The sequence below is a fragment of the Prionailurus bengalensis genome, chromosome C1 (assembly GCF_016509475.1).
Source record: "Prionailurus bengalensis isolate Pbe53 chromosome C1, Fcat_Pben_1.1_paternal_pri, whole genome shotgun sequence".
NCBI classification, from domain to species: Eukaryota; Metazoa; Chordata; class Mammalia; order Carnivora; family Felidae; genus Prionailurus; species Prionailurus bengalensis.
Window position 1 is genome coordinate 171423182 of NC_057345.1, and position 72089 is coordinate 171495270.

Sequence of the window (72089 nt, forward strand, 5' to 3'; positions counted from 1 at the left end):
TTTGCTTTTAATTCCCTTGCCTTTGGGGATGTGTCAAGTAAGAAATTACTGTGGCTGCGGTAAAAGAGACTGTTGTCTGCTTTCTCCTCTAGGGTTTTAATGGTTTCCTATCTTACATTTAGGTCTTTTATCCATTTTGAGTTTATTTTTGTGTAGGGTATAAGAAGGTGGTCTAATTTCATCTTTCTGCATGTTGCTGTCCAGTTCTCCCAGCACCATTTGTTAAAGAGACTTTTTTCCATTGGATGCTCTTTCTTACCTTGTCAAAGGTTAGTTGGCCATACATATGTGGGTCCAATTCTGGATTCTCTATTCTATTCCATTGGTCTTTGTGTCTGTTTTTGTGCCAATACCATACTGTCGTGATAATTACAACTTTGTAGAAATCCTCAGGAATTTTTAAGACCACAACCTAATTTCCAGAGACAAAAAAAAAAAGGCAGTTTTCCAAGAGGGTTGGTTACCTGGGTCAAAATCACCATCCTCTGTGTTTTGGAGGAAGATCTCTCCTTCAACATGGCTTCTGACTATTTGACACTAAACAGGGGCCAGGGTATTAGCATTCTCCATGGAGCTCTGGACTTTTTCTAGGCTCAAGCCTATCTTTGCATACAGTTGCATGCCATTGTCTCATTTATTCATGAGGTTTTTTTAGTCAGCCTGGCCTCATCACACAAGACATTTTCCCACTGTCCAGGCTGTGGCTCTGAGAAAAGGATCAAGTCAAGGGCCTGTGGTTTGTCTCCAAGGAGGGCTAACACCTGAACCCAGGCATATTGGAAGCTATCACATTCCTTCCTGAGTGGAAAGGAGAAGAGTAGGACTTCTAAAGATACCAAGACTTATTAAGATAATATCCAATCTAAGTCTAAAATACTTCTAGATCTGCCTATTTAAGTGTGAGGTGTTGAACAAGTACTTTTAAAAAAGTATAACCTTTATAATTGTAGCTAAATATTTCATGTAATTTGACATTTTATTGTGCTAAAACCTGCAGTGGAAATTGCCAATAGCAGAAATTATTATTAAATTTTAGAATTATCTTACAAAGAGATGATTTAATGTCTTCCAGAATACTCTTTTTTAATGGGATAGATAGATGATAGATAAACCACTATCTTACATAGATTATATTAGGTTTTACCTGGACAAGATAAGAATTAGTGAGGTTGAGGGGGCGCCTGGGTGGCTCAGTCAGTTAAGCGGCCGACTTGGGCTCAGGTCATGATCTCGTGGTCCATGAGTTCGAGCCCCACGTCGGGCTCTGTGCTGACAGCTCAGAGCCTGGAGCCTGTTTCAGATTCTGTGTCTCCCTCTCTCTGACCCTCCCCTGTCCATGCTCTGTCTCTCCCTGTCTCAAAAATAAATGTTAAAAAAAAAAATTAAAAAAAAAAAAGAATTAGTGAGGTTGCTCTTAGGTCTAGAATGCCTGAAAATCTTGTCTGCCTTCCACTGAAAATCCCTAAAAGTCCTCAAAAAAGAATAAACTGCACAAACCCAGAAATGAACTCAAGGTTCTTTTATATTTATATGATACATTCCATTTGTTGAATGGCTCAGGATCTATGCCATTTATTTATGACAGGTTCAGCAGTCAGCTGGCTATTTCATGGTTAAATTAACCTGAACTAGGTTAATTATGCTGGCAATTGAACCTCATTCCTATGCCTTGCAGATTGAACCTAGTATAACTATATTCGCCTCTAAGCTACAGTATTTCAAACACAAACTTCTGGCTGGGAGCAGTTTCAGAATCAATTTACATTCAAATAAAAAGGGACTCCAGTGAGAGGCACATTAAGATGTTTAAGTTATGGGGCATGTGGGATTCATCAGGCAGGGAACGCAGTTGTAAATCAAGCTTCTGGTGAATGGGTTAAGCACACAAGAGGGTTTTAGTACATGCGCAACTCTTCCTAGTATCCTTTTTTTTTAAATAATATTTTTAAAATAGCAACTGCCAACCATATTTATAGTTTTTCATTATTACAAGCATGCCAGCTTTAAAAATAGTGGCTAATTAGCAGTAGGAACACATTTCAATACACTAAACTAGAATGAATGGGAGGGGAGGTAAGAGAGGAATGAGACCAGCAGTTTGAGGGACTTTTAAAAGAATTACTCTTTGTTCTTATTTCTTTTGTAGATTCTACCATCTTGTATTATACATGGATTTTCCCTGCTGGGTCATCCTAAAGAATGTGCCTTTGCAGGCAAACAACAACAACGAAATATTACTGGGTGGTCAAATGGGCCCTATGAATAACTTCTTAAATGGGGCAACTAATGTCTCCCTTTTCTGGCTTCCTTCAATCCCCTATTCTCTAGGTAACTTCTAGGGCCTCTTTCAGTTCTAGATTGATACTAGGAAATGGTAATTTGATATCTTTCCCAAGGCCTTGCATTTTATTCCTGAAGAGAACAATATTCTACCCAATAGATTACTCTCTAATGGTAAAATTTTAAGGCAAAGTCCTATTTAAGCACAAGCCTAAACTCAGTAGTTAAGTCTCTTTGCCACCAAAATTACCTATTTCCATAAGTCCAAAAAACTATAAGATAATTGAAACTAGTTAGTGAGAATTTGATTAGACCCACAAAGGTAGGCAAACTACAGCCCAAAGGCTAAATCTAGCCTACCTCCTGTTTTTTGCAAATAAAGTTTTATTGGAACACCACCATGCTCGCTCATATATGTATTATCGGTGCCTGCTTTTAAGCCTCAAGGGCAGAGCTTGCAACAGAGGCTGTATGGCCCACAAAGCCTTAAATATTTACTATGCAACCCTTTTCAGAAAGGTGTGCCAACTCCTGGATTAGGTTGTTCCCTTTTGCGGCTAGCTCACAGGTTATCTTCTATTTTTCCAGTATGTGCTAGTCCAAGCCTTTATGAGTTATCCTTATTTCCCAAGTTTCAGTAAAAGCTGCCTCTGTTTAGAGAGCCCTCAGTGTGCAGCCTGGAATGCAGAGCCTGCACTTTTCAAATATAAACACTTTGTCTCGATATAATTTTAGTACTTCTGGAACTCCCTAGGAAATGAAAAACACCAAGAAGCTCCTCTGACAAAATTCTGCTCATATTGAGAACACATATCTTTGCAAGAGGTCCCTTCTTGCTCACCTAAACAATGAACAATAACCTTTCTGGGGGACCAGAATTTTACCAATACCATTAAGAAAACTGTTGGCTTACTTGTTTTGCTCCTTTACGTGAAATTACCTCTTAGTTACCATGAATAACAGTAAAGTATAAAAACCCAGTTCCAAAGTTGGAAGAATAAGTGAATCAATTTGGAAGTTGACATCTACATAGAAATAACCAGCGTAAAGATGTTATGCTTTTTATAAGTTTACCATCCTTTATATTAAAAAGTGGTTGGAGAAGCACTTGGGTTTTTTCATTTCCAAAACAAATCATATTTGGAAGAAAACAAATTTTTAAAAATTTTTTTCTAATGTTTATTTATTTTTGAGAGAGAGAGAGAGAGATCGCATGAGTGTGGGAGAGGCAGAGAGAAAGGAAGACAGAATCTGAAGCAGGCCCCGCGTTCTGAGCTGTCAGCACAGAGCCCGACTCGGGGCTCAAACCCACAAACAGCAAGATCATGACCTGAGCCAAAGTCATACGCTTAACTGAGACACCCAGGCACCCAAGAAAAAAACAAAATTTTACCAAAATAATAGTATTTACCAAATAGTACTATTTACCAATACTATTTACCAATAGTATTTACCAAAATAATAGTATTTGTAGAATTATTATGTAGTTTTTTCAGAATCTTATTTTTTTTTTTATGGAATGAGTATTCATCTGGTCTCCTGACCATGCTACTGTCTAAGCACATTTGCTAAGAAAGAGGAAGAAAAGAAAAAAGATTTCAGTCTTCAACCTGAGAATGCAGGAAGGAGATTTTTGTTGGGTTTGTCATCTTAAAGATGACAGAGGGAGAACAGAGCAGGATGTAGGATCTCTTGGAAGCAGCCTTTTCTTCTTTTGACTGGGTAAGCACTCACTAGAGCCCTATTTGAGAACTGTGCACCTTACAGAGAAAATTCCAAAGTAAAAGGTCAAATAATTCTGATATTTATTAAGCCCCTACCATGCTCCAGGCAGTGCTCAACAGGCTCTGCCCAGCTCAACTCACCTGATCTTAAAACGTGGAGAGCAGGCTAAACAGTCAGAAAGTTTCAAAGAAAGAATCTGAACCCAGGTGCCCTAACCCCAAAGATCCTTTCAAGGTGTGATAAGGGGACCATTTTGATTGAATGTTTCTAAGGAGGGAGTGTGGAAGCTGTGGTTTCGGGCAGTTGGTATTGGGTACACAGGAGAAGCTAAAGACAAGACTGCCTGAACTAGTGATTTGAAAGAAATTCAGATGAGCTTCATGGATATTGACCAGAGGCTTTAAAGAATGTCACTCTCTTCCATTTGCTCCATGCTTGATTTTCTAGCAATTCTGAATACTTCCTACAGGACTGTATTTGATTTAATGAGCAGAACGATATGAAAAGAAGCAGAATAGGTGAGAAGGAACAAGAGGCAAAGAGATAAATGTGCACAGACAGGACAAACAGCCTTTGTGGGTATATTTCTGAGCTTCGTGGTTCTTTTTAAAGCTTTGATACCTCACTTGGAGTTATAAGTCCCAGGGAAAGAGTTTTTCAGTAGGCATTTTGTTTATATTCATCTATTCTTTTATCCAGTTAAGTCATAACTATTTACCTCAAATTCTGTTCTTAATACTAGTGCAGGGATCCTATCTCTGAGAAGCCCTGATTCCCCCAGAGTCACCAAAATAATGTAGAGATAAAATTAGAGGGAACGAGATCAACTTGATTAGCGTTATTTGCCATCCAGTATAGACAAGAAATACTTGGTTCTCTGTTTCACAGACTGTTTACCATCCCAAGCTATCCTAAGCTTTAAGTATCACCTTGACCTACCCTTGCTTTTGCCTCAAGTTTTCCTAAGACCCAACCCTGCAATCCCACTCAATCCCATTTCATGATGTTAAGTGTGTGTGGAGGGAGTGCTGGCTGTTTGGAAGGGCAGCCCCAGCACTACCATGCTACTAAGACATGCTGTTCCCCTTCACAGCCTGGAGATTAGTGGGCAGTTCTGTTCTGCATTTCCTTTCACTTCTGATTTAGCCTCCTCAGCCCACACATCCTTCCCTTTCTGGACGGGCACACTTCCTTGAGCATGCCCTTCCCTTCTTCGTAGTTCCTTGACTTCTCAACACCCGCCATTCAAAGTAGAAACAACAAATAATGGTTACACTTTACCCAAAGAAACCCCAGCTTTAGGTGTCTTTCAACGTGTTGAATCCCCGTCATAATAAAAATATTTAATGAAAGAAAAGCAAGAGGAATTAAGTCATGTAGAATCATTTTCTTTCTCAGCTGTGGAGGATGCTGGTGGCAGGAGGGATTAAGGGAAGATATAAGAATGAGAAAAGAGAGTTCTCAGTGGAAAGCAGCCAACCTGGTTTTATTTGTAGTAACCATCAACCTTCAATTTCAACTTTCTTCCTGACCTTGTTAAGTACTTTCAACGCCATACTTCTCTCCAAATTCAAGGGAAAACGGACACTTAGAGAGAAAATACCTTTTTTCCCCTCCTGAGAATCATGTAACTTTAGTAATGCCAAAACAAAAGAAACTATTAATGCCAAAAGAATCACTTTATTCACTTACCTGCTCATCCTCTACAAGAATCATTCCATGAAATTTTAATTTTATAGGCAAGGAAAACTGAAGAGCAAAAATGACAGTACTTGGGATCAGGTTGGAACTATATTACATATGCTTTCTGGCATTCAGTCGGTAGACCTCAGTTTAAGAAAAAATTTTAGTAGTCCACTCCGTGCCTGACACTATGCTTTTTCATAATGTCAGGATGCGTTGATCTTTCTCAGTATTTGCAATGGTTGAAAACATATAACTTAGGAAATAAAGAGAGTCTGAGGCCCAGCTCCGCTCCTTCCATAACTTGATTTTTTCATCCATAATATAGAAATACCTACTTCACAGACTTCCAAGGGTTATATGAGGTTATACACATGCACGTATTTTGTATAGAGCTCTAGCCACTGTTAGATATTATTACCCAGAGAGATAACTATCAAAAGGTACAACTATACCATTTTTTTATTAATACAGCTGGGAACCATATTCAAAAATTCTATCAGATTTCACTAACAGTATTAGAAATCTCTGCTTTATCTCATTTTTACCATCTTCTTGAATGCTCATACTAAGTAATAAAATTCACAGGCTAAATAAATACCAATCTTGAAATACTTGTCATTTTACTTGCTGAAAAAATAATAGCAAGTAATTTCTTGCAGAAGGCAATAAGTAGTGCTATTTACTCACAGTGATTGTAATTTTTGTATTTGCCTTCTTAATACATAACAGATGTGGAGACCCATGGATCTGTCCCACCCCACCCCCAATGCTCAGTGCAACATATGGCACCGAGTCAGATTACACTCTGTATGTGACACAGTAAAATACTCACATATCTGCAAAGAGACTCCAAGTTTGCTGTTATTTTAATTTTTGCTATTCAGCACGCACCTAACATTTTGTTCCTGATACTTGGCTGGGGAAATTAAAATCCTGAAGGTGAACAAAAGTTTTCAAAGAAATTTTAAGTGAATTTTATAGATCTCAAGGTCACTGACAAGGATGCATATAGATTAAAATTTTAGTGGCTTTCAAAGTGAGTACCTGTCAGAAAAGCCTGTAGAGAGGCACTAATAAGATGCATTTGTATTATGGCAATTGCAGAGTAGAAATGATTTTGCAGTCTGATTAGAAACATGACCACCATAAAAATCATGTTATCTCCCAAAAGAGGCTTGCACCTAATTAATGAAGACATTGCAACTATCAAACTGAATGCCAAAAGTACTTTATTCATGGACCTCATACCATTAGAAACTTTACCTGACAGAGCCTCACACAGATAAACAAAATCAACCATTGCCAGTGCAGATCACTAAAGGGAAGGTGGTAAAGAACACAGCTGAATCCCAAAATCTAGTCCTCTAGACTAGAGGCCCCCCGCCCCGAAAAAAATACTTCAGGGGCTTGGATACATCTGTGGCTTCGGTTGTACATCAAAATATTTCGTCACTTAAAATTCCTCTTACTGTGCTTTGGAATAAGCGATGACATTGTGTGGATTTGAGAAATCAATTCTTTTAAATCTCCCGCAGTCCATTCTTGCCCTTCTTCCCACAGTGAACATGAAAGATGCCTGAGAAACACGGGACGAGGCAGAATTCTACTTTCCACTCTTCAATCCTTGAAGCTCAGTTGGGGCATCAACATCAGGACGAGAGAGCCCAAGGTGTAGTTCTTCCCTTGCGGCACTTCACTCCTGCCCTGTGACACCCAAACTTACCTCTTTAAGGCTGTAACAGTAGCATCTAGAACGATATGCACCTGCCCCAGCCATCTGAAAATAAAGCGGGTGGCCAAATTATCGATAGCAACCATACAGCAGCTCAAAAGAGCATGCGGTCTTCATGGAGGCAAGGTTGGAACTCTTTCTTGTGGGATTCCAGAAACTGTAGGGGCTTGGACATCAGCCAGAAGGTTGAGATGGTCACTTACTTTCAAAAGAGAGAATTTAGAGGAATTATTATTTACCATTTGTGGAAATGTTTGTTCTAGACTGAATTTCATTCCCACACGATTGTCCGTGTAGAAGGAAGCACAGCACCATTTTGCTTCATAAATGTTTTATTTTCAGTGTACCATATCTTGGAAATCTGTTCTACTAATATCGAACACATAAATTGAAGGAAATGAGACATCCAAGTGATTGGCACAAGCTATGAAGAACTTGCTAGAGAAAGGAAGGAAAAGCATCAGTTATTCCCCAAGGTCCCTGGGGACACTGCAGCTTGGGTAGCAAGATTGTGCATTTGGTTCAAAAGTCAGCATAACCTCTCTCCTGAGGCGCCTGGGTGGCTCAGTCAATTAAGCAAAGCATTGGACTTCAGCTCAGGTCGTGACCTCACGGTTCATGAGTTTGAGCCCTGTGTTGGGCTCTCTGCTGTCAGGACAGAGCCTGCTTTGGATGCTCTGCCTTCCTCTCTGTCCCTCCCTTGCCTGCGTGCTCTTTCAAAAATAAATAAAAATATTAAAAGAAAAAAGAATAATCTCTCTCCTGACAACCGTAATTCCTTTTATTAGGCATATTTTACTGAGCATTAAACAGCACAAATCCAAATAATCAAGTACAGGCCTGTAATTCAGTCCAGCTTGGGTGTGAGTGCACAAACACATACACACGGTCACGCATACACACACAGGCACACCCTTGCACATTTTACCATGCTGCAAACTACAGCATTTTATAGAGCTATGTATCTTTCAAAAATAATACCCTGGTGCACATGCATACATACTTTCTTTTCCTGGTCAACACATCAAGTCAAGATTTTAAAAGATGCAAAAAAAAAAAAAAAAAAAAACCTTACACCAATGGGTTTATTTAAAGGGAAGCAAACTTAACAGAGGTACGCTGATAACAGCAGACGTCTAGTTACAATTCACTTCCCTAATGCTGATTAATATATTCACAAACAAACCAAATGTATTGTCAAAAGAAAAATGCTACTGTTAACACCCCAACAGCTACTGGTTTCAGTTGTGCTTCTCAATCAGGCAAAATGTTCCTTCCCCAGCTCCTAGCACTATTTATTTTGCTTCCTGCCAATCTTGCAAATAATTTATCTTGTGTGTCGTTTCCTCATAAATGGTTCCTGGTGCTTGATTGCTTTGCCTGTGTGGCATTTGATTTCAAACTGCCATTTTACCTTTATAAACATTCAGAACTTTTAAGCGTGAGGAGAATGCCCAAAAGGCATGTGAAAATGAGGCTGTAATTAGATGAGCAGACTAGGTTTCACAGCATATCTAGCTCTCTGTGTATACCAGAAATCTCTCTTTGCATCCAATATTGCATTCCCAATCTGGGTGCAGAACAGCATATTAACATTTACTCCAGCAAAAAGGCCCTGGTATCAACATGTTTAATTTATTATTATTGCAGAGAATAGTTTTCCCAGGATTAGTGAAACAGAATACATATATTTAAGGAGCTGCACTCAGAACACAATAAAGAAAAAAGAAAGAGGGAAGAGAAAAACAGAAAATGAAAGAGAAAATAGAAGTAATATCAGTTACCACATTTTTGTGGTAAAAAATAGAATATGACGTGCAATAGTGCAATTTTCCTTTGCTAGTCCAGCAATGCAAGTCTTAATAGGAAGTCCACTGGTGTTCTTTCTGCATTTCAAGATTTAGTTGCGTGCTTGCCGAGGGTTGGAGCTCTTGCCAGACTTCTGACTCTGAGTGGAATCACTATGGCTTGAATCGCTTTTATTGAGTCCAAGATGGCGGAGCTTCATATCCCAGCGCTGTGAAATTCAAAACAGAAAATGCTCACGTGCATGTATCACCTGGGTCATCATTTCTATTATTCTAACAACTAAGTAAGACCTCAAAGTCAGAACTCAAAATCCTTTTCCAAAAGTATAAAATTCATATCCCAGGATAACAAAATTGATGCTACGTGAACATAATTCTCTGATCATAAAAAGCACCAAATTGGCCACCTATAATATATCAGTTATGTTTTCATATCAGACCTTAAACTTAAAATTTCCACATCAAATGGCGACAAAAATATCTATCAAAATCTGCAGGTATTTCCAGAACTAACATACACAAGTCTGGCACTACACAGGGGATCACCAATGGAAGATTTACACAGAGAATTTGAAGGGCTATTCTTCATCTTCTTCTTCTACAATACATCAGAACATAGCCTTTTAAAACATATGTGACTTAAGCAGTGAAAAAAATAGAAATTTGGGGGGCAAATAAGATCTCTTAAAAACATATTTCCAAGTAATATCTACCAAGTGCGACCATCACAACAGATAAGGTCCTGCACTCATTCTGTTTTACAAAGCCGACATTACCAATATTTCTAATGACCACAGTCAAGTTCACTAATATTTCATAGTAACACTACCAATAGTATTTACATGTAATATAATAAAAGGAAGTTATATTATTGGTGTTAAACATAGTGAATAAGGACCACAGCACTACTTCTCAAATTTCAATGAATACAGAAATCACCTGGAGATATTAATATTGCAGATTCTCATTCAATAGGTCTAGGCTGGGGCCCACGATCTTCATATGTAGCAAGCTCCCAGGTGATGCCAATGTTGCTGGCCCCAAGACCACACTTTGAGCAGCAAGGAGCTAATGTCAGATGGCCCAAGCCCAAATTCTAACTCTATCAGTTACCGTGCAAAGTTTCTTGAACTTATTAAACCTCATTTTAATCATTAGCACATTGGAATTAATAATAGAATATACTTATAAGCTGTTCTGAAGATTAACAAATGAAAAATATCTGAAGGGCTTAGCATAGAATTATCATTTTTCAATTACTGAAAGTAATTCTTCATTTTAGCATACTTTACAATCTTACTGTTTTTCATATTAAAAAACAGTCTGATTCTCAGCTGCCCAAGGCAGACCAAATATTTTGATTTGAACAACCTGCTCTAACAGAGACTTAGGTAGACAACCATCTGTATGGCAAAACCAAAAGAAGGTCTTTATCTCATTCTTATTCTATTCACTGAGCAAAAAGAAGAAAAAAAATCAGCTGAAAAGGGAAAATCCATAAAAATCTTTTTTACATCCTCAAATTGACAGGAAAACTAAACTACGGATCTCAATAATTCTAGCCAAAAGAGATTTTCCTACCCAAGATATTTAGTCATGAGTATCTGCAATATCAATTAAAAATTGTTGGGATGCCTGGGTGGGTCAGTCAGTTAAATGTCTGACTTCAGCTCAGGTCATGATCTCACGGTTCATGAGTTTGAGCCCCACATCAGGCCCACTGCTGTCTGCACAGAGCCTGCTCCAGAGCTTCTCTCCCAGACTCCCCCTGCTTGCGCTCGCTCTCTCAAAATAAATAAATTAATTAAAAAAAAATGTTCACATTATTGATTTAATTCTTCCCTTTAGCATGTTTACATCCAGACTGAGATATAAAGAATTTCACAACAATTCTATGAGTCCCCTGTAGAAAGCAATGGAAAATGTTTGCCTAAGAAATAGGATAAACAAGCCATGTGTCCTGGGTCTTTACATGATGGTAATTGTTTTGGTACCAAAAGAGAAGCAGCAAGCAAGCCTCGTTACATGCTTTGCAGCAGGGATGTTGAAAGCTCTTCCAACTGGTACAGGAATTTAGGACAAATTCCTGTTCTGCATTAGCAAGCAGAAAACCAAATTAAAAGAACAGTAAGAGATTCCAACTTACTGAAGAAGAGCCACTTTTTAATAAACACCAAAGTAACTGAAAATAGATACAAATGGAGAATTCCCACAAGTCTGAACTTGAAATACATCTCACTTTTGACAAATATACCAGGGGAAAAAAGAACTTACTGAAGGGTAGTTTCTCCCTGCAAAATAATGCCCTTTACATTTTTGTAGGTCACTTCAACTCAAATGTGTCTGCTGTGTCAAGTGCCAGATGTATAAGATAAACTGCTCAGGGGTGTTTAACTTACCCTGTAAATGTTTCCCAAGCCTTCAAACTCACAGAAGTTAGAGGATGTATTATGTTTGGTACAATTCCCACTCTTTCTTTTCCCTCCCTGCCCACAACACACACACACACACACACACACACCCTTTTCAATTCTTTGCCAATCTGCGCATACATTCCTTTCTTTGGAACAGATTAGCTTAGTATATAGTAAGAAGAAAAGAAATGAAACCTTCTAACCTTCTATAATAAGGTTATATACCGTGATTTTTAAAATTTTTTTCAAGTTGGGGCACCTGGGTGGCGCAGTGGGTTAAGCATCCGACTTCAGCCAGGTCACGATCTCGCGGTCCGTGAGTTCGAGCCCCGCGCCGGGCTCTGGGCTGATGGCTCAGAGCCTGGAGCCTGTTTCTGATTCTGTGTCTCCCTCTCTCTCTGCCCCTCCCCCGTTCATGCTCTGTCTCTCTCTGTCCCAAAAATAAAAATAAACGTTGAAAAAAAATTAATTTTTAATAAAAATTAAAAATTTTTTTTCAAGTTTATTTATTTATTTGGAGAGAGACAGCATGAGCTGGGGATGGGCACAGAGAGAAAGAATCCCAAGCAGGCTCTGTGCTGTAAGCACAAAGCCCAATGTGGGGCTTAACCTCATGAACCATGAGATCATGACCTGAGCCGAAATCCAGAGTCAGACACTCAACTGACTGAGCCACCCAGGTGCCCCTATTGTGATTTTTTAAATGTATCACTTACAGAATCTAAGAATCAGTGGTTTAAAAACAAAGCTACATTACTGCTCTAAGGACCTAATTTGGTCAGATGTCTTATACACAGATGAACATGGCTGCATTTTGTACAGAAGAACTGGTGTCTACGAATTGGGACAACATTGGTAGTTTCCTACCCATCCTTTGTTCTCCCCTCTTGACTCCCAGAACTGCAATTTATGCCCAGCTAAAAAACTGCATTTGCCATCCTCTCTTGCAGCTAGAGATGGATATGAGACTAAGACCTAAGTAAAAATTGCTAGATGGGGCACTTGGAAACTTCTTTTTACCTCTTTTTTTTTTCTCCCTGAAATGTAGGTGTGATACTGGAGGTGGGAAGCCATCTTGAGACCTCCTGGTGAACATGAGCATGGAAGCAATGCCCTTAAAAATGGCAGAACATGGGGCGCCTGGGTGGCGCAGTCGGTTAAGCGTCCGACTTCAGCCAGGTCACGATCTCGCGGTCCGGGAGTTCGAGCCCCGTGTCGGGCTCTGGACTGATGGCTCAGAGCCTGGAGCCTGTTTCAGATTCTGTGTCTCCCTCTCTCTCTGCCCCTCCCCCGTTCATGCTCTGACTCTCTCTGTCCCAAAAATAAACGTTGAAAAAAAAAAATTAAAAAAAAAATGGCAGAACAGCAAGCTAGAAGGAGCTGGAGCCCTAATGATAATGTGGAGCTACCCAACCAGGACTGGACTGACTATAGCCAGACTTCTCATTGTGAGAAGTTAGGCAACTGTAGTTAAATCTCTGATACACTTATAGAGAATTCACTCCTTAAATGAAATTGACATTAAAACAAACTCAGTCGTTAGAATTTGATACACACACACACACACACACACACACACAGCTCAGGTTTTAATATTTCTCATGCTGTTAAGGGCAACTATTTTGTTTAAATGACAAATGTCTGGTTTTCTACTTTATGTATCACTTTGAACATAAAATATAGGCTTACCTTAACTTTTTTACCAAGTCGATCCTTCCATTTCTCAGCAATAGAACCTTCCACCAACAGTAATCTGTATTTTTTAAAGAAGCAACCATTTTTGAAAAATTAAAAGATATTACTGAAAAATACAAGGAATCGTTGCCAAGAAAGATTTACTGTTTATTCTACAATAGGACAGCCAGATTTAGAATAGAAATTCTTAATAATTTGTGAGTCAGACTCCTTTAAGAAGAAATGATGTTATGATCCTTCTCCCCAGAAAAATGCACACACACAAATTGCACACATATACTTTTCTATCCAGTAAATGATATTGAGGGACCCAAATACAACCTATCTGTAATCCCCTAGGAGTTAGATCCCCAGGTAAGAACTCCAGAGTAAGACGTCTAGAGAAATGAAATAAAGAGATGATAGGCATAGCAATTATTCTGAACCTTTAGGGAATGAATTACCTGGAGCGTTCCTCATCTTCATAGCCCATGATGATATACTCCTCATTAACATTAAGTGGAGGACACAGGCAGCCAGAGCTGGTGTAAAGGTTAACGTTTTCCCTTGGAATGTTTACCAGAGAAGCTTTTAGAATCTCCTTCACCTCAACTACTACAGTCACATCATGGCACTTGGTCTTTACTTCTTTAACTTTAGCCCGAATGACTGGATAAAAGAAAGTAAAGTCAATATGGTAATATGATACATGATAGATGCCCCATTCAAGAAAGACAGGTAGACTTCTTTCTAGTCAACTCATATCCACTTCCTGCTCAACGAATGGAGAAGTCAATCAGATGTTTGCCTTAGACATTAGTGAATGACACACTTCACAACACACCTGCCCCCTTTAATGTTCAGCCCTGATCCCCTTCCAATTTGTATGTACATGTATATTTGTGTATACATATATACACATGTATATGTGTGTGTACCTGTGTGCATGTACTTCATAGTGAAAAATCCATTTAGATAATCAAAGGTTGAGTGAATCTGATGTGATTTTCCTCCAAAATTTTATTTGGAATGTGTGCATGCATGTAGTTTCAATTGCTACCAACAGAAGTTTATATTAATTTCACTATATGTAAAGACCTAGTACTTGAATATGCTTTCTTTACTTGTCAGTATTCTATCAGATTCATAGATTTTCTAAAGAGTTGGGGTCTTCAGTGCTTTCAAGTCCTGTTCTACAGTGTCCCCCAACTGTTTCCACCATCTTTCCACCTCCTTACCTTAGTGACTCTTTAGACATCAGCTCCTTTCTTCATTTCAGAGCAGATTATCTTTTACATTTTCCTGTGAGTATACTACACTTTGTTTTTGAATAAAAACTGCTACCACTTGACTTTGTTTCCTCCATCTGCTTTGAAGTCAGACACTCCAACATTTCTTCCTCTTATGTGGTACGGACAATGGTCTAATGTGTCAATTGCATTAATCTACCTCTCTCAGTGGAAATGCTGACACCCAATTTATCTCACAAGAGCCAGCTTCACTCCTCAACATAAAGATGAACTGCCTTAAAAATAACCAATTTTGCTGCAAAGTCAAAGTATTTGTCTCAGAATCTAGAAAGCACAGTTCTGTGTCTAGTCTGGGTATTCTGTCCTTTGGAAGAGCCAAATTTTTTAGATTCCTCCTTCTGATAAATGAGTTATCCTTTTTTTTTTTTTTGAAAGAGGAGTTTGAAAAGCCTACAAAGAAGTAAAAACATCAATTAGTAAGAAGCCAATGGCTTTTGACCAGGCTCCCCGGCTGCTCTAGTTTAATATCTAGGGATGTTATATGGAAGAAGACACAATATATCCAAATTAATCCACTTTTTGAAAGCCTCTTAGGAACAGATCTGCAAAACACTTTCATCTGAGTTCCTTCCCATGTATTTTAGGGTCTTTTGGACTACACAGGAATGGAAAAAAGTAATCCATGAAAACATAAAGCTAGCTAATAAACCATTCCCCTCATCAATGCCCCAAGTCTATATGGAAACATTCAATAACATTCCACCAGTACAATATATGTATGATAGAAATTAAATTGCAAATTCTAAAAACTTCAGGACAAAATCTCATTTTTGCTTCTCAGGTATTTCAGTTTCTGGAGAAAAGTATGAGAACTTACAGCAAACAAACATAACTACCCAGCTGTCCCTGCTTGGTGAAACTTGTGAGTTAAGAAATCCCTTATTAGTGTTCTCTCTAGTCTGTATTTTAACAAAAAGTAAGATTGCCCTTTTTTGAAATGTCATTTGGGGGAATCAGATGATAAATTGACAAGCCCAGCTAGCAGGCATTTTTTTGTGTCCTGGTTTATGTAAATGTGCTTCATAGCATCCATCAACTCTTAGAGATTAGCAAACTGTGCAAATGTTCTCAAACTAATGATTTATTTACTCAGTGTGTCTACTATTTTCATTAGAAATTTTTAGCACATGTACCCACTCCAAAAAAAATATCTCTCTACAAGACTTACTTTATTATTCAAGTAATTTTGTTAAAGCTCAAGAGCTTTTACTGAATTAATCTGAATGAAGCACAGGTCATCTGAATTATCATTTACTCCCGCCCCAACTTTGTTTTCTCATTAGACACAGGCAGATACTTATGACAAAAATCAACAGACTTTAGAAATTAAATTGCATTTTCTTTTCAGCATTCTTCCTTCTATTTAATCATTTGAGTGCCTGACTTCCCCCAAAGATGTTCCACATTAAGCTGCAGACACATGAAATCCTTCAACTTTGGGCAACCTGGTTATTGTTTGGCCATGAAAAAGAAATGATCTCTCTCCCATTAAATGTGATCTGTATTCCATTTTACGTTATACTATTCCCTCAGCTACTGTGTCAAAAATCTTCTCTTTCCATGACTTGTAAGCACTAGTTTTTTAACTTTTAATCAAAACAGCAACATCAACCATTGAAGCACTAAGAAAGTAAGATAAAGTAAAAATAAGAAAAGTAAAATAAATACCAAGTAAACAAAATTCCCTTGAAATAACATTTTTATTATGATTTTTTTTACTATAACTATACTTAAAAGTCCATAAAACATTTTCAATCTTGAAAACCTAATCTCCTAAAAATCAAGACCTCCATTTCCCTGTGATTTTTCACATTGGGTTTTAGAAGAATGGATCCTCCAATTAGCAGCCAGGCATTTGACTTCTCAGAAAAACAACCTTTCAACCTTGCAAGCCACCGTTGGCTAAGAGAAATTAGATTCCTCTTAAGATGAGCAGTAAGCAAAAAATAAAAATTTATTCCATTGAAGAAAAACTTGTAAAATTAGTACATTTATTTCAAAGAGATTTACCTGAGAATTTTCTATTTTATACTTTCTAATACATGATATTTTCATAGATATCAAAGATTACTCTTACAGAGTCTTACCAATTTCTCTCCTTCCTACTCCCAACAGTACAGAAATAAATTTGCTATATATGTTCTATGTCCTCTAACGTAAGGCCTGTAAATTTGATAATAAAATTCTCATTTTAATAAAGTTTCCTTTAAAAATGTATTTAAAAAACATTTTAATGTTTATTTTTGAGAGAGACAGAGACAGAATGTGAGTGGGTTAGGGGCAGAGAGAGAGGGAGACACAGAATCCAAAGCAGGCTCCAGGCTCCAAGCTGTCGGCACAGAGCCCAACGCGGGGCTCGAACCCATGAGCTGTGAGACCATGATCTGAGCCAAAGTCGATGCTCAACCAACTGAGCCACCCAGGTGCCCCTAAAAATGTATTTAATTGTCATGTTTATTCATTGACTCCACATCAACAATCATCTTCAGAGATATAGTCACATGACCTTTATTAATCTTATAGATGCCCAGGAAAAAAATCACAATAAAATGCCTATGGATTACAGCAAATGTTTTTTGTCCCTTGTTGTATCAACTGGAAAATTCTGAGTTGTCTAAATATAAGAGTAATTGATATTTGTGACTCTGAAGCATGCCAGTACCCAAAAGTACATTCTAAATAATTTAAGAAAGGACAACTTACATTCAATAATCACTGATAAAATTAGGATAATAATACATCTCATGGGGCAGTTGAGGAAACTATAAAAGATAGTGTATAGAAGTCACTTTGCACAGTACCTGGTACAAAGACAGGAGGCTTTTTCCTCCATTTAAGTCTGTTGGCTACATTTAGATGGGTGGCTCTTAGATTAATATTTTATCAAAATGTCACATTTCTAGGTCAAGCTAGACAACAAAACATTTCCTTAATTGAATACTAACAACTTCTGTGTTACTTTCCAGCTCTGTCAGTGTGTTCCATGAGACAGACTGATTGGAGAAACCAAGTTGTCCTCTGTTAACCATCCATCCCTTATGCATCAAAGTCCTCCTCTGTTCACCCCAGTGAAGCTGACTTGGAAGCAAAACTGAAAACCCATGCAGCCCCAAACATTCAAGCTCAAATCCTCCTCAGCCTCTCAGAGGGCAATCTAGTTTGAAATGCAGCTCTGTGTACTTACTTAATTACATGGTTCTAGATGCCAGCAATGCTGCCCAATATGATTCAAAATCAAGCATTGGTTAAGAATTTTGCCCATCAGACATTTCAATTATTTGGGACAGGGGACTATGTGCTTAAAAGTTGTCTGTCTTTGGTTTTAAGCCTTATTCTTAAACTGCTCTAATTCTCTCTTTCTCTCTCTCTCTCTCTCTCTCTCTCTCTCCCTCTCTGTCACACACACACACACACACACACACACACACACACACACACACACTACTTTCTTAGCACAGCAGTTATCCTTACCATAGTTGTAATTGTTTCGGAAATAGGTCTTCTGTGTAGCTCTAATAGGCTTACACTTGCAGCGTTCTGAAAAATACAACATTTTAGCTGTCAGCAAAAATTCAACATGAGCTTTCTTTTGTTCATTCACATTTTTGGTAAGGCAGATCCAAATTTGGTGGCGAAGAGGCTCTTAGTAATTCTATGTGTTTGATCTCTTTCTCCTGGAACTACATTCATGTTTATTCCGTTTACCTAGCCTCTTATTTAATGTGAGTATGCTCATAAGCTCCTACTCTTCAACAAACCACCCGAATCCTAAGGAAACCCTGTTCACTACCATGCAAGAAGAGATCATGACCCCTGAATCCCCCAAAAAAGGCATTTAATGCCTATGGAAGCAGAACCAATGCCTACTGAAAGGCAATTTCCTGCTTATGCTCAGGCAACTGGTTTACCCCTGTGGGGTACCACCTGCATTCATATATGCTTTACACATTACATAGCACTTTTCCAAATACTATTTCCTGCATCTAAAAGCAATTCAAGGGGCGCCTGGGTGGCTCAGTCGGTTAAGCGTCTGACTTTGGCTCAGGTCACGATCTCGCGGTCCGTGAGTTCGAGCCCCCCATCGGGCTCTGTGCTGACTGCTCAGAGCCTGGAGCCTGTTTCAGATTCTGTGTCTCCCTCTCTCTCTGACCCTCCCTCGTTCATGCTCTGTCCCTCTCTGTCTCAAAAATAAATAAATGTTAAAAAAAAAATAAAAGCAACTCAATGAGATAAGCATGTATTATTACAACCCAGCGAAGTTAGTGAAGTTCTTAAGAGAGGCCATGAGCCCCATGTATAGGCAGAATAACTGCTATTTAACTCAATGATATTTTTATACTTACTGGAAGAAATTTACTAAGTACATAATTTGAAATGAGAAGTTCCATACTTTACAAATCTGCAATAAACAAAGGGGTGTATATATCTATAAAAATTAGTGTATTTGTTTTCTTTGGGTAAATACCCAGTAATGGAAATGTTGGGTCATCTGATGTTTCTATTTTTAACTTTTTTCAAGTAAGTGCTACATCCAGTGTGAGGCTCGAACTCACATTGAGATCTCACTCCTGAGATCAGGAGTTGCATGCTATCCTGACTGAGCCAGACAGGCACCCTTTTATTTTTAATTTTTTGAGAAGCCCCCATACTATTTTTCACAGTGGCTGTACCAATTTACATTCCTATGAAGAGTTCATGAGGGAGAGATTCTTAAGATGAGACTATTTCTGAAGAAGTAACTGATATAGTCTTTGATTTACAAACTATCCTCACCCATATACAGAAAGGGATTTGTACTTTTTCTATCATTTAAAAATAGGTATTTTTCAAATGTAATGCATGTAGATAAATTATCTACATATTTGGAATTCTTTAGAAATTTGCTCATACTCTAATAAAAATTCTTGGCAAAACTATACCAAATATCACTGCATTGAATCTAATATGATTCAATGATGTTGTTACCATATAATTTTGCTTGAAGCATAGACCAATGGGTTCCATAACATTCCCAGAGATTTTTTAAAAATTTTATTATAAAGTGATTTAGGAAGATTTCAAGTAGGTATTTACATAACTATATATACACAACTACATGCACATAGGTAGACCATTTCCTAATAGCTAATAGCGAAGCAGTTACATTCTTGGTGGGACTATATTTGATTCATCTACAGTGCACTTATATCTGCTAGCCTCAGAGGTGGCAATACCATACCATATATGTGACCCTTGCCATGCTTCCAATCCCTTTCGCTATAAACAATTATCTGCCTAGTTGAAGTAACTAGTAGCTCAATAAAATAATAAAGAGACATGGAAATTTATATCTACAAGGCTCAAATATGGAAGAACTTCCTTTCACCTATTTATGCTAGCTCAAACCAAACGTATTCATACCTAAGTGTATTCATGAAAAATATATCTTAGATCAAAAAATTTGGAGAATTATTCTTCTTCTCAAGTTCAGTTACTCACATCTACATATATATCCCCCAAAGCCCCAAGAACTGGGAAATTACAAAGAAACCATAGAGGGATATACTGCTTGCATTATTAATTATGTTTTTTGCACCTGCCACCCTAAGTAAGATAGCAACAGCTTTTTTTTTTTTTTTAAACTATCAACAGTTGATTTCCCAGACTTTTACAGAGGCAGTAATACCATTATCATTTCTTTAATTTGCTAATAATTTTGCTAGGAGTCTTCCTCTCTCAGCTTCCAATTGCATAAGGTTTTTAAATTTTGGTTTCTACAGTGGTAAAATAAAATCTATTATTTACTGAGCTTTGCACAAAAACCGTTAGATATTGATTAACTTACATTCCACCACTGAGAAGAAAAGGTTGTAAAGGAACTGCCTTCGTGTTTTTATCCGGGGGAAAAAAATATATGAACAAGTTAAAGGAGCTGGCTGCAACAAAGTAAGTGACAAAGAATTCTTCAAATGTGAGTAAGTTTTTATATTAACAATTCACTTGCCTCAATGTCTAGAACTGAATGTAACATCACGAATTGCAGAACAGCACATCATCCTACATCTCACAAGCAACTACGGGCCTCCATCAGGAAACCATCTTTGGCAGCTCTCCCTCAAGTTCTTGCTTGGTTCTCTCAGGCACTCTCTCCTAGCATCAACGATTTCCTACTTCTCTGCTAATGAAACTGACGACTGTTTATTATACTAGTACAAACATGAGTTTATCACTCTCATACAAATATTAGTTTGCAAAATTAACATCCCTAAGCTCCACAGAATCTGGTTTGCAATTCAGAGATGTCTCCCAGGGCACTGCAGTGCCCGAGCCACAAACAGCCTCGTGGTCTCAACAAGAAGGCATCTTATTAACATAGTTCAGGGAGGAAAGTAATCACATCCTTCTTTATTCCAATTTTTATTCATAAAAACAGGCTCACTGAAAACACATAATTATGATAGTATTTTTAAAGAGTCAGACGGTTTTATAAAGTCTAAGGAATTCCAAGTACCTGATACAATTGTGAAATGTGATTCTCAGTGGACCTTCCCTACTTAATGCAATCTGTTCAAGTTAATGCTTAAGTGTTATACAACTCTCTAACCGTGACCTTTATTTGAAATTGACTACCGTTGGGTCTCATCCAGAGCCATAAGACTGTAACTAACTTCTCTTGCCAGATTCCAAAACCACTATAACCTTTCATGTCCAATGACTTTGGAATACCACTATCTAGGAATTAGTATCTTTCTGCTTTTTCTAGGAAAAGACGTCTTAGGTCTGTGTGCAGGATTTATTGTCAAAAAGTACATGGGGATGAAAGAAAATATAATTCTATTTGCATTGCAGTTTCCATAATTCTTTCAAGATTGGCTCATTCTAATCAGTTTAGAATTTAAATGATTTTAATTTGTACCAAATGTATTATATGTTTTAGATCTTGGCATTTGACCCTTGAAGCCCACTTGTCCCCTTCTCTCCATTTTAAGAAACATAGGAGCAAACCACAAATTTTAAAACAAACATAAAAAATAAATTTTTACTATTTGAAAATCTATATTCTTAACTATAACTTCTTTACAGAGATCCAGATCTATATTTTTAAGATGTGCCCATAAGTATGCCCTAATGTGATTTTTAAACATATCTTTTAGAGTTACCAGGAGAATTAAATGAGATAATACACATCAAATACACATTTGACACATCAAATGGTCACATATGTGACCATTCTAATAAGTATTAGAATGCAAGAGAATATGACAACACGATTAAGGGCACATGGATTTGAATCCCAGCTCCATTTCTTCCTAGTGGAATGACCTTGAGAAAGTTACCTTGGGCAAAACCTATTTCTAAATTAATACTGCCTACCTCACAGGGTTATTGTTAAGAATTTAAAGAATAATTCACTTAAGGAATTTGACACAGAGACTATTACTTAGTAATCATTCACCGACTGTTAGCTCTTAGCAATAGTAATATATAAACACACCAAAAAGATCTTAAGGTATTTTATGCAAATTCAAGAGCAGCTGATAAAATAAGAGACAATTTTCTAACAAAAAATCATCTGCAAGTTGATTTAAAGATTAAAGTTTAAAGTTTATACTTAAAAGTTTAAGCTTAAATATGAAAATGTGCTGAATTTTTCCCTAGAGACAGAAACTTTTATATATATTACATTTGGTTGGGCGGGTTTAAAAAAATAGAATTTAGAAATCACATTGGTATTATGCTCACACAAGGGTACACTATTCCACACAAAAAAGAATGAAATGATGCACAGAAATGGATAAATATCAAAAACATCATGCAAAAACAAAAGTAGCCAGTCACAAAAGAGTATGTACTATATGATTCCATTTACATGGATGTGAAGAACAGACACTAATCTATGGTAATAAAAATAACACCTGTGCTTGCCTCACAGTGAGGTGGGTGACTGGGCACAAGGGAATTCTTAGAGATGATGGAAATATTCTTTATTTTGAGCTGGGGGATAGCTACATAGGTATATACATTTGTCAAAATGCAGTGTGGCATACACTTAATTATGCATTTTACCGTAAGTAAATTATACATCAATGAAGTACCATTAACATAAAAATTCATGAGACCGTCCTTTCATATTTCCATAAACTGAAGTGCGCCATGACTTAGCAGCTGTTCATTACATGTTTAAAATAATATTTATTTCCCAATCATATGCATAAGGCAAAGAATATATTAGATTTTATTTTGGATAAGAGCAGTATGTGGAAAATGCAATGCAGTTGATTGGTGAACCTAGGTAATATAATAAGGCTTTAAAAAGCAAAAATAACATTTGCTCGGTTTAGCTTAAAAAAACAAACCTCAAAATTGTAATAAAGGTCCCTATTCATAGTAATTTGTGCTTTATAAAAGGGAACTGTTTAAGATTGAGAGGGCTAACGCTGTATTAATAAGAAAAGGAAATTTAATTTATTCCTTTAGGATTTATGTCTTTGGAAATTTTTAAATAAACTTTCCTTCACAACATTTATGGATCCAAGACTCATTCAGGATATACGAAATATAGTCCATGAGATTTGCCCATTTTCTCCCATGAGATCTGAAGTGTTATGTTCAGTGAAGCACTATAAAGAGGTCAATTAACAAAAACATAAAGTGGGCTCCATAGTCTTTTAGAACATCATTTACCCCTCCCAAGCACATAGAAAAGAGGTGACAGAAAAGGAAGGTGCAGTCCCTGCTCACCCCCCTCACCCCATGTCCTGGGCAGGCATATGCCTGGTACAAGGAGGTGGCCATTATACTTTTTTTTTTTTAAGTGTATTTGTTTATTTTGAAAGAGTAGGGAGGGGCAGAGAGAGAGAGCACAGAGCCCGACGTGGAGCTCAGTCTCACAAACCAAGAGATCATGACCTGAGCCAAAATCAAGAGTCAGACTCTTAACCGACTGAGCCAACCAGGCGCCCCTGGCCATTACATTTCTAATGAACGGTGGGGTGGATGAACCAATAAACTGACTATGAAGTTTCAATGCTGGGGACCTGGGAAAACAATGGTGCCACATACTAAAAAACTTACAAGAAGGAAATCTGTAATAAAAAGACAGCTTTAATTATTAACTAGGTTGTAATTGAAGTACAAATAGGCGACCTAGGTAGAAGTGTTTATTGAAGGAGAAATATGGTGCTGTACCTGTGACAGGGATAAGAACTGGAGTCACAAGAGTGATAATTAAGCCTAGTTGCTGGATATACTCCAAAGGGAAGAAACCGTTATAAGGAGAGAGCAGTAGAGGCCAAGCACAAAATCTCAGGGAATGCCCATGGCTAGGGGACAGGGGAAGAACTAGCATGACTTGGGTAACAGTTCAAGGAGGAAAATGCTTAGGAATAAAAATGGGTCAAAGTGTCAAATACCGTGAAATAACGAAAAAAAAAAAGCATATACTTGTAAGAAACTATAGAATTGTAAATATTCTTTTTATCTATCCTAATTTTTTTTTTCAATAAATGGCAGAAGTTGCCCAAGTTAATTCAGCTGCTATAGTCAGTAAACATTTGCACCAAAGCAAAAAACTAAATTCCCCAAATTAGGAGGAAGTCAAGGGGAGGAAAGAAGTTTGGAGAGAGAGAATGAATCTCTACCACCCCAGTCAGGCACAGGCCATCCCGCAAAGAGGGCACCCCCTCTGGGGCAGGCCTGGCAGGTGCAGGCAGTCAGAAATCTCTAGTTACTCAGCAGCAGCCACTCAAAATTTCTCTGAAGCACCTCAGAAATAGGGGCAGAGAGACATTAGTCAAACCTGTGTAGGGTACCCAGCTTACACTAGGGGATACCGCTAATGTTTCCCTAATTCAAAAATATGTCACACGGGAACTCCAAAGTCAATACAATCTGACTTTATAATCAGAAACAAACCAGAGAAGTAACTGGGTTATGCTCATGTAATTCATTAGTGTCAGAATTTACCAACTATACCTGCTCTCTGGAAAAATTTTTGTTTTTCAAAAATAAAAACTCATAAGGTGCGCCTGGGTGGCTCAGTCGGTTAAGCATCTGACTCTTGATTTCGGCTCAGGTCATGATCTCACAGTCATGACAGCCAGCCCAGCTTCGGGCTCCACACTGAGCATGAAGCCTCCTTGGGATTCTCTCTCTCCCTCTTCCTCTGCCCCTCCCCTGCTCACGTGCAAGCTCACTCTCTCTTAAAAAAAGAAAAACAGGGGCGCCTGGGTGGCGCAGTCGATTAAGCGTCCGACTTCAGCCAGGTCACGATCTCGCAGTCCGTGAGTTCGAGCCCCGCGTCGGGCTCTGGGCTGATGGCTCAGAGCCTGGAGCCTGTTTCCGATTCTGTGTCTCCCTCTCTCTCTGCCCCTCCCCCCTTCATGCTCTGTCTCTCTCTGTCCCAAAAATAAAATAAGACGTTGAAAAAAAAATTAAAAAAAAAAAAAACTCACAAATTGGTCACCACCACAAAGTAGAAAACTGGGAGAATTCTTTTTCAGAATCATTTTAATAATAAAAAAAGATCTTTTCACTGTATCATTTGAATACCTGCCTCAATTTTCTGGTTGATTTGACAGACCAAATGACTCGGTGGAATAAAACTAAAATTGTTTTTCCCCATATGCCATGTTATGGGAAATAGACATGATGTTCTCCTTATTAGGACAGTGGGTTTACAATAGTAGAGCACACTCACAAACTGGAAGCTGTTCAGACAAAGTCATTATCTCAAGTAAAAAAAAAAAAAAATGTTAAGCTTCCAGGCAAAGGATAAATTAACTAGAGTGAAAGAATTTCTTTTCTAAATTCCAGGCAGAAACAGCTTGACACTTTTGAAAGCTGGGTTATGTGGGTTACAATGTTTTTGTATCTTCTCTATATTCTCCTTTACCAACCTCAGCAGCTACATTTTTCCAAAGCATAAAATTTTGACTATGAATAATTTGTATTTTCCTTATAGAACATGTGAATAGGTCAGTGCATCTTTCCACAAGCAGAATAAGCTTGGTTTTGCTTGTTTGTTTTCATCATTCCCATTATACCAGGAAACAGGAAAACATTTATAAAAGAGGAACAGTACACACGAAGCCCAGGAATACTACATTCATTCTAGGTCATTTTTTTTTTTACACATTGAACTATTTTTGTATATTATTTATAGCGTTTTTGATGTCATATCTTTCATTTACACACTAAGTGCTATATTATTATAACCATAACTTCTGCACAGACTGATAGAACATGTATGCACTTGACTAAACTTTTGACTTACCTGTTGCACTATACAAATGAGCTTTGTGGTTTGTTTTGATCAAATTCAACAGTAGACGTGATCATTAAAACAGAAACATTGCTGGGCACCAATAATTTCCAGCTGATTTTATGACACTCCAAAACATTCTCAATTGTATCAAGAAGGTAATGAAATAATTCTAAATAAATCATTTTCATTCACTTATGTTTTTTAAAAGTTGTTTGTTGGGCACATTTGGCAGACATTGCCTCTGGTCAGACACTTGTCACTTTGACAAGATTCAATGGAAATCAACAGTGAAAACTATCGCCATCTAATGAAAACTGATGTTTCAAAGTTATTTACAACTCAGTAAAATAAATGCTCCACTTCCACATATAAGACACCTTACAAAGCAGGACACACAGACCCAAATCAGTGCAAACTACTAGAGGAAAGTGAAATCGAAAAGGTATTTATAACTGATTGCAGTTAAAATGTTCTTGTAAGAGCAAATGTAGCATTAGTCACAGAAACAAAAACTAGAAACAACCCAAATATCCAGGAACATTAGGATAAAGTGTGGTATATTCATATGATAAAATTCTACACAGCAACGAAAATTCAGAAGTACTGGTATGCACAGCATAATAAGTAGCAAAGAAAGCCATACACTATACACACACACACACATATATATGTATATATATGTGTGTGTATGTGTGTGTGTGTGTGTGTATATATATATTCATAAAAGATCAAAATTAGACAAAATTAATGTATGGTATTGGAATTTCTGCTAGCAGTTACCTTGAGAAAGAAAGGTGGAAGTAATAATTTGGAAGAGGCACAAGGAGACTTCTGGAATGCTGCTAATAGTATAAATCTTGATCTGTGTGATGGTTTCACAACAGTGTTTACTTTGTTACAAGTCACTGAGCTGCATGCTTATGATTTGTGTTTTTGAACATACAGCATACTTCATTTGAAAGCTTATTTTATGATGAGATGAAGTAACTAGATTCTACCATGTCTTTCCCACTGAACACAGTTACAGAATGCATGAAGCAACTACTTAAGGATTCTGAAAAGTAAATAATAGAAAGATTGGGGAAGAAGACTGATATTCTCAAACTGTTCATTAACTTCCCCCGCTCTAGTATCCTCCAGCCTAGTTGCAACACAGCCCATAGCCTATAACTGGGCATGATATAGATGGAGTTCTTTAGGAGAATCCCTCTACTTCTGACTCAAGAAGTGAGAAAAGGGGGGCGCCTGGGTGGTGCAGTCAGTTAAGCGTCCGACTTCAGCCAGGTCACGATCTCACGGTCCGTGAGTTCGAGCCCCGCGTCAGGCTCTGGTCTGATGGCTCAGAGCCTGGAGCCTGTTTCTGATTCTGTGGCTCTCTCTCTCTCTGCCCCTCCCCTGTTCATGCTCTGTCTCTCTCTGTCCCAAAAATAAATACACGTTGAAAAAAAATTAAAAAAAAAAAAAAAAAAAAGAAGTGAGAAAAGGGTCTTCTACTACTCCATTCTCTGGTATCCCATCATTCAAGCAATCCTGGGGCAGTGCTGACAACAGCTGCACCAAAGGAGGCCCTCAGGAGTCTAAACTGGTGACATTGGAGAACCTTCCTTTCTCATTGGACGTGTAATGTCAAGAGATTGGGGCAAAGCCCCATCGCTTTGTCCCCCACCATCTGGCCTCAGATGTGGAGTCAGTCACAGGAAGTACATCACAGAGTGGGATAAATAAAGCTCCAGATTTCTGGCCAAAGGACCAAAGAGGAGCCCCAAAGGAACTAAAAAGTGCTGAGAAGACCACAGACAGAGAGGAACTTAGAAAAAATTCCATAAAATTGTTTATGAGCTGGTAGATTCACCTCTGGGCATGTATGAATCGGACACTGAACAGTATACTGTAGACTTTGAAAACTAAACTGTGGGACAGATCATTGCCCTGATCTCACACTGGCCCCTGGGTAGGATGCACATGGGATAGATCTGAAAGGCACTTCAAAGACTGACAGTGGAACAGATACTGAAATCACAACCTACAGAAGACAAGTCAGAATTTGCTGCTTAAACCCAATGTGCTGAAATAAAAACATCAACATTCTCGGGGCACCTGGGTGGCTCAGTCGGCTGTGTCCAATTCTCATTTCAACTCAGGTCATGATCTCACAGTTTGTGGGATCAGGCCCACTTTGGGCTCTGCACTGACAGTGTAGAGCCTAAGATTCTCCCTGCCCCTCCGCTGACTGTTCTCTCAAAAAATAAACAAACATTAAAAAAATATAAATCAACATTCTCTATAGAACTTTAAATGAGAACCAAAGTCTTAGAACATAAATAATCAAAATGACCAGGATGCAATTAAAAAATTAGTCTGCATATGAAGAACCAGAAAAATCTCAATTTGTATGGAAAAACAACCAGGTGACACAAATGTTAAAATTATCCAACAATAATCTCAAGGCAGTTCTTACAAAAATTCTCCAAAAAGTAATAGTGAACACCCTTGAAATGAAAGGAAGGATAGAAAGTCTCAACAAAGAAATACAAGATATAATGAAGAACCAAGTAGAAATTTTGAACTTTGAAAATTGCAGGAACTGGAATAAAAAATTCACTAGATGGGCTCAGTAGAAGAATAGTGATGATCAAGTCACCGAACTTGAAGACAGACCAGGAGAAATTATAAAGATTGAGAGGGAAATGAGCAGATCTTTGGGGATCTGTGGGACAATAACAAAAGCTCTAAGATTCACATCATCATAGATTTGGAAATAGAAGAGAATGTGCTGTAAAAATAAATCTTGGAAGAAATAGTTGCTGAAACCTTCCCAAATTTGACAAAAGGCAAAAATTTATAGACTCAAGAAACTCCATTAACCCTAAACAGGTTAAAACCAAAGAAATCAATGTCCAGGCATAGCACAATCCAACTGCTAAAAACTAAACACCAAGAAAAAAGCCTTGAAAGCAACCAGAGAAAACTGACACATTATATACAGGGTAACAATGATTTGAATGACTACCAATTTCCCTTGAGAAACACAGAAGTAAGTGGAATAACTTTTTTAAACACTGAATGAACTGCCAACCCGGAATTCTATATCCAATGAAAATACCCTTCAGGAATGAAGGTGAAATCTAGACATTTTCAGATAAAGGAAAACTGAGAGAATTTATTGCCACCAGAACTGCTTTAAAAGAAATGTTGAAGGAAGTTCTTCAGGTAGAAGGAATACTGGAAATCAGGAAAAAACAATAGAAATAGAAACATCTATGTAAACACAGTAGGCTATTCTCTTTTTTTTTTTTTTTTTTTTGAGAGAGAGAGAGAGAACAAGGACATGAGTGGGGGAAAGGGGCAGAGGGGGAGAGAGAGAGAGAGAGAGAGAGAGAGAGAGAGAGAGAGAGAGAGAGAATGAATCTTAAGCAGGCTCCACACCCAGTGTGGAGCTCAACACAGGGCTTGATCCCATAACACTGGGATCAATCATGACCTGAGCCGAAATCCAGAGCTGGACACTCAACCAACTGAGCCACGTAGGCACCCCTATTCTCCCCCTGAGTTGTTTAAAACACTTTTAATGGCTTAAAGAAAAAATACAACTACATATACTGTCATTATATATATATATATATATATATATATATATATATTCACAAGATAAACGTATAACACAGAGAGATACATACACATGTGTGCATGAGGAAGAGAGATTCAAATAATCCAACATGAATCAGGATATAGAACACAGGAATGAAAGAGAGGGAACAAACAGAAACAAATAATAAAATGGTAGATCTAAATAAAAACATAACAATAACCATATTAGATGTAAATATCTCAATGCACCAATCAAAAGACAAAGATTGGTTAAAAGAACAAAAAAACCAATTCCAACAAAAAAATGACCCAATTATACTAGGTCTACAAGAAATTTGTTTAGAACATAATAATGTAGGTATATTAAAAGTAAAAGGGTAAAGATACACCTTGTAAATACCGATAAAAAGAAAAATTGAAGTAGCTATATTAATATCAAAGAAAATAGATTTTAAAGCAGAGAAAACTACCAGAGATAAAGAGCGACATTACATTATGAAGGGTCAATTCTCCAATAAGACATAAAAACACTAATTGTGGGGGCGGTTGGGTGGCTAAGTCAACTGAGTGTCCAACTCTTTTAAAAAAATTTTTTTTAACGTTTATTCATTTTTGAGACAGCGAGAGACAGAGCATGAATGGGGGAAGGTCAGAGAGAGAGGGAGACACAAAATATGAAACAGGCTCCAGGCTCTGAGCTCTCAGCACAGAGCCCGATGTGGGGCTCGAACTCACGGACTGCGAGATCATGACCTGAGCCAAAGTCAGAAGCCCAACCAACTGAGCTACCCAGGAGCCCCAAGTGTCTAACTCTTGATTTCAGCACAAGTCATGACTTCATGGTTCATGAGTTAGAGCTCCATGTCTGCACTGTCAGTGTAGAGCCTGCTTGGGAATCTCTCTCTCCCTTTCTCTCTGTCCTTCCCCTGCTCTCTCTCTCTTTTTCTCTCTCAAAATAAATAAACAAAAATTACAAAAATACTGTTAATGCACCAAATAACAGTTTCAGAATACCTGTACATGAAAAAAACAGAACTGAAAGAGAAATAGAAACATCTACAATATTTGGAGATTTATTCATCTCACAATGATCAATAGATCTAGTAAACAGGAAACAGGCAAGACTATGAAAGTAGTAAACAACAGTATTAACTAATCTAATTGACATTTAAAGAACATTCCTCCCAACAATTGCAGAATATATATATATTTTTTTTCCCCAAGTGTAAACAAAACATTCACCAAATCATATCCTGGGTCATAGAATAAACCCTAACAAATTTAAAAGAATCAAAATTATACAAAGTGTATTCTCTATAGTAGAATTAGAATAACATAAAGCAAAGAGAAAAAACTCCAAACGGCAGCAAATTTAACAGCACAATCCTAAATAATTCATAAGTCAAATATGTAGTCTCAAGGGAAATTATAAACTATTTTAAAGTAAAGAATATTAAAATAAAACCTATCAAACTTTGTGAGATGCAAATAAAGCCATTCTTAGCATCAAATTACTATACTAGACAAGAATAAAGGTCTCAAATCATAACCTAAGCGTCTACCTTACGGGAAAAACAGACAGCAAAGTAAATCTTAAACAAGCAAAGGAAGGAAATACTGAGGAGCAGAAATCAATAAAGTTGCAAATAAATAGAGAAAAATCAATGAAACCAAAAGATGGTTCTTTATATTCAGAATATATCACTTCTGTAATAGGTATGTGCTATCACTACACACCTATTAAAACAGCTAAGATTTAAAAAATAAAAAACTGAAAAAACCACATTCCAGAGAGGATGCACAGCAAGGGGAACACTTGCACACCACTAGTGCAAAATTGAACAGCCATTTTTGAAAACAGTTCGGCAGCTTTTTTTTACAAAGTTAAACATACCCTTACTATCTAACCCCAGTAATTTCATTCCCAGATATTTACCCTAGGGAAATGAAAACTTATGTTTATACAAAAACTTGTACACAAATGTTTATAGTAGATCTACCCATGACTTACAAAAACTTGAAACAGCTCAATTATCCTTCAAGGCACGAATGAATAAACAAATGGTAATAGACTCAAGTAATAAAATATTTGGGAATTAAAATGAATCAACGATTGCTACATGCAGTAACAACTTGGATGAATCTCAAAGGCATTATGATAAGTGAAATAAACCAATCTCAAAAGGTTACATACTCTACCATTCCATTTATATGATCATCTCAAAACTACAAAGCTATAGTGGAGAATAGATCAGTGATCACCAGTGGTTAAGGGTGGGAGAAGCTTGTAATTACAAAGAGATAGTATGAGGAAGTTTCTTTTGAGGTGATACAACTGTTCTGTGTCTCGACTGTGGTAGTGTTTACACAAGTCTATACATGCATTAAAATTCATAGAACTCATAAAATCCACACAATTTTTAGTGGCCAAAAGGTCAATTTTATTATATGTTCATTTTTTAAATAAAATATAAATAATTAAGTTTACTTTTTAAATGTTTTATTTTTATTTATTTATTTTTGAAAGAGAGAGAGTGAGAGCACTCACGGGCAAGTGGGGAGGAGCAGAGAGAGGAAGGGAGAAAATTCCAAGTTGGCTCCACGCTGTAAGTGCAGAGCCCAATGTGGGGCTCAATCTCACAAACTGTGAGCTGAAATCAAGAGCTGGATGGACATTTAACCAACTGAGCCACCCAGGTCTCCACGTTTACTGTTAAAACTTACGGTACAGGGTGGTGCCTGGGTGGTTCAGTCGGTTAAGTGTCCATCCAGCTCTTGATTTCAGCTCACAGTTTGTGAGTTCAAGCCCCACATCGGGCTCTCTGCTGTCAGCACAGAGCCCACTTCAGATCTTCTATCCCCCTCTTTCCCTGTCTCTCTGCCCCTCCCCCACTCTTTTCCTCCCTCTCAATAATAATAAATATTAAAAACAAAAACATAGTGTACAGATGTCCCCAGATATGACTTGAGTATCTAGGTTACAAAGACTAATTTGACTACAAATGAAAACTAGGAAGATAGTGATGTACTCACCACTGGCCCCTCTACAGTTTCCATTACTAGAATCCATCGGAAAATCTGAAAGTGATAAAATAAAGAATTATAATTTATTCATTATTGAGAATTCCCATATAAAAATCTAATTCAGTCATCAATTTAATTAAATCTAATTCAGTCATGTCTCAAGGAAGTGGATTCTTATTAGTGCCATGAGCTTGGCACTCTATTACTTATAGGTCAAATAAGGACAAGATCTATTTTGTATGAGTGAAAGAGGATATGCTCTTTTGAGTTCTCCTCAATTGTGCATAAAATTTCAGGGTTTAGTAAGTTTTTGAGTCTCACACAATTTCTGACACCATGAAGTCCATGCACATATTAGGCATTCACCCAACACTTGGGTCTTGATGACTAAAAGAAGCCAACACATCTCTTCAATAAATAGATGTAGCACACATTACTAGCATATATTTAAATTCTTGGTGCCTAAAGAAAACATTCAAAAAACATTCTCATGCCCTTTGTTACCTGTAAACAGTTCTTCAGCAGAAAGAAAGCATACCATGCAGGGACCAGTGCAATTAATAGACGTGGTAATAATTGGAAATTGTCAAGGACTCTTTTCATGATCCCATAATCCAAGAAAATGGTAATGATGAATGATAAATAGTAATTTATATTATAAAGTTCTTCGGTGTTCTAGTTAAGAAAGCAGCCTCTAGGGGAGCCTGGGTGGCTCAGTCAGTTAAGGTCTGACTCTTGATTTAGGCTCAGGTCATGATCTCACAGTTTGTGAGTTTGAGCCCTGTGTCAGGCTTTGCACTGACAGAGCAGAGCCTGCTTGGGATTCTCTCTCTGTCTCTCTCTGTCTCTCTCTCTCTGTCCCTCCCAACCCACCTCTCAAACATAAATAAATATTTTTAAAAAAGGAAAAAGAATTAAAAAGCTGCCTCTAGGGAATAAGAGTGCCTCAGCAAAACACCCTGCTGAGACTTGCTGAACTTAGCTATCCATTCTTATTGCTACTTCAACTCAGTACTTTTATATAAGTTTTAGATTTGTATTAATACGTTATGTTAAATAACTTCAATATCTGTTTATCCTAACAGAAAATAACACTCTTCTTCTGTCCTTTTTCTTCATAGGATATGTCATGAATAAATTTTAAAAGGAGTGGTTAATACCATGTTAGGACAATAGTACTCAAAATTACTATTAATCAATTACATTCTCAGGCTTAGTAATCATCGTCTGGTATTTAAAAAGCTCTGTACAAGGAAAGACAGTAACCATCAAATAGGCAGGCAACAAATACTTGATTCTAAAACATTAGGTTTGACTTAGTCATATACTATTAATTTAATGACTTTTATTCTATGCAAAGACTTTATTCATGATAAATGTATCCAAGTGTTAAAGTAACATGCCAATCAATGGTTTTATTTCTGAATAATTCCAATAATCATAATACATATATGACCTATACCAAAATGATCTTTCTGTAAATGAAGAAATTATATTAAACCACATGTAAAATAATTGTTTAGTGTCGAAATGTTGAAATAAAAATGAAAAAAATCTCTCAGAGAAAAAAACAACCCTTTGATATAGTTGAATCTAGGAAAGTGGTTTTACTACTCTCATTCTTACAGAAAAATGTTTCTTCATTTTTAAAAGTGCTTAGAAGTCAATTGGTAGAATTATAAGAGAAAAAAGTTATCTGGTCATAAATAATCCAAAAAAATTGTTTTCATAAAGTTAAACTTAGGAATTCCAACAATATCCTAAGTTAAAATAGCAGGCATTATTAGGTTGTATGCCCCAAGAATTTCTAGTAGGGGTCATAGAAGTTTCCAGAAGAAGAGTCCTAAAGGAGCTGGGGAGGGTTGGGTGGGGGGTGCGTTCCACATAGAAAATCACATGTGTAAGAAATATGGAAAGAAATTGCAGTACTCACCAAGGGACCTGCAAGTCTTCCAGTGTGGCTAAAATAGAGAAAGTTGTGAGCAGAGAGAAATGAAGCTAGAGAGGTAGGAAGGGATGAAGTCACAAAGGCTAGAGACAGACACCAAAGGATTTTAAGCAACAGATTGACATTTCAGAAAGATCACCCTGTTGGAATATGGAGGGACAATACTGGAAGTAAGCAAGCCGATTATTACCCCGTGGCCATAATCCATGTGACACATGTGGAGACCCAAACTAAGAGAGCAGCATCAGAGAAGGAGGGAAGGAAACCGGATTCAGAGTAGATCCATAACACTTAATACCCATTAAATGTGGGGGTGGGGGGCAAGGGGGGCAGTAAAGAATAGGGTAGAATCAAGGATGACTCCCAGGCCTGGAGCATGGGTATGCTGGTGCCTCGTAACCATATAAAAAAATACTCAAAAAGAATAGGCAGATGAGGGGAAGGAAAGGAGGAGTTCACTTTGTGGCATGATGAGATTGAAGGGCTCGGGATTAGATGTGAGAATCTGGAATGTACTCTTATCTCAAAAGTGTAGTGAAGTAGTTATCTCTTATCTCTTGGAATCCCTGTCCAGAGCTGTCTTTTATTCTCTTAAGCTATATATAAGTGAGCTTTTGAAATACAATGGACAAAACTTGATCCATTAACTGCAATCTGACAGTCAAAAGACACAGATTCTCTCAAAAGTTATGAATCAGCTCTTTCTTCTTAAGACAGCAAGTGTATTGGAGAATGATTTCTGGTTTGAATCTTCTCTCTCTTAATAGCTTTATGACCTTGCACAAGTCACTTATATGCCTCAGCTTCCTTTTCTTCAAAATGGGAATAGTACCCACCAGGTAGTTATTACAGTAAATTGAAATGCATAACACACTTAAAACAGCAGATGAAACATGCTAGTGTTATTAGTTCTTATTCTGGTTGCTGCTAACAATCCCTGAGAGGACATGTCCTTTCCTCGATCACATTGTTATTAAACACTTACATTGTGCTTTGCCATTCATCGATCACTTCACATGAATAGTTCTCTTATTCTTCTCTATTCACAATGTCAATCTTGAATGACTTGCTCAAGGTCTAACATTAATGGCAAAGGTGGAATACCAACTAAGGGTCTAGAGCTCTAAAACTGTGCAATTGCAGAAATATAACCAATTCTTAATTATTCAAAACTGTATGTCTCTTCTTTCTATACACCTAGCAGAAAGAGAAAGGCCAAATAGAACTTAAGTCAGTTTTGCTATTTATAGCAACAACTATTTGGAAGTCTGGTAGGAATGAAATTTTAAAAAATGAATCATTAAGATTTGGGGGCTACATAAGATTTTATTACCACAAATAATTAGGTTAGCTGTGATGAAATACCGTAACTCTCTGAGATAGTCTCTTCCCTACCCCACCCAGAATGCCTTTCAGTATTTTATGTAATGAAGCATCTTTAGGGGTGTCTGGGTGGCTCAGGCGGTTAAGCGTCTGAATCTTGGTTTCATCTCAGGTCACAATCTCACAGTTCGTGAGTTCAAGCCCCATGTCAGGCTCCGCAGCTGGCAGCATGGAGCCTGCCTGGGACTCTCTCTCTTTCTCTCTCTCTCTCTCTCTCTCTCTCTGCCCCTTCCCTGCTCATGCTCTCTCTAAATAAAAAAATTTTTAAAAATCTTTAAAACTGTGTTCTCTCCAGTCTTAATCTAAAATTTCCATTTCTTCTTTCCATTCCATTTTCCTCCTATCACACTAAATAATTTTTCCTTCTTGGTATTTGGCCCCTCAAATATTTGTAGAGCAGGGCTGAAGAAAAGGCTGCCTGTTTCTCAGAGAGCAGAGATATGACTAAACAGCAATACATGCATGTGAAAGCTGGCATGGTCCAGGCAGCAAGAGAGGGCCTGGCGAAATGTGTTGAGCAAGAACTGAGGTGACGAGCTAACACTACCGCAGAAACCAGCAATGACTGAGGATTGATTATAAAACCCTTGGCATGGTGAACCATAGGTACTGAATAAATAGCTGGGAAATATCATACATAAGTTTTCTTAAATTCTTGATCTCTACACATCCAAGATCAACTATTTATAATTAACAGACATCCATCAGACTCATTCTCTCTTCCTGTTGCTCCCAAAGGGATTTGTTCTTGATCCTGAGGTCCAGGTTAATTTGTGTAAAATGAAATATTAAGCTTGTGTGTTCAGAAGGAAGATCTGCTTGTCCAGTTGGGTCCCTGTGTGGAGCTTGTTTTCCAGAGCTGAAGTGATAAAAATTCTAGGCTGTATCTGCATTGACCAGCCTACCGTTTCAAAAAAGAAAACATCATTTTGATACCACAATGATAACCATGGCGAAAAAGCAATAGCAGCAGCACCAATCTGTTAGGGACGATGTCCCAGGTACCATGATCTTTAACTTCATCTTCACCATGCCTGTGGGATGTAGTCAGTGCTATTGCCATGATACAGATCAGAAAACTTTAAACCAGAGAGGTTATATAATTTCCCTGCAATAACACTTGATAGGAAGCAGAGTCCAGATTCAACACCTGGCCTGCTGGGCTCCTACCCACACTCTTGACTCGCCATACAATACTGAAGACAGGACTAGAGGTCTTAACTGGCAGAAATGAATCCTCCGATAAAGCAGTTGTGCATGAAGCCACAACTCCATAGTAAATATACAATGTGGAAAAAGAATACATTTAATGTGAATTTGGTGGCAAGGGTCAGGATAGGATCTTTTTTTTTTTTTTTTAAACATATGCTGGCCCCTAGTATTTCGAAAGCAAAAAGTAGTTTGAAGCACTGCCCCATTTCAGCACGTAAATGGGCCTAAACTTGTTTGTGGAATCTTACTGTGCTAGGAGGGAAGAGACCCATGTGAAAATGGTAGGACTTGCAAATCCTCTTGGCATTGAAGGAATGTGAAGGGTGGCCTCTTTTATTCAGGGAGACCTCATTTTTGTATTCGGCTGGATTCTAGTCATAAAACATAAATGATTCTGTTTATACCTAGAGGAAGAAAAAAAGCTGCTTCACGGACTATCCTATCCCACTGAACCAAGCAGTATATTGCATCGTAAATTAAACTGGCCACATATGGTAGTTACTAAGTAATTCCAGGTGTCCAACAGTTTGACCCAGGATAGGGAATGAAATTTTCAGCAAGCTGGCCTTGGAAGCCAGGGGACCCTTCGGGTTAGAATCCACCTCTCCATTCCCCATCCCCACCTCCCCTGAAGCTCCCACCTGCCACCAGGGCCAAGGACTCACACTGAAGGTTGTGGTAAAGGGAGGGAAAAGGGAGACCATCACGAAAATATGGTTCCTACTGCCGCCTACCCCTACCTATTTTTCCAGCAAGGATGCAGTCAACAAAGCAGCTATTATGGCCTTTGAAAGCAGCTCAGAAATCATGTCCCACTTAGTGACAAATTGTTTCCATGCAAGTCCTATTTGAGAGCTTCAATGAGGCAGTTGTTCTGCATTTGGTCCCCAACGATAGGTAATTCAGGGACACTTAAGGAAGCTGCTTCCCATCCATATTGACCACAGCGTTTGAAAGCTGTTCATCTTGCCAAACCTCTCTCATTTGAGGTCCATCTCGAAGAGAGGTTTCAGAGCAAGTCTTTTCCTTTAATGGGAGGAAAGCATTTCAGAGTGAACCATAGCCACCTCATTCCAGGTCATTGGCCTGAGCAAAGCACCAGTATTTAACAGATTCTAAGTGTCTGGCAAACCAGGGCAGCAACTGACCAAGCTCTTCCAGAAGCTGCACAGACTGTGACTCAAGAGTGTTCTTTGAGCCCAAAGATTAAGAAGAAATACATTTCTTTCTCTTACATTATACAGCCAGTTATTCGTTCTTGATTAAAACCAAGACGACTTAATAGGTATATTCAAAGAGTGATTAAGTGAGGGGACCATGGAAAAGCTTCTGGAATCTTCCTGTTCAGTTTTGGTTTTACACCTATTTGTACTCTCTGCCTCTCCACGCATTTTATGGTAAGCATGTCAATGTGCACAGAAAATAGTTTTTTCCAAATCAATTCTCTGACAGCCAAGAACTGTTACCTAGAGATGGACTATGGGCATGAGCTTAGGCTGAGCAGGTCAAGTGGCAGGAGGAAAAATTTGACGCCCAGGAAATGAACAGAGGAGGCAATCGAGTCAGCACATTTAATAACAGAGTTCATCTGGGGAAGGTATGAAAGAGAACAAACCATAACAAATATGAAATTCTATGAAGGGTGAAATTTGAGTTGAGGGGTAATTGGTAGGAGTGCTATTAAGTGAGAATTAAATGAACCATAATGAACCAGGTTTAGCTGGGGTCTTCAGAGTTATGACTGTCCTAATTAGACCAAATACTAGTGAGAAAACAACTTGTGGTTGATTCCATTAAATGCAGAACTACAATCAAGCTTTACAGTAGGGAAAGATGAAAATGAATGTGTGGTTGGTGCACACACAGCACAAAGGGCATGAAATAAGGTATTAAAGACATATTTGCAGGGCATACATAACAAACAGTAGGGCAAGGGGTGAGATTAAAAGTAACATTACGTGAGCATATGATGATAGCACACCTTAAATATAACTCCTTTCATCCATATGTCACTTACAAAAGGACTTGAAGGCATGTGGGAATGTGAAAAGAGCCCAGCAATTCACTTCGCCAGCTCTGTGGCTGGGAGCAAGTCACAGAAGCTAATTAGCAGTGCATAGCAATGTTTCACAGCTGTTTCAGTCTGGAATGGAAGAACAATTTATCTCATTGAAAGGACGAAGAAATTTAAGGTGAAGGTAATTGCTCAAATTGGACTTTGAGCAAACACATATCACTAACATCTGTGGGTTGGAGTAAGATTACTGAAATTATCTAGGCATTTTTAATGATTAGAAGAAAATGGTGCTTCAGTTTTTCTGTTTTCACCATACAATCTTGACAAGCAGCTACAACAGGAAAAATACGGAAAATGCGTGATTGAGAATGCAAGAAAATCCGGCAAGAAAGTTCAGTGACTGTAAACAAATTAAGAAAGTAAAAAAAAAGAGCATCACTATGCAAGACGTGGTTACTTAGACATGGAAAGCATGGAAAGCACAGGGTCACCGTTGAGCACAAGTGTGACGGGGAGTTTGGAATGAACTGCAAGTTTCAGAAAGACGGATAGCCTATCGGAATGGAGTGCATCAGTCTGGAAGAGAGAAGAAAGAAGTGGTGCTCCAGAGAGGAGTGATGAAGAGAAGCGACCCCAAGGAACAAAAAAAAAAAAAAGGCAGAATTAGAGAGTAAAAGGCGAGTAACAAAAACTCCGAGAAGCGGGGTAGCTAGAGGTCGGGACGGAGGCTGGGCCAGAGCCGGACTCACCCGCTCCGTCCGCGGTAACGATGGCCTCGGGAGAGATGCACACGCCACGGTCATAAACAGGCAGCTCCTCGCAGGCCAGACTCTCGGGCCACGAGTGGCGGTACTTGATAAGGATGGGCTCGCAGCCCTGCCGGGCCCGCTCGCACACAGACTTGCAGGGCTTGATGGGCTCGTGCTGGAAGTCAATGGTGCAGATGGGCGCATACATGGCACAGAGGAAGAAGAGCAGATCCGGGCTGCACTGGGTGCCCAGCAGACCTTCGAACTGCTCAATGGCCAGGATGGCGTTAGCCTGGGTGCTGTGGTGCAGGTGGTTGGGCATCTTGGTCATGTTCCAGGGCAGGGACTTGCACAGGGGGATGCGCACGGGTTCGCAGGCTGCAGCTCGTGCTGCGGGCACCCAGAGCAGACAGAGCGCAGCCAGGGCGAGCAGCCCGGCCCGCAGCAGCAGCAGCATCCCTCCTGGACCGCCGCAGACCATGATCCCGGCAGGACGGGGCAGGGTTCAGCAGTGCCGAGGACGCCGACAGGCCCGCTTCGCGGTCCCCTCTTCCCCCCTGGAAGTGGACACAATGATCTGGGAGCTTCTCCTCCCCCGACGATCTCAGTTTCTTTCCTTGGATCAAATTCCCCCAATGGGGTCCCACGAGCTCCGCCGACCTCCGGCCGCCGCCGCCCCTGCCTCTCTGGCTGTTCTTTCCCGACGTCTAAGCCTTCTGGGGCAGCAGCATCTATTTATTCCTCGCTCCCTCTGGCAGAAGCGTCAGATTCGCAGATGAATCAGATTAAAGGAAAACAAGAGGAAGCGAGGGAGAAATAAAATCAAAAGTAGAATTCAGCTGAGGCAGTTGGAGCTCTGGACTGTCACGTCCCCTGGATTATGAAAAGGTGCTAACAGAAGCATGAAATTCTCCAACGGGGGAAGGAGGGGCTGGGGCGGGGGAGGGGAAACCAGAGGGAAAAGACTCCTAATGGGGGAGGAGGGTGCGGTAAGAGTTTCAGTTCTTGTAGGCTGAGCAAAAAGATCCAGTTCTTGGTGGGAGTTGACGCTGATGCAGCAGCGACCGCCGCAGGCAGGAAGGACCAGCCGGAGGAGCCCCGACGCGAGAGGTCTGTGCCTCGGAACCGCTGCGCTCCACTTTCCCACCTCCGGGCCAGAGAGGCAGCCCCGCCCCCACCCCCCACCGCCAACCCCTCGGTGCAGTCCCAGCCCTCCAATGCCAGCTCCTCTTCCTGGGATGGGAGCGGAGGTGGGGGTGGGGGGAAAGACAAGGTCTGCCGGTTGGAGGCAGACGGGAGGGAAGCCTCGAGAAGCAGCCAGGATGCCGTAAGGCAACACAGCGCTGACTTGAGACGTGCACCTCTTTCACATCCCCACGCTGGCTCCAAAGAAAAGCCCCCAGACCCTCGCTGAAAGCCCACCCCAATCCCTGACGGAGGAGTACCAAGTTCCCCACTTGGGAGCCCACCCAAGCACCCTCACTCCCTGGACACAGCTCTTCAGGCAAACTACCGCTTTACTTCTGCGCATCACCAGCTCTGCACAAAGTCAGACTTCAGGAGGAAGGACTTCAGCAATGTCACTTTAAATGTCCAAGTCACAGAAAACACAGCCCCCTGCATGCAGTGGTGAAGGTTTATCAACCCAGAGTTCAGGACTACAGAAGTCTGCATTATGAATAACAAAGTGGTGGGCGGGGGAGGGGGGGCAGCCTTTCATAAAAAGGAAAGAAATCTGTACATAATACAAGTAGGCCACCAGAAGCAAGAAACAGGTTTTTTAAAAAGCATTTTTTTCTTTGCCCTGCAGAATTAGAACTTTGGAGTTTTGCTTCTTAAGGCGAAGAGTGAAAAACTACCTGCTTTGAAGTATCTGGTTTTTGTTTTGTTTTGTTTTGTTTTCTGATTTTACTCACTAAAATAAAATGGCATTTATTATTCAACTCTTGTCACCAAGGATTTCACCTAACACTTGAAAGAAATGTGTAGGAAAATTACACCACACAGGTAATAATAATCATGATGATAACAATAAAACCCTTCCCATCCAAATTAGCTCAATCTAGAGAAGAAAATAGAAACCAGATCCCCTCCTGGTCTTCTCTGTCACTAATGAGCCACATCTTTTCCTTCCTCTCCCCCTCTGCCTTCTCAGGGCATATTGTAAATGGAATGACCTATTGAGGCCCTGCACCCTGCCCTTTAACCCAGCAAAAGGATTGTAGAATGTCAGAAAACACAGCTTTCATTGAGAAGAGAAAGAAACCTTAAAACAAAACAGGAAGTCACCTTTGCCCTGCATCATTGAAATATTTCACTGCTTTAATCCAGCCATTTCTCAGAGTCAACAAGAAGCAGAAAAATGATGCCCCCGCTTTAGAGCACACAGGGAGTTGTGGGTGTCCATTCCCCGTCACTGACCTGATGGCACTTACAAAACATCAGTGCTCACTTGAGTTTATGAAATTTTATCTCTAAAATGACCATAAAGAGCAGTTTGTGACTATAGTAAATTTCTTCAGAAGCAAGTTTGTTCCACTTAGGAGAAAACACAACAGATGGTAGATAGGGAGTCATTTAGTTAGTACAAATTTTGCCTGGTCTACAATTATTTCATGTAATGTAAGAAAACAAAGCCAAAATTGTATAAATGAATTAGATGAAAGATGATATAGCAAGTAAAATTTGGGGGGAAAAAACAAAATTGAAACAGTCAATATTAGAACATTTGGGGGAATCCATATTTTAAAATGTAGGTGGAATTTTCAATAAATTAGAAGAAGGAAGTGAACCATAGATGCAACAGATTGTTTGCTATATGTGTTTCCCTGTTTGCCATAAGTCTTTCAGTATAAGAGGAAACAAGCTAATTGTTTTTATGGTTCCACCACTGTCTGAAATAAAAGCTTACTTTCCTTCCCCTTCACAGAAGTTAATTATCCACTTTGTCTAACATGTCCCCTCACAATTTTAGTCTCTAATCCAAACTTGTCTTTATCAACACCCAAAATAAATTTCACTGCCTCCCACATGTCTTTTTGAATACACTGCCTGGTTTTGTTCATTTTTCTAGTTAGTTCCTCTTGAACTTTGTTCATTTGTGCAAATTATTCTTTAGCACCTGTCAATTTATTGCTTCAAAATATTTTTCTTTTGTTATTTCATCTGGGTGTGCCCTGCCTTCCTAAATAGTATGTATGATTTTCTTTAAGAAGAGACTTCATCCTCTATGTCTTTTGAAATAAGCATTTGAGAAATGTGAGCTGATGGAATTTGGAATGCAATATTTTAAATATTAAAACATAAATGTCTAAAAACATATAATAAATGAATGCCTTAAAGAGAAATAAAATACAGGGGCGCCTGGGTGGCTCAGTTGGTTAAGCGTCCAACTTTGGCTTAGGTCATGATCTCACGGGTTCATGAGTCTGAGCTCCACGTGGGGCTCTCTGCTGACAGTTCAGAGCCTGGAGCCTGCTTCAGATTCTGCGTCTCCCTCTCCCTGCCCCTCCCCACCCATGCTCTGTCTCTGTCTATCTCTCAAAAATAAACAAAATGTAAAAAAAAAATTAAGAAAAGAGAAATAAAATACAGTTGGAATAAATAGAGTGAAGTCTGAAAACCAAGCTATGTGATCATGAAGGAAACACAAATTAGATAAGGAATACAGTCTCCACTAGTAGATGAGCCATGCCCCTAAAAGTGACTGCCTTCCAAAAGGCCCACATTTACAGAAATTAAGGGAAGGTTGAAACCTGATTCCTCAGAGGAAACGGGTCATAGGTAATTTGTTTCTCTTATGTTATTTTAAGGTTTAATTTAACAAGCATTGAACTGACCCTGATCCATTAGGACCCTGATCCTAATGTAAAAGTGCACCAGGGCTGTGTGATAGCCGCCTGTTTTAGATATCTCTCCACATCTGTTGAAAAGTCATTAAGGTAAATAATCTGCAGGGAACACATAAGTGGCTGTAGAATTGAAGCTTTTAAAGGAAATTTTGATGGGCAGAGCAACAGGGATCTTTTAAAACTCACTCTCTAGAACTAAGGATGAAAATCACAGATTTTTACAGTGGGTTTTATGTTTGAGAAAGTTATGAAGGTGGCAAATGCAAACTATTAGTGTACCAATACCCTACTGAAAAATATCTTATGAACCCTAGATTTCAGGACCTTGAAAGGCTCCCCAACACACATCTCGGGCCTTTTAAGGGGGTGAGGGCACTTCAGAGTAACCATGTGGCACGTGACTCTCTGAGAGGCAGCATAGCACCCATCTCCAGCACCTATTTGGGACTGTGAGTCAATTCTGGGCTCAACAGCTGCTTGGAAGTACCCCCAGACCTAGGCATGGCCAGTCTTCTTAGAATGCATGATGGCATTGGCATTTCATCTAACTTCCTGACAAGGGTTCCAGTGGTGATTTCAAGGAAAGATCTTCCTGTATAGAATTGTTGAATCATTATATTGTACACCTGAAACTGATATAACATTGTATGTTAACTATACTGGCATTAAAATTGTTTTAAATAAAAATAAATATGGACAGGAAAAAAAAAAAGAAATAAAAGATCTTTCACTGTGAAATAGCCTTCTTTCCAAAATTTAAATTTGACCAATTTCAAAAAAAAAAAAAAAAGAATTTGTGATGTATTTTGTCAACAATTTAAGTATTAATATGCTTTTTCATCTGGTAAATACACTTTAAACTTACCCCAGGTTTGAGCTTGTAAGACAATCTACATCTGTCCTTTAAGAAAATGTGGTTACATCGTTTTGTTTTGTTTTGTGTTTTTGACATCACACACAAGCTGGGGAGAGGGGAAGAGGGAGAGACAGACAGAGAGAATCTTAAGCAGGCTCCACGCTCAATGTGGGCTCAATCCCACAACCCTGGGATCATGACCTGAGCTGAAATCAAGAGTCAACCACTCAACTGACTCAGCCACCCAGGCACCCAAAAAAAACGTGCTTACGTTTCTTCAAGCAGGGCTGATGTGTGCAATAATTAACAACTAGTACAGATGGGCATCCATCAGTCAGAATGACTGAGGCCAGTCCCATTCTGTACCAACTGGGGATCAGCCCTAGGTACCCAGGGAGCAAGAGAACTAGTGTTTATTGAGTGCCTACTATCTGTGAGGCATATAAACCATACGATACTTTACAAGAGGTATTAATTCCAAAGATGAAGAAACTGAGGCTCAGAGGAAAGAAGGACTTACCCAAAGTTCTCACAGCTAGATAAAGGCCAGTCAGAGATGGGACTTGAATCCATGCTCTTTCCCCAACTCCAACAATCACACTTTTTCCTAAGCAGAAAGGATTTGGGAATGGGAAAGACCACGGCTTTCTGTGGACCTAGGTCTTAGCCTGAACCCTGTCCACACTGCTTATCAGACACTGACTGTGCCCGCCACCCCCCACCCCCCCGCCACCCAGGAATAGAATGCAAATCCTTGTGCTTCAAATGGGGAGACCTTCCTGCTTCATGGCCTCATTCAAGCTGTTCTGTGCACCTAGAAATTCCTCAAGTTCCACTTTAAGAAGATATTACCTGTCCAGTCTCCAAACAATCCAGAAAAGCTTCCCACCTGTTAGGTACATCAACATTAAGGCAGTGACTCTCAAACTGTGACCTGCAGCAAAATCCCCTGCAGGACTATTGAAAACACAGATTGTGTGGGCCTCATCCAGAATTTCTGGTATGGTGGGTCCTCTGGGGGTAGGGACTGAGAATTTGCATTTCTCATATGTTCCCATGTGATGCTGATACTGCTGTCCAGGGACAACACTTTGAGAATCACTCTTTTGAACTAGATATGAAGCCTTGATTTGCCTTAGTAAACTTTGCATGCTATAAAGCTTTCATTTTTATGGAAACCAATTTGACAATAAACTTCATATATTGAAAAAAAAAAAGCTTTCATTTTTTAATCTCCTGCCTATCTTTTCTTATGAGGAACTTAGAAACATAATTTCAATAAAGCAGCCTAATATCTAAATTATACTCTGAAGGGAGGCCAGGGAGGAAGACAGGACTAGATTTGTCTACTAGTTACTCAAAGGTCAACCTCAGAGCCCCAGTGAGAGTTGACAATACAATCAGCTACTCTCTGACCCTAATGTACTTTCCTAAAGGAAAATAGCAACACTCCACCCCCACTGCTACAAAAGAACAATAGATGCACTTCAAAGAAGTTCCAGAAGCAACCATAGTATCTTAGTAATGGAATGAACTTCAACAATTTAGCCTACCCACCTGTTCCTCCCCCCCTAACCTCCTAGGGTTCCCTATCTTATTTTGGGGGAAAAAAAAACAAAACCTCAGAAAAATAACTTAGGTAAAGCCATGAAGTCAGTTAATGGCAGTTAACGGGCTCAGTTCAATATTCTTTCCATTTACACCATCCTTCTCTGTTGGAAGTGTGTTTTCCTTACATTTGGAAACACCAACGCCTATATACAATATGTATGACAATTAAACATAATGGTATTCAGCTTTCACAATCCCTTAAAATCATCCAAACCTCCCAAACAACCTAAATGGACTTGGGGTCCAGAAGGGGAGGTAAGGGACACATTCAAGAGGACCTCAGACTGTAGTGCTTCCCCTGTCTAATGTCAGTTGAAACCCAGATGAACCTGAATTTCTTTCAAATCTCCCTTTGACAAGATTTAATTACAGATGATTTCTAGAATACCCTTTTACCATCTTACTCTAGAATAGACCTGCATGTTTTGCTACATCTTTCATCTTATATATTTAAAATCTTTATTTACTCCTCACTTCCCCCTCTGATGGTGATAGAAGGGAAGTCAAGTGGCACAGAGGTCTTTCCAACATGGGCTTTTGGCTTGAGTTATGACTGAACAACTGAGCAACTGACTGTGACCATCAAGGCCAAGTTAGAAAATGGCCTTAAAATAATCCCCACAGTATTAGAAATCCTGCAAAACAGTAAGAAGCAATAACGTGGCCAGTTCACAGTCATCTGAGATTTGTTAAATGTGAGTCATATATCTCATGTTTAACCTGGAAGATGAATCACTCTCCTCCATGCATATATAAATAATGAGAACATGAATCTGCCAAATTAGCAAATATATCAATTACTAGACCCAATGAATTTTTTTAAAGTCTAAAATTGTTTCTTCAGGTTTGAAGGATAAATGTCCATCAGAATATCAGAAATTGCTATTGAAAGATTTCTAGGGTCAAAATGAGATATTTCAAAATAATGTAGCCATTGGAAAAGGCCTAAATCTTGACATGGATCCTCCTAGTATTAACAAAACCTTTCTTGAGACTAGGCTTATTATCTCTATATCACCAATCAACTAATTTACCCCATGTGAGAATCCTGGCCCACTGACCTTGCTAACCCAAGAACATTAATCATCTTGTTCAGTCTTTCCCCCATGATCCTTCCTCTTTTTTTTTTTTTTATTGCTTATTTATTTATTTTGAGAGAGAGAGAGAGCATGAGCAGGGGAAGGGCAGAGAGAAAGGGAGAGAGAGAATCCCAAGCAGACTCCATGCTGTCAGCACAAAGCCTGACACGGGGCTCAATCCCATGTACCATGAGATCATGACCTGAGTGAGAATCAAGAGTCGGACACTCAATCGACTGAGCCACCCAGGCACACCCCCATGATCCTTTCTAATTGATGCCCTGACCCTCAAGATGCCCCTCATCTACTTTACTCTTCCCATCACTGGCTAATAACTCTACCTCTGACTAACACTCTTTCACCCTTTCCATTTTTCCTTCATAAAGAACTGGATCATGAGGAGGCAAATGCAGATGTTATTTTATTCTTCCTCTGTATCTTGTTTTGTTATTTTCTGTCTGAAATTTGTCCCTGGGAAATCTATTTTTCCTCACTCAAACTTGGGCTCCTTTTTTCATGTATTTATTCACTAAGTTGGAAGCAGAAAAAGCTGGAATTTCATCAGACCAGAGGTTTGAACCTTGTAGACTATATCATAATAACAAACACTTATACAGCATCTATTATGATTCACGATATGCCAGGCACGATTAAAGCATCTAACTCATTCAATCATCATAACAGCTCTATAACACAGGAACATTGTTACTCCCATTTTATGAATGAGGAAGCTGAGCCACAGAGGGAATCATTTCCCCAAGAACTTACGACTTCATCAGAGGTCATAGCAGGATTCCGATTCAGACAATCCAGCTGCAAAACCTGAACATTTTCACTTAGCACTGCATCGCTCTACGTGAGAAGTTGCTCCTTCCCTAGATGCAGCGCCCACGAGGAGCTGTTTGGTATGCTTTTATTTCATATAAATATTCTACCTACTAAACTGCATGACATTCCTCAGGTATCTATTTTTAATAACAGTTGTGTTAAGATATAATTTATATAAAATATAAAAGCTTTACTCTTTTAAAGCCTACAATCCAGTGGTTCTTAGCTCATTCACAGAGTTATGTAACACCATGAATCCATAAAAGGAACCATACCCATTAGCAGTCACTTCTCATTTCCCCTTAATCCCTTCAGCCCTAGATAACAACCAATCTACATTCTGTATTTATAGATTTGCCTATTTTAGACATATATATGCACATCCATAGAAATGGAATCATGCAATATGAGTTCTTTGGGAATGGCTTCTTCCACCTCCTATAATGTTCTTAGGTTCATCTATGTTGTAGCCAAAAGGGAAAAAAATCCAAATATCCATCAGCTGATGGGCATCTGTTTTTTTTTTTTTTTACACTTTTGAGCTATTATGAACAATGCTGCTGTAATATTTGTGTACACATTTTTGTGTGGATCTATGTTTTCATTTCTATTGGGTATATACTCAGGAGTGAACTAAATTGCTGGATCATAAATAACTTTATGTTTAACTTTTTGAGGAACCGCCAAACTCTTTTCCAAGTCACTATACCATTTTGCATTCCTACCAGCAATGTAAGAGGTTCCAATTTCCCCACATCTTTGTCAACACTTACTATAAATGTCTGTCTTTTTTATTATCACAATCCTCATGAGTGTGAAATGACATCTCATTGTGATTTCGATGTGTATTTTCTTAACGACTATTCATAGTAAGCATCTTTTCAAGTGCTTATTTGCTATTTATATATCATCTCTGGGGAAATCTCATTCCAGATTCTTTGCATTTTTTAATTGGGTTGTTTGTCCTTGATGATTTTGCTTGTTTTGTTTTGTTTTGTTGTGTTTTGTTTTGTTTTGAGTTGTAGGAGTTCTTTATATAGTCTAGACACAAGTCCCTTATCAGATAGATGATTTACAAATATCTTTTCCATTCTATGGTTTGTCTTTTCATTTGCTTAACAGTTCTCTTTGAAGCACAAAAGTTTTCAATATTTTTTTTTATGAAATTTATTGACAAATTGGTTTCCATACAACACCCAGTGCTCATCCCAAAAGGTGCCCTCCTCAATACCCATCACCCACCCTCCCCTCCCTCCCACCCCCCATCAACCCTCAGTTTGTTCTCAGTTTTTAACAGTCTCTTATGCTTTGGCTCTCTCCCATTCTAACCTCTTTTTTTTTTTTCCTTCCCCTCCCCCATGGGTTCCTGTTAAGTTTCTCAGGATCCACATAAGAGTGAAACCATATGGTATCTGTCTTTCTCTGTATGGCTTATTTCACTTAGCATCACACTCTCCAGTTCCATCCACGTTGCTACAAAAGGCCATATTTCATTTTTTTTCTCATTGCCACGTAATATTCCATTGTGTATATAAACCACAATTTCTTTATCCATTCATCAGTTGATGGACATTTAGGCTCTTTCCATAATTTGGCTATTGTTGAGAGTGCTGCTATGAACATTGGGGTACAAGTGGCCCTATGCATCAGTGCTCCTGTATCCCTTGGATAAATTCTTAGCAGTGCTATTGCTGGGTCATAGGGTAGGTCTATTTTTAATTTTCTGAGGAACCTCCACACTGCTTTCCAGAGCGGCTGCACCAATTTGCATTCCCACCAACAGTGCAAGAGGGTTCCCGTTTCTCCACATCCTCTCCAGCATCTATAGTCTCCTGATTTGTTCATTTTGGCCACTCTGACTGGCGTGAGGTGACACCTGAGTGTGGTTTTGATTTGTATTTCCCTGATAAGGAGCGACGCTGAACATCTTTTCATGTGCCTGTTGGCCATCCGGATGTCTTCTTTAGAGAAGTGTCTATTCATGTTTTCTGCCCATTTCTTCACTGGGTTATTTGTTTTTCGGGTGTGGAGTTTGGTGAGCTCTTTATAGATTTTGGATACTAGCCCTTTGTCCGATATGTCATTTGCGAATATCTTTTCCCATTCCGTTGGTTGCCTTTTAGTTTTGTTGGTTGTTTCCTTTGCTGTGCAGAAGCTTTTTATCTTCATAAGGTCCTAGTAATTCACTTTTGCTTTTAATTCCCTTGCCTTTGGGGATGTGTCGAGTAAGAGATTGCTACGGCTGAGGTCAGAGAGGTCTTTTCCTGCTTTCTCCTCTAAGGTTTTGATGGTTTCCTGTCTCACATTTAGGTCCTTTATCCATTTTGAGTTTATTTTTGTGAATGGTGTGAGAAAGTGGTCTAGTTTCAACCTTCTGCATGTTGCTGTCCGGTTCTCCCAGCACCATTTGTTAAAGAGGCTGTCTTTTTTTCCATTGGATGTTCTTTCCTGCTTTGTCAAAGATGAGTTGGCCATACGTTTGTGGGTCTAGTTCTGGGGTTTCTATTCTATTCCATTGGTCTATGTGTCTGTTTTTGTGCCAAAAAGTTTTCAATATTGATGAAGTTCAATTTTTTTTTCTTTTGCCCCTTGTGCTTTCTATTGTTATATCTAAGAAGGCTTTGAGTAACCCAAAATCTCAAAGATTTAATCTTCTGCTTTCTTCTAAAAATTTTATAGTTTTTGCTGTTGTGCTTAGAGCTATGATCCATTTTGAGCTAGTTTTTGTGCAGTGTGAGGAAGAGGTCCAACTCCATTCTTTTGCATGTGCTTATCTAGTTGTCTCAGCACAATTTGCAGAAAAGATTATTCCTTCCCCATTTCATTGTCTTGACATCTCTATCAAAAATCAAGTGAACATAAATGTAAAGGATCATTCTGGATTCTCAATTCTATTCTACTGATTCTCTTGATATCCTGGTTCATTCTGATGATAATTAGTGAAGACCTTAACACCAAGATTGGTTTTATTTAGGAAACGTTGTGTAAAGCCTGTCTTCTTTGAGCAATCTCTCAGAAATAATAAGGCAAGACAGGAAGATTATAATTTTCAAATCCCACCCTGAGTGTATGACTGATATGTTATTAATTGAACACAATGGCAAATAATGTTTTGAACCCAAAGGAAAAGCATCTGGTTATACCCACTACTTATTATAACATTATGATGTAGGACAGTCTCTGGAATAATTCTAGGAGAGAATTATACCTTCTATCTCTAAATAAAAACTTGTTTTGGGGCGCCTGGGTGGCGCAGTCGGTTAAGCGTCCGACTTCAGCCAGGTCACGATCTCGCGGTCCGTGAGTTCGAGCCCCGCATCAGGCTCTGGGCTGATGGCTCGGAGCCTGGAGCCTGTTTCCGATTCTGTGTCTCCCTGTCTCTCTGCCCCTCCCCCGTTCATGCTCTGTCTCTCTCTGTCCCAAAAATAAAAAATAAACGTTGAAAAAAAAAAATTAAATAAATAAATAAATAAATAAATAAATAAAAACTTGTTTTTACTTATATCCTTATAAGAAATAAGATTCTAAGGCTATGTAGAAAATATTTAAGAACTATAGTTAATAATAAGTAATGTGTTGTTTTGATTCACAGTATTTGCTATCAATCTGATCATGGACATTGTTAAAGTGACAGAGAAGTGAGAGCCTCTCCAATTCCTTGCTTGACCTGATGAGGTTTAGGATTTGATAGGATTTTGCACATAGGTCTTCTGGGAAACCACTCCCTTCCCCCTAGATACGTGTTCTATAACAGGCAAGGTGGTACTTGGGAAAGTTTCCCAGAGAGAGAATCAGGGAAAGATCTTACATAGAGTTAACATCACTCAATTATTCCATCTGAGGTGAAAAGGGAGATAGGGACAAAAAATTAGCCATCTCTTGGTCCTGCCAAAAATAAAAGCCTGGCAAAGTTACGAAAACAACAACACACAAGAAGATCAGTTAAGGCCATCCAGGTATTTCCTAAGTACAGAATTTCTGTAAATCGGCCTCCTTTTCTGATGGAAGCTCAGATTTTGACTTTTCACTAGTAACTGCCAAACAAAAACATTTTGAATTTTTAAAATGTTTTGCAACAGTAAAAAATAGCATCCCTTTTCTTAGATTTCCTTTCTCACCAAATTCGAAACTAAAGTGATTTTAACTTGCGAGCATAATATAATCTGCTTTGAATGAAAACAGTTTATAGTTCTTCAAGAGGGCCTTGGAGGCAAGTGTCCATTTACATCCATTTATACTGTTATAAACAATATAAATGTTTTCATGTTTTTTTTATTACAATAATGATGGTGATTAACACAATGACAACATAGCTATTAAGGTCTAAAAATCTGTGCCCAGTTGAACCAAACTGGACAGGATTCAGAAGAAACATGAAATGTTTCCTTTTTTTGAGGTGGGGGGAGGGAGGGGAAGTGATGGAATATAATCTCTGGAAAAACCTTAGAGAATATTATTATGCTGGAGGAGATAATTCATCCATTCATTTATTGAACACTTGTTGGCCTTCTAAGTTCCAGATAGTTTTAGGTGGAATAAATAGCACAATAAACAAAGCAAAGTCAGGACCGTAATAAAACTCGCATTCTGATAAAATTTTTCTCTACAAAATGGAAAGAACTATAAATAGTCACCCTGTATCTTAACTGAGGGAAGACTAAGTTACAACAGTATGTTATGGCAAGAGAGTTAAACTAGATCTAAAGAATGTTTTGGGTAGAAGTTGGTAAAGTCCTGAAATTGTTCTCCTAAAAATTAAGTTACTGTTGAAAGAATACCTTTCTCCTCCAAGAGTTTAGATGACTCCACCTTGCAAACCAAGCCACAAATTTCATTCTTTTCTTCAGACAGGTCCTACACTTCACGTGGAAGACAAAGGCCCTGGGAGGTGAGGTTTAGAAAGAATGGGCAGATAGAAAATGATCAATTTGTCATTTTTGATAATGCATACAAACAGCTTTTGAAAAACTGCTTACATTTCACTGACACATATTTTCATGTTGGTGTATGTATTTATTTAGTCACTTTGCATATAATAATACTCTAAGTGTGTACATTATTTGTCCTGCAGGTGACATTTAATGTTTCATTTTACCAAATTATAGGTCCATATTTTCTGTTTCTTTTTCTTTCCCCACATCATCCATGGACATGTTTTTCTTTGCAGGAAATTGCATTTTCTCATCTAGATGTAAAAAAATGTTAACAGAAGTATCTGTAAGACCCTAATTGCCAGGTTTGCACAGGCCACAACGAACTCTCTGTCACTCAGCACTGCATCAATAACTCAGTGTGCTGCCTAGTGTTACAAATATCATTTCTAGTGAAGGATTAGGTGGGGAACTTAGCAGCGCTTTACATCTGCTATGTATTTTGGCTTAGAACTTGTTTTTCTTTGAAGAATGTGGTCAACAACCAGCTATGGTTTTCCCTGAAGTATTTAAGAAGAATCAAACAGAAAACTGTAAAATTGTAACACTCAATTCATAGTTAGATTATAACAAAGGAACCAAGGCAACCAAGAAACTACTTTACATCAAACAGAATTCAAGCAGATTTAGAAAAGAAAAAATTACCCAAATAGATAGCCAATCAATTGCTTCCATCTAGCTATTGCTACTAGGAAAACAAATTTCTAGGTTCTGTATATAAATAAACTTATTCTATAGTTTTAACAAATGTAATGTTCCTTAGGCATTCACACATTCCATGTTTTCAACCAATGTACAAAGAGAATTTTTCTTTCTTGAATATAGATAATTACGATTTGTGTCATTTCATATATAGATCTCAAAATAGGTAAAATGCATGTTCCCATTTTCACATCTTAAATGGGTATACTGTTAATGTTATATCTCCAAGACTGTGATACATAATTGAACTAAGTTATGAGGATAAAATGCAGGAAAAAATGTTTGTTGGCTAACCATGATCAATACAGTGTAAAACTACCCCCTTCATCCCAGGAAGGGAAAGAGAGCAAAGGAAAGAGCAAAGGAACAGGTTGGTAGGATGCTGGGGACAAACTTAATGCTAGTAGGGAAACAAGAAGATATTTTGTCAGAGAGGAGGAGATGTCCACTTGTCTCCCCAGGATGGAAAAACATGGGAGGAACCTGAGCAGCGGAGCCATTTTCCTGACCTATGAATTTGAGCAAAGAGTGCTTCAGGCTTTTCCCTTCTCCTGGGAAGCTCTTCCACTCTTCTCCAGGTGGCCCCAGGGGGCTCAGCCACTGGAGGGAAAGCCTGAGGGGGTCCAGCATTCCTGTGACTGGGTATTTAATTCTTATTAATCCTGGAGTCAAAAATTAGCAAGCCCTGTTAGCCATACACCTAAAGCCACATTCCCCTATCAACTGTGTTAGTAATAACATTCATTAGTTTCTCTGCTGTAACTTATTTTCCAACTGGATTCCTAATTTGAAGTGATAAGGGAGGGGTTTGCTTATTGGACTCCTTCAAGATTTACTTGAAGTCTAATTTCACTCCATTGGCCTCAGGGACAACTTTATGCCACTGGAATCTAGTTCCCCTATAATATGGACAGTAATGGGACCTCTGTGTGGTGCCTCAGTGATATACCACCAAAAAGGACACAATTCCGAAGAGATGTTTTGATGCCAAAGTACTACTTTTATTAATATTATTGTTTTTTTAAATAATATTATAATTGATTTATAAATAGGATTACAAAGAATAAACAAGTCACAGATGATATACTGTTTACCAATCTTTCAATTCTTACCATTTTCATTTTTCTCTTGTTTGCCATGACCATCCCACCAATTTTTCTCTCATATTGCCTGTTCTTCGCCTATCTATAAACAAAAATGCCCTGGAGATTAAGCATTACATAAATATAAGATGGAACAGATGGTGTGCTAAATAACCACCCACCCCCCGCCAGAAAACCTAGGACTGAAGGTGCTTTTAGCATATTGTATGTTTCCATAAGGCCAAAATTGTGTTGTACCTTTTTAAGGTATGAGTGCTATTCAGTAACCTGATATGTACTGTAGCTAAAGCCATTAAATAATATACGTTTCTGAGGCAATATCTATGAAAACCAGGAAGCTTCTGTGTGAATCTGCTTATTATCTGCCATGTATCCTACCAGGTTTATCATGTACTGTCACCACGATTCTCCTGTTTGTTTTATTTGCAACTCTTCACTGATAAAAGTAATGAATTCTGAGTATGTTCACAGGAGCCTGTGAGCCAAGACTCGAGTCAGGACATAAATATGTTCTCACATGATGGAGTGGTTACAAAATATGGATGCCTTAGGGCTAAAAATTCTTGTACACTTCCATTATTAACTAGTTTATAAATTGTTTATAAAAATTTACATCTGTTGAACCTCAACCGATCTGTACCAATTTCTTTCCTTTTTTTTTAAAGAATGTCCTCACATAGGTATCTATTTACTGGATAACAATAGTATGTTATTCCAAAAGGTGTGGCGATCAATGCTAAGGCATTTTAAAATCCTTTATTGTTTGGAAGGATTATTTGATTGCCTAATTATTAACATTAGATTGTATTAGGTTAAATTTGTCCTCCAAAGTATCTAAGGTAACCACTACAAGTGTAACTTTCAAACTAATAAAGAGGAAAATACAGAGGAACAGAGAAGAAAAATGAAATTAAAAACTTCAAAATGTATCTGTGTACTCAAGAGCAGACATGGCCTAGAAATTATTTACATTTGCAAATATTCCATTGAATGATGCATAACTTCACCTGTGACCTTCAAACGCTACTCCCTCACCAAACCAAAGGTTCAATCTCTCTCTCTGTCTCTCTCTCTCTACCTCTTCATCCCTCTCCCTTTCTCTCCCCTCTCTCTCCCTTCCTTCCTCTCCTTCTCCCCTCCTCTATCTCCTTCTCTCACTATACATACACACATATACTTAGATCTACATACTCAATTGTATTTTTAGATCAATATTATTTTAAGCACTTAGAAAACAGAAACTATTTACCCATCCTTATGATTGAATCTATATATTAACAAACAAATTTGACTAAATAAAAACAAAAAACCAGATTGAATACAATAGAATTTTGATTTATCTGGTTGTTGGGGCTTTTTAATCCTTTTTAATTATAAGAAAACTCAATTATATTTATGTAACTTAAATCACTCTACTGCATCAGAAGTGCATATTAATTGTTCTATTGATAACAATAATTTAGGGGAGAAAGAGGAAAGAGAAAAAACAGATCATTAAGACATGCAGAGAAACCATTTAAGGTTCAGAATCAGCTTGCAGGAGCAGGGAGAGGGAAGGACCTTCTGAGCGAGTTTCATCAGAGATTTATCAACACATCTTTCTCTCTTTCCAACTCTGATTAGATTGCCCTGATTTGACAAATGAGGTACCATAAGGTTAGAATTAGATTCAGTGTCTCATTATTAGGGCCTCTAGGAAAGCCATGATAGTCTACACTTGTGATAATGCCATCAACTATAGCCAAGATCTGCCTATGGCCTGTATCTGTGCAGCACAGCTTGATAAGAAGACAGGAGGCTTTGAAATTGGATTAAACATAAGCAAAACACAACTCTTTAGAAAGGCGTTCCATTCTATTCTAAAGAGGATTTTTAATGTTTAATTTAAGCTCTTCCAATTTATGAATATCCACCAACAAATTTTAAATCCATTTGATTTAAAATAAACTAAGTAGAGGGGCGCCTGGGTGGCGCAGTCGGTTAAGCGTCCGACTTCAGCCAGGTCACGATCTCGCGGTCCGGGAGTTCGAGCCCCGCGTCAGGCTCTGGGCTGATGGCTCAGAGCCTGGAGCCCGTTTCAGATTCTGTGTCTCCCTGTCTCTCTGCCCCTCCCCCGTTCATGCTCTGTCTCCCTCTGTCCCAAAAATAAATAAACGTTGAAAAAAAAAATTTTAAAAAAATAAATAAAATAAAATAAACTAAGTAGAAAAGCTTTAGACTTAGACTTTCCATTACAGTTTGATTAGTACACCAGTCTAAAACAGAAGACTCTAGGGGCATATGGGTGGCTCAGTCATTAAGCATCTAACTTCGGCTCAGGTCATGATCTCATGGTTCGTGAGCTAGAGGCCCACCTGAGATGAGCTCATGCCCTGCTTCAGGTAAAATGTGAGCCCTGCTTCGGGTGAGCCCCGCTTCTCTCTCTCTGCCTCTTGTTCACTTGGCCCTCTCTCTCTCGACCTCAAAAAAAAAAAAAAAGATAAAACATTTTAAAATAAATAAACAATAAAAATAAAATAGACTCTACAATAACTCACATTAAATATTTTCAGAAACCCATAAAATGTTACATTGACTTGAAAATTCTCCCAGGTTGCCATTTTGTTTCAAGATGGCATACTGAATCACAAATTTAACTTATTGTGTGCATTTAATGCTCTTTGGCAGCCACACACTAGGCAGTTTTTTTCAGACAAACACAAAATATCAAATGGCTAAGCTTAAACAAAACCTTACTGCTACCAATTAAAGATTCCTTAGTGTAATGTTTTGAAAATGTTCCAAAATTCTCAACTTCTTAAAAAAACGTTTTTGCCAAGGTCAGTGTTGCTGCATTTGCCCAGTCCTAAATGGTAACTATAGCCCTGTTAAGAAAGCAAAACACCAAAACAAATTTTAGATGAACTATACCAAAAGTTCTAGTGCTCATTTTTTCCCTTTAGACTTGGTTGGGCAGCAAAAACATAAAATGAACATTGAAATTTATGAAAACAGGCACAGTGTTTATCTTTTTTTATTATGGCAATTAAGGCACTTAAAATATATTCTGAGGTTCAACATGGTCTTTCCAAAAGAATGCTTTCAGAGAAAATCTGATGTTAAAAATGAAATAAAAATCCGTTGACTAGAAGTCTTGAAATGACCTATCCTACCAAATGCCACGTGCCTCCTTGCTGCTTAGTGAAAACCATCACTTGTTATTGGAATAAAATTATAAAACTCAATAACTTTAGCACTAGGTTTTTCTGTAGGCTGTTAACCTTCATGGTGAGCACATGGTGATTGAAAGAAAAAGAACAGTTTGGCTTTTTTAACAAAATGCTTGGTCATTACTTTCTCCTTTGAGGCACACAGGTGCAAAATTAAACTGAACCCAATGTTTGAGGTTATGAAGAGTGCATGTGATGGGGTACATACCCTAATGATTGTTTTCTACCAAAAATATTCCAACTATAGCATAGTATGCTGTGAGCATAGTCAGGAACTGCCACAGAAGGCCAAAATTACTTTCCACCCATTTTCTGTTCTCAGCACAATGTCTTCTATACATGTTCAATGAATGTAGATTGTGGGAGCAGAGAGTGAATGAAAAAATGAACAAAAGAATACATGTCATTTTCATTTAGTATAGCAACTTTACTATGTTGTTTAAAAATGTTTTGATACAAAAAGATCATGTTTTAAAATTTTTTCACATCACATTTTCCTAGTGAAGTTAAATCTAACACTTGTGGGAGGCGAAGGGAACAAAGAAAGCATTCCTTGGAAGTCACCCCTGTGCCCTTCATGTCCTGAGATTGAGGAAGGACCAGAAGGTCGGAGGGGCAGCTCAACCTCCATCTCCAGTATGGGAAGGTACCCAGAACTCTGATGTCCAGGCTTCCCCAAGCCCATGCCTCTTTAAACCAGTGTAAATGGTGAGAGCTGAGACTTACCCTTTGAAGTTTTAGTCAAAACCCTTTAGAGACTTGGCCCACAATGGCCAGACCCTGACATTCTCCCACTGCTTGGGGCATGCTCCCCTCCCCAATCACCACCACCCCAAAGCTCCCTTGGTCCTGGTCTTTCATGCCCCTTACATAGACCTTACCCACTCCTCTTTCCAAATCAACACAGAGTTGTCTTTCAATATATACTCTCTGCTCCAGGAAGGCTGTTGTATAAGCATGGCCTTCATGAACTCTTCCCAAACCCTGGAAGCATGCATGACTTACTCACAACCACATCACTTAATCAGACTACCCCTTGTGATAGAGGCATGTAACAATTTGTGACGCCTCAAAGTTGAGCACCACATCATAACACTTTTGTACATTCCACCATACTTTGCGGTGTGCTATTCCCATAGTACGTGGTTAGTATTTGTAACCTAAATGAGAACAGATTCTTTTTTTTCTCTGGGATTACCTACAGAGCTTCTTTGATCAAGGCATGTTAATCCAGAGCAAAACACTTTTGGGACCAATATTCTATAGTAGTAGAATAAGAGGTATCCCTTGTCATATAAAAGTCAGCTAAGGAATTTCTCCACTCAGCAAATTCACCACTTTCATGGATATGCAAAGAGGTCACATGGAAACTTGCTCCACAAAGCACTATTATGGCAGGTCTAGTGACATAACCAGCATTATATAACAGCCATGTGGTCATGGAAGTAACAATGATGGTGGTGGTGGTAGTGGTGGCAGACTATTTGGACGTGTAGGAGAGTCCTGGCATACTGTCCACCTAAAAGATGATCTTTGAAATACTCCTCTCCCTCATTTCTTAATGTTGGAGAGCCTCAGTGCTCAGTCCTCAGTCTCTGATCCTCTTCTTTTCCCTGTATTCACTCCCTTGGTGATCTCATCCAATCTCATAACTTTTTCTGTTCTATCTAGAAAATGACTCTTAGCCCAGGTTTGGCCCTGAACTCTACTCAACTTCCTACTCAACATTTCCACTTGGATAGCTAATAAACATTCCAAATTTATCACGTCCCAAACTGTGCTTCTGATCTTTCGCCACCTCCACTGCTCACAAAAAATAAAATAATAAGAAATTAAAAACTTGTCCCACTTGCAATCTTTCTAATCTCAGTTAATGGCAATTCCATTCTTCCAATTAATGTAGGCCAAAACCCTTGGGGCCATTCTTTCTTTTGGCTCTACCTTCAAAATATATAAGGAATCTGACCATCTTTCATCACCTCAACTGTTAGCACAGTCATACAGGCCTAGCTTATTCACAGAGCCTCATGACTCATCTCCCTGCTTCCATGCTCAGCTCCTTACTAAGTTCAACACCCACAGTCAGAATGATACTTTCAAAATAGAAGTCAGATCATGCTACTCTTTCATGGCCTGCATTTTCACTTAGAGCAGACATCAAAGTCTTGATAGTGGCCAACCAGACTCTATAGGATCTGCCTTTCCCTTTCCTTTCTGACTTAATCTCCTACTACTCTTACCCATAGTCACTTCACTCTACCACATATATGTCCTTGCTGTTCTTGAACATGCTGGTAATGGAAATGCTCCTGACTTGTGGATTTCTCTGTCCAAAGCTCTCTAAGCTGAAATGTTACCTTCTTAATGAAGACTTCCCTGACAACCCTATTTAAAAAAGCAGATGCTCAAAAAATAAATAAATAAAATAAATAAATAAAAAAGCAAATGCTCAACCCCGTGGCTCTCTTTATCCTTCCTCTTCTACTGCTTTATTTTTCTCCATAGCTCTTAGCACCCTGTAATAAACAATATTATACATGTATTTGTTTTATTGTCTAGAATGTAAGCTCAATGAAGATGGTAATTTGACCATTTTGTTCTAGTGCCTACAACAGAACCAGGCACCTAGTAGATGAATGAGTGACTGTGAAGAAGAATCTTTACTGATTGTTCTAGAAAAGAATAGCAACATTGAGAAGTTATTCATTATAACAACCCCACTGAATATAAACTCTAGCAAGGCTTATTAGGTTTTAGTCCTGGTTCCATCTCATACTAATACCTTGACCTTGTGTAAGTTGATGAACTTCTCTGACCCTCAGTGTCCTCATCCATAAAACGAGCCTAGCAGTCCTTTCTCACTCTACATCAATTTTGAGGGTGAAATAAGACAATGCATAAAAACAGTATAAATTTGTAAGTTGTAGTTTTGACAATGTTAAACAAATCATTTTAATAATGAAATTTCAAGGTTAAGTTGGCTCAGTTTCTTCATTTCTTCATTAAACGCACTGCTTGACTTAGCATTTTATCACATGGTGTTCTATGAAATTTCTAGAATTGTCATTTATATTTATTCATTCAACCTTTCATATGTGTCCATTAATATGAAAATTTTCTGATTGCTTACAACAGTAAGATTCTGAAGGGCAGAAATTTTGTGAAATATATATTTTGTATTTTTCTTTTATAAATAGGTTCTTAGTACACAGTGGATGGATAAATTTTTATTAAGTAAACTTAAATAGATTTCTAAACAGGGCAAGCTCTGGGGGAAGTGGCTCAGAAACACTGGCTTACAGAAGTCGGGTCCAACTGACTTAGACTTGAGGTACAAAGCAATATATCATTATTAGAGAATACTACTACATAATTAGATTATTCCAATTATTCAACAAATTAGAATAGAATAGAATATCACACTGATTGTAATCTTACATATTATCTCCTTCTTTATCCTGTGTTCAAATGATCTTAAGACTGATAAGAGTATAATAAAAGATCCTTACTTTTCTATAGCCCTAAGCAGACCAAGACATATGGCTACAGCATGTTAATTACATATACCAGACTTGTTGGTATCACTATCTCACTCTGTCTAATCCATCCCACATTTTTCAGGAGGAAATGCAGAATTTTGGTCTTCATGATTCTTGTCTCGATCAGCTTTCAAGAATGATAGCTTTGCACAACTAAACTCATTCATAAAATATAGAAATATAGATAAATGCTCTAAAATTAAAACTTGCTTTTAAAAAGACATTTGTTGCTGGATAGCTTATAACAGAAAGTTGGAAACAATATAAATGCTATTAATAGGGGCCTGATTCAATAAATGATGGTACCTATGTGAAAGGGACTCTGTATAGCACTGGAAAGAAAGAAGCAGACTTGCACACTGCGACTTGAAAACAAATCCATGATGTATGAAATGTATGAAATGAAAAAAACTGCAAAAAAATATACCTAGAGCTACTCCATTTTGTGGCAAGAAATACTTGCATATATCTGCATATATCACTGTGTCTCCTTAGGAACAAGTTGGAAAGGACAAGCCAGAAACGTAACAGAGGGTAAAATTTTCCCAGGAGGATGGGATTAAATGTATGTGTGTGTGTGTGTGCGTGTGCGCGCACATGTGCGTGTGCATGTGTGCAAGCAGAGGGAGGGGGAATTTAGCCACTTTATGCCATGACATTAAAAAGATTGGATAAATGATTTTTATGTTATTGTATTCCTGTTGTTTTTCAAATAAAATCTAAAAGGTTTGTTTCCACAGCTATCCAAGCACTCTTAGCAATGCTTCAGAAGCAAGTAGGGCAAACAGCTGCCTCTATTAGGCCAAACCACCTGAGCAGGGAGTGGTTAGGGGGGTTGGGAGAAAATCTTTCGTGTGCTGTAGCCAGGAGACTAGAAACCACACTGTCTTGTCAGAGATAACAAAACACAGATCTTGGAAATAAAGCCTGAAAGTTTCCAAAATCTAAAGACCTTCAGAAAATAATATTCCACAACTTCCCTTGGAGAATCAATGCCATAACAAGAAAGTGACCCTCTTCATTCCCAAGCCCTACTCCCTCTGTGGTTAACAGTGAATAAATCCCTAGTAGGCTAGAATCTCCCACACAACCCACTGCTTTCTCTTCTTTCCTTCCTGTTCTTCCTTGTCTTCCCTCCATCCCTCCCTTCCTTCCTTCCTTCCTTTTTCTCTCTTTGTCCTCTTCATTAGCACTGTTTATAACTCTACTTCTGTCTGACTAATCACCACACCAATCACTTGCCCCTCATTCGCACAGTTTTTTCTAGCCAGTTCTAAAGGGAACAGTTGTCTTAGCTCTTGTGTAAATAACGGAGCCGATGACCTCAGCAGAGGCAGGGCTAAGGGCTCAGGGAGTGAAGCTGTCCTTGCCGTAGCCCAGAGATGTTGGTCTTCCACAGCCACGAACAAGTTATAGCTTATTAAGCTAATAAATATCGTTCATTTTCCTCCTTCCTTCCAAGAGAGGTGAAACACAGGACCAGCTCAGTTATCAGGCCACATCAGGAAAGGCAGAACAGATGTCAAATCCGTGGGTTCTGCAGATGGTGAAAATTGATTTTTGAGTTCTGAGACTTACATAAACGTCCTCTTTCATACAAAATGTCCTAAACCGTATTATGCCCGAGGCTAGTGGAATACCTCTAAGATCATTTAGGAAGCCAAATGCATCCAAAGCTGTCGACAATGGCCCAGCTAGACACAAGGATGAGAAGCCCCGCCCCCCACCCCGCCTCCTCAACACACGTCCAGCCCCCTGTGGCTGCGCAGTGCATATCCGGTACAGATAAGCACACCCACACGCACACCCACACAGGCGGACTCGTGCACGCACGCACACACACACACCCTCCGCCCCCCACCCCCCCACTGGCAAACCTTCCACACCACCTGCTCCCACAGCAGGTGTCTTCAGCACTTGCGTTGCTGGGAGCCACGCAGCGAGCTGTGGTGAGGCGTTCCCAGAATGCTCCTCTGCCTGGTGGGCTCAGCTGGGGCAGACAGGTTGTCTCTCGTGTAACCATTATCACCTCTTCCATCCCTCTGTGAGGGAGCGAATGCATTACAACTTTCCACACTACCTTAACAAGATTGCTGGCTCTTTAAAATTCTTTAAAAAAAAAAAAAAAACTTTGCTTCCTTGGCACTAAATATATGTATTGCACAGTCTATTTATTTAATCAGCAATTTTTTTTCAAACGAAAATTCTTCCATATTTATTACTGAACCAATCTCTTAGTGCAGAAGTATAAGGAAAAAATTATTTTCCCAATAAAATGTGCCCAATAGTCCCAATAGTGGCAGTTTTTCAGCTTGATAGGGGAAAATACTAGTGACCTTGATAACAGCATCAATGTGAGCCATCAGATGTGTGACTCTTGATGGACATGGCTTGGTTTTTCTCCAATGTCTCCTCTTGGAGCTGTACATGGTTTATCATGAGTTTTCCTGTGAATTCATTGAGGAATGAAAATGACTCTGCTTTTGTTTCTTGGCCAGAAATCACCTGATCCTGAAGGTCATACAGGAGACAAGACAAGGAAAGCTGTCAACTGCACATAACATGATGGTGGGCAAAGGGAGAAAGTCACTCAGTTATTATTTATTACATCCATCTGCATTCAAGTCTCTGTGTCAAACCAAAATGTGTTAGACACAGCCTTGCCATCAAGGAGTATATGTTCCTGTAACAAAGATAAGAAACACACTCTTTGGTCAACAAGTAAACTGTGTAGTTAGTAGGTATAGATCATTTAGGACAGGAAGATGAATGTGATCTGAATCTGGGATATATCTGGAACTTGCCTTTTTTTTTTTTTTTGACAGAAAGAGAGAGAGAGAACATGTGAGGGGAGATGGGCAGAAGGAGACAGAGACAGGGAGAGAATCTTTTTTTTTTTTTAACACTTATTTTTAAGAGACAGAGCAAGACAGAGCATAAGTCAAGGAGGGGGAGACAGAGGGAGACACAGAATCTGAAGCAGGCTCCAGGCTCTGAGCTTTCAGCACAGAGCCCAACGCAGGGCTTGAACCCACCAACCTCGAGATCATGACCTGAGCTGAAGTCAGACGCCCAACAGACTGAGCTACCCAGGTGCTATGAGAGGGAGAGAATCTTAAGCAGGCTCCACTAGGGACTTGAAAATGACCCTAGGATCATGACCTGAGCTGAAGTCAAGAATCAGATGCTCAGCAGACTGAGCCACCCAGGCACCCCTGGAACTTGCCTTCTTAAATAAATTTATAAGCTTGAAATATGTAAGTAGTAGGGTAAAGAAACAAAGACAAAAAAAAAAGTTTTATCTTAACAGCTGGCAGCAGAATTCTTCTTAGAAAGGGAACTGTCTCTGTTTGGGAAATGTTTTCATAAATACCTTGGATGAATGCCAGAGCTCAAGGGCAGCATCTGCCAAGACAACAAACAAGAATGTGGTTGACAGGAGAAAGAGAAGGGACAAGGACAGAGGACCAAGTCACATGATGGCAGGCCAGATAACAGTAATAGTGAGAGGGAGAGTAAAAGCAGCTCACCACTTCTTGCCAGGCATTGTTTTAAGTGTTCTGTTATGGTTTATCTCATTTAACCCTCATAACAACCTGGTGGTTTAGGTATTATTACTCACCATCATTTTAACTAAAGCCCACTTTTCTTTTCTTTTTTTTTAATTTTTTTTTTTAACGTTTATTTATTTTTGAGACAGAGAGAGACAGAGCATGAACAGGGGAGGGGCAAAGAAAGAGGAGGGAGACACAGAATCTGAAACAGAATCTGACACAGGTTCTGAGCTGTCAGCACAGAGCCCGACGCGGGGCTCGAACTCACGGACCGTGAGATCATGACCTGAGCCGAAGTCGGACGCTTAACCGACCGAGCCACCCAGGCGCCCCAAGCCCACTTTTCATAAATGGCCAAGGCATTTTCAAAATCAGAAATATTCAACATTTAATTGGTAACTTAATGTGTCTGTAATGTAAATCCCTCTCCCTGAAACTCAGGTTTTCTACGCAGACACATATATCTTTTATGAGTAATTTTTGAGTGTACATGGAAGTTAAAGAAAATCTCTGAGTGACATATCAGAATCGAAGTGGCACGGAACATGGACAAATTCATGGGGCAGCGAGGGAATCCCTTAACAAATAATTTGGCAGAAGCAGGAGACTGGAGCCATAGGCAGCCATGACCAAATGCTTCTCAGGTATTCATGGTCATTGGTGGGAAAGCACTGGATTTTTCACACTAACTGGAAAGGTATTTTAATCTTATGGAGGCAAAGTAACCCCCAGTAACACTTGGTGGAGTCAACTTAATTCATGGAGTCCCAAACAATTGTCTGCTCCACATCCTAAAACATTTTTTTTTTCTGCATGCCAAGCTAAAAAGTTTTTTTTTTCCTGTATGCTAAGCTCAATGCTAAGTACTTGAAATACATTATCTTATTTAATTCTCACTAAAACACAGTAAGTTTTAGGTCAGCCCAATAGCAAAGAGCTGATTAGTAATAGAGTTAGATTTGAACCCAGGGCTTTCAGACTCCTGACCCAATCCATTTAATATCATCAACTCCAAGGGCAGTATTCTCCTTTTACCACCTACATACGGCTAAAAGATAACATTGCAGGCTAATGGTACTAAGGTTCCCTTCCATTGTATGTTTACCTCTTTAGTATTAGAGAAACATATCAATGTTTCACTGGAGATAAAGTGAGTCAATATAAGGAATTACAATTAGAACCAGATTCTCTCGTTCTCCTCCATTTGAACAAGGCTATGGAAACCTCCATGAACCTAAAATAAATTACGGGAGAGGATAAAAAGACAATAAAAAATTGAAATATATAGAAAAGAGGAAATAGGGGCACCTGGGTGGCTCAGTCGGTTGAGCATCCGACTTCGGCTCAGGTCATGATCTCGCGGCTCACGAGGTCAAGCTCCACATGGGGCTCTGTGCTGACGGCTCAGAGCCTGGAGCCTGCTTCTGATTCTGTCTCCCTCTCTTTCTGCCCTCCCCTGCTTGTGCTCTATCTCTCTCTCTCAAAGTAATTAAAAACATTAAATAAATAAAAAATTTTAAGAAAAGAGGAAGTAAAAGAAGAAATGCAGAGATGAGCATGAAAGACAACAAAATGAATGCAGGCAAGTGTGTATGCAAAATGGCAGGCACCACTCATGGTCAGTAGACTCATAGGATGTCTATTTCTGCCCAGACCATGCCTACCTCTGTCATTAAGTGCTTTCTTTCCATAATGCATTCTTACATGTTTTTGTTGATAGAGTACATCAATCCAATGCAGATTATTCTATTTTTGCAGTAACTTCTGGAGCAAATCTATCCTGAAGTGTGCAACATTGGTGTTACACAGTTTACATAGCAAGATCCATTTACACACAGATATTTTGTAAAGATGCTATTAAATACCAGAGGTTATTACTTGAAAATGCAACAATAATTAAGGTTCAGTAAATTCTAGCATATTGCAGACTTAGCAAAAGCTGTAAGCTATTTTTGAAATAGTTTGTGTTTAGCAAAATGCATTTTCCAACCAGAATAATTCTCTTATATCAGTGAGTATTGTCAGAACACTTAATCTTTATGTTTTTTATTAATTTATACTTTACTTCCCAATTATTTTTAAAGGATATTTCGATATCTCAGAATTTGTTTTAGTTTATTCTTACATGTCTCTTTAAAATCTTTTTTGTCTTGGTACTGGGAAGGTACCCTGCACTAAACTCCTGTATATTAGCATTTGTTTGAAACCCTAAACTGAAGAAAATTCTGGATATTATAAAATGGGGGTGCCTGGGTGGCTTATTTGGTTAAGCATCCGACTTTGGCTCAGGTCATTATCTGGCAGTTGGTGGGTTCCAGCTCTGTGTCAGGGTCTGTGCTGACAGCTCCGAGCCTGGAGCCTGCTTCAGATTCTGTGTCCCCCCCTCTCTCTGCCCCTCCCCTATTCATGCTCTGCCTCTCTCAAAAATAAATGAACTTTAAAAAACATTTAAAAAAGGAATACATATAACTCTAGAATGTATATATCTGTATATATATATATATATATACATACATATATATATACATATATACATATATATATTCTTCACTCTAGAAGAAAAATATTATCATGCGTATCTTTAGGTGTTTATACTTAAGTTCAAATTCTACCCATGTTGTCTCATGCCCTTTGGACTTTGTTGCAGGCAGAGCTGTATCTCCTGTGACACATGGCCAGGCTACATGGAAACAGAGTCACAGCCACCACCCCAGGCATCAGGCCAGGGACAACTGCACTGGTTCCTTTTGATTTCTAGGATCGTTTGAGGTATATCTGACTTTTCACGCAAATTCGAGGACACTGAACTACCTCTCATATGAAATATGACATATAGGAATTTAATGGTTGCTTTAATGAACTCTAAATTCATCTGGGAAACATCTTTGGATTTTTGAAGTGAAGATGAACCTAATTCCACACTGTACCTTTAAAAAAATTTTTTTTCAACGTTTATTTATTTTTGGGACAGAGAGAGACAGAGCATGAACGGGGGAGGGGCAGAGAGAGAGGGAGACACAGAATCGGAAACAGGCTCCAGGCTCTGAGCCATCAGCCCAGAGCCTGACGCGGGGCTCGAACTCACGGACCGCGAGATCGTGACCTGGCTGAAGTCGGACGCTTAACCGCCACCCAGGCGCCCCCACACTGTACCTTTAGATAGCAAGCAAAAAGGGAGCCAATCTGTCAAACCAAGTACTAATGCTGGGTAGTACAGTGAATCGGAAAATTTGTTTCGGCATCCAATTCTTGTTTTATTCATCAAGGACTGCCTCACCAGTTTAATAACAAAGGAGGAAATGTGGTCACCTCCACTAAGGGAATATCACCTTATGTCAAATATTTCTGGTATAATATCCTCTGCAGAATTCTGGCTTTTAGGAGGATTGCTTTAAAGAAACAAATATAGAAATGCTCTTTGTCAGGGTGCCTGGGTGGCTCTGCCCATTCAGTGTCTGACTTTGGCTCAGGTCATGATCTCACGGTCTGTGAGCTGTGCTGACAGCTCAGAGCCTGGAGCTGCTTCCGATTCTGTGTCTCCCTGTCTCTCTGCCCCTTCCCTGTTCATGCGGTCTCTCTCTCTCTCTCAAAAATAAATAAAACATTAAAAATTTTCTTAAAGAAGAAGAAGTGTTCTTTGTCAACGATGGAAGATTGGGATTCAACTTGGTACATGACAAAAGGCCTAGATGTTGTGCACAAAAAATATAGGAAGGAACAATCACTGAATCCATTCTTGTATTATTATTTAAGTTACAGTGTATTCTAGTGAACAGCACATAGAGCAGAAATGTATATGTGTTAAAAGGTTCAGTGCATTAGTCTCATGGAAGGCGATTCTTTTTTATTCTTTCATTTTCTTGAATTTGGTTTGTGTGCTTCCCCCCCCCCCCACTTTTATGAGGCCCTCCCTAATTTACTCATAATGCATGCAGCCACAAGGAAGCATTTCCTTTGGCATTCATGCGAACCGTGTCTCACTCAAGACTGAATCCTTTAGCTAATAGTCCAGCAGTTTCTGGTATTTGCAGTCTATTCTCTGATTCACAAAATGCCTCACTATGAATGTAGCCAATCACAACACTCAGAGCAAGGACTGTTGGCAGGTTGATTCCGAGATTTTTCTGCAGGTATTTGATACTGAAACCCCGTTACTCCATTTGCAGTTCAGTCTCTTTTGGGATTGAATGAGTTCTATGATGAATTAGTCTTCCATTTGTTTGAAGAAATGTTGCCTTTCCTTCTAGAGACACGGCCTTGGTTGCAGCGGGACGCATGGTCACTAACTATCACATATCAAAACCTGACACTGAAGATGTGCAGAGCCCAGGTCTCTCAAGACTTTAAAGGCGTGAAACTGGAACCTTCCATAGGGTCCAAACAAGGGATAAGCTTTACGAGTCTTATCTTGATTACATCTGCTCCTGACCAGGTGATAGACTGGAGATGCAAAGTCAGACATGGGAGAAGTGCTGCAGGAATCAAGAGAAACCACCACATTTGGATCTGAGGTGGGTAGACTGACTTGAGCAAGAAGAGGCTCAGATGCACATGATATGGTGATTGCCAGTATAGGCTTTCCAAATAAACTGGATTTAAAAAATTAAGATTGAGGGGTGCCTGGGTGACTAATCGGTTGACTGTCCAACTCTTGATTTCAGCTCAGGTCACGATCCCAGGGGCGTGGAATTGAGCCTGCACTGGGCTCCACGCTGAGCGAGTGTAGAGCCTGCTTAAGATTCGCTCTCTCCCTCTGCCCCTCTCCTGCACTGTCTCTCTCTCAAAATAAAAAATAAAAATAAAAATATGTAAAAAATAAGATTGTATCTTGTGTCTTTTCTCTTTTAAAACTTAACTTTAAGTAACAGTAATTAAAGAATAGCTTCTCTGAATTTCTCTTGAAATGACAGAAAGACTCATAAGTTAAAGACTCCTTAAGAAAAAATGTTGAGGCAATAAACCATATTCTTGAAACATCTACTAGTTTTTAAGTCACCTAACTTTTGTCTATTCAATCTAATAAGACACAATATATCATTGTTGGTCTCATTTGCTCATAGGAAATCTCATTACACATAACCTTTCACAAACCCAACGTCAAATACGTCTTTTCTCTTTATTTCAGTATCACAGTTGATTATGTGCTACCTGCAATGCAGACGCAAGCTACAATTACAAAGAGGTGGCAAATCTACAAAATAGGTTATTATTCAGCAGAAACTTGTTAGTGATCCATAAGTTACAATGTAATTTACTTGTTTCCCCCACAAAGTTACATGACTTGCAGACACCATAAAATATGTTCACTTCCAGTCATAAAAGGGGGATTTATTGTATATTTCCTGTTTCAGCTGAGATCTTGTGATAGCTCCCACAGGTAGACAAAACACAAGAGAATGTTAACTTCCTTTAATAACTGCTCAGACTTGAATGTAACTGATGCAGAAGGAAATAGGAACAGGCTGTAAGCATTTTGTACCCTCGGGGTATTTGGGAATCTCCTATCTGTATTTCTAAGTCGATATTTAGTCATTTTGTCTCAAAAAAAAATTGCACTTGTGAGGTTTTTCTTCCTAAGAAAAAAATCAGCTAACTTGTTAAAATTTTACATAATATATTAGACTACATCATCAAAGCTAGGTTTACTCAACCACGTTTTATATCCTTTCCTTAGCAATGGACACTTGCTTCTTACAAAATAATAAATAATAATAAAAATCACTTTCCCAAGCACCTCAGTGTAAAGTTACAGCTGTATTTGGTTACTCTTTGGATGGGAAATAGGCCGGTTGCTTTTCTTCTTGGCCCGCAAGCCTTGCTCCTGAATCCTTTCCACACACACTCCTCGTATTTCAAAGAGAGCCCCCACTGGGAGGCTGGAAGACCGGACTGTGAGAGAAGGAAGTTATGCTAATTTCCCACCCCAAAGACACCAGCGAGCATTTCAAAGACTTGCAGCTTAGGAGGGAAAAAAAGGCTTCATTCTAGATCAATCCAAAGGTTATCTCACTTGCCGGGTGTCAGGCTCTGCCATCTCATCCCTCCTCTCTCTCCCGCTTAGCGGAAATCACGTCTCTGCTTGAGGCTGAATGGGACGCGGTGTCCTCATGGGAGCCAGGGCCCTGCACTAATTGAAGACATGGATGGCTGTGTTTCTGGCCACAGCACAGCCAGGACTCTATGTTTAAGGGAACACATGGCCCTTGAAGTGTTCGGATCACAACCATCTGGGTAGCATCTCTGACCTTCAGGAGTACTTTGCCCCTCAAACTTGAAAGATTCCAGAAAAAGGGAGCAGGGAGCTCTGGAAAAGGAAACAATTTTTTAAATGTTTACACGTCTGCTGATGGTAAAATAACAGACTCTTACCTTTGTTAGTCAAGGAATTTCTATCGAGAAATCTTTCAAGAAGAAATACAGTCCAATGCAAGCTTTCATTCAAGTAATATTTTATATATGTACAGTGCCAAAATTCTTCACCTTTTTCCCACCTTCTCTGAAAACCTTATGACTGGTATGAACTATGTCCACAGGAGAAAGAATACACACGCATAAAAACAAAGCCTAGGTCACACACGTCCCGCAGTATATCCCCAAGTTCCCCGCCCCCCATCCCGGGTTAAGAGCCCGGATTTCAATCCTGTGAGAGTGCTTGGGTCTGCTCCTCACCACTGCACCTACAGACTTTCACTGCCTCCCACAGCGCCAAAGGAGCACCTAGGAAGGCTCACAGTCCCTGTAGGTAAAATTGCCAGGCAGCATCATGGAGAAATGTCTTGCATATCCTTTTGTGCTGACCCATGAAAGTCTGAGAATAAAGGGTTTTTTTGGAAGAGAAGCCTTACACTGGGTTGGGACTCAGGAGTTCTGACAAGTTTTTAAAATTGCTTCTTCTATTCATGTCATGTCTCTAGAGCTCAGATCTTACGTAAAATGAAGAAAGTGGCACAGTATGAAAGCAGAGCTCCCCTCTAGAGTCATACATTCTGCAAACAGATTCGCTACTGAGACCATTGCTAGGGCACAAGACT

General features: G+C 38.9%; 1 protein-coding gene across 1 annotated transcript; it reads right to left on the reverse strand.

The window, feature by feature from the left end:
* Nucleotides 1-8183: 8183 nt before the first annotated feature.
* Nucleotides 8184-40949, reverse strand: FRZB (frizzled related protein). The gene is made up of 6 exons (XM_043577226.1): nucleotides 39796-40949; nucleotides 32496-32540; nucleotides 18101-18166; nucleotides 13784-13988; nucleotides 13335-13398; nucleotides 8184-9440 (listed from the first exon to the last, which is right to left on the reverse strand). The coding sequence occupies exons 1-6, from the start codon at nucleotides 40274-40276 to the stop codon at nucleotides 9324-9326; spliced, it is 978 nt and encodes a 325-aa protein (XP_043433161.1). The 5' UTR covers nucleotides 40277-40949; the 3' UTR covers nucleotides 8184-9323.
* Nucleotides 40950-72089: the final 31140 nt, after the last annotated feature.

Excerpts from the sequence above, each read along its gene's own strand:
- FRZB (XM_043577226.1), bottom strand. The coding sequence starts at position 40,276 with ATGGTCTGCGGCGGTCCAGGAGGGATGCTGCTGCTGCTGCGGGCCGGG. Across the intron at positions 13,989-18,100 it reads CCGAAACAATTACAACTATG|TCATTCGGGCTAAAGTTAAA; the intron begins GTAAGGATAACT and ends TCTTTTATCCAG. Across the intron at positions 13,399-13,783 it reads GAAGATGAGGAACGCTCCAG|ATTACTGTTGGTGGAAGGTT; the intron begins GTAATTCATTCC and ends TAAAAAATACAG.